This window comes from Telopea speciosissima, chromosome 1 (genome assembly GCF_018873765.1).
Source record: "Telopea speciosissima isolate NSW1024214 ecotype Mountain lineage chromosome 1, Tspe_v1, whole genome shotgun sequence".
NCBI lineage: Eukaryota > Viridiplantae > Streptophyta > Magnoliopsida > Proteales > Proteaceae > Telopea > Telopea speciosissima.
The window spans coordinates 22,461,735-22,533,823 of NC_057916.1; the positions used below are offsets into that span (position 1 = coordinate 22,461,735).

At 38.8% G+C, this 72,089-nt stretch overlaps 2 protein-coding genes and 2 long non-coding RNA genes across 5 annotated transcripts; 2 read left to right on the plus strand and 2 right to left on the minus strand.

The window, feature by feature from the left end:
• The first annotated feature begins 2,491 nt into the window (after positions 1–2,491).
• On the plus strand, positions 2,492–24,537 carry LOC122644702. The gene is made up of 4 exons (XR_006330436.1): positions 2,492–2,501; positions 9,482–9,485; positions 11,137–11,145; positions 24,410–24,537. It is a non-coding gene; the product is annotated as an uncharacterized LOC122644702 (long non-coding RNA).
• LOC122644689 lies at positions 13,638–24,402 on the minus strand. Of its 2 annotated transcripts, XM_043838092.1 has the most exons (4): positions 22,788–24,377; positions 22,205–22,463; positions 15,233–15,242; positions 13,638–13,650 (listed from the first exon to the last, which is right to left on the minus strand). In XM_043838092.1, coding segments are annotated over exons 1-4 (1,824 nt in total). In that variant the 5' UTR covers positions 24,341–24,377; the 3' UTR covers positions 13,638–13,648. The 2 variants fall into 2 exon arrangements, with proteins under 2 accessions (XP_043694027.1, XP_043694022.1); XM_043838087.1 differs by lacking the exons at positions 13,638–13,650; positions 15,233–15,242 and having other exon boundaries at positions 22,163–22,463; positions 22,788–24,402.
• A 23,524-nt stretch (positions 24,538–48,061) lies between the features above and the next one.
• LOC122669431 (nematode resistance protein-like HSPRO2) lies at positions 48,062–49,543 on the minus strand. The gene has a single exon (XM_043866193.1). The coding sequence runs from the start codon at positions 49,526–49,528 to the stop codon at positions 48,062–48,064; it is 1,467 nt and encodes a 488-aa protein (XP_043722128.1). The 5' UTR covers positions 49,529–49,543.
• A 6,516-nt stretch (positions 49,544–56,059) lies between these two features.
• LOC122669447 lies at positions 56,060–60,517 on the plus strand. The gene is made up of 3 exons (XR_006334018.1): positions 56,060–56,277; positions 58,225–58,234; positions 60,508–60,517. It is a non-coding gene; the product is annotated as an uncharacterized LOC122669447 (long non-coding RNA).
• The last annotated feature ends 11,572 nt before the right edge of the window (positions 60,518–72,089 follow it).

The window sequence follows — 72,089 nt, forward strand, 5'->3', positions numbered from 1 at the left end:
AATCACACATTAATTAGTTAATTTTCAAAATTACAAAAGCATTGGGGAATGAAGAATGGGGGAAAGGAATCTTTGGTTCTTTCTTAATTATTAACTAAATTCGGGGAGAATTTGAAGCTCATGATGATGTTACTAAATGACAAGGAAAATGACTAGTATACCCCGATGCCTTATAGAACCGCATATGTACAATACGTGGTTGGTTTGATAGTTTAGATTCAACCATTCAATGATTCACCAAAGAGGCAAAAGTCAGGGTCCATATCCCTTCCAGTTTCCCGTCCAGCCCAGTTCCCCCAGTGCCTCTAATAAGGGGAGGGGGGGGGCATAATGACCAACCTACCTTTGCCCGAGTGAGGTCCATCCCCCCTCATTAGAGGCACTGGAGAACTGGACCGAGTAGAGAATTGGAGGTGATACTTTTTCTATCTATATGAGTTTTGATTCAGCCTGATACCAAAAAAGTTCATTATCTACTTTCTAGGCTTGTATTTTGAGTTAGGCTCACATTCATGTACGAGAACAACTCACAATTATTCAAATGGAATCCACTCTATGTGGGTCCTACAGCGTGGATTCCATCTGAACAACTATGAACCGTTTTCATACGTTCACATACATGAACGTGAACCTGACTCTTCTACTTTTTAACTGTTAAGCCTTTAGTTAAGGCTTGGGGCCTTTTTTTTTTCTATTTTTGGTTGTGGGGGGTGGTGGTGTTGTCTACTAAGTATGACCCAACCGAGTTAGATCTGGAATAAGTCATGACTAGATGGGTAATATTAGAATTAGGGGTGCAAGTTTGGCCCTACCGGCCCGAACCCGCCCTGAGCCCGAACAGAGTCTGGGCTGAGATATTTGGCCTTGAGGGCGGGTCAGGGCTAGAAACTTCTGGCCCTGAGTTAGGGTCGGGTCGGGTTAGGGTTGAGGCCTCGAGCTAAGCTTGGCCTGGCCCGGCCCGACCCTGATTTAAGTTATACTATAAGATATATATTGATATAATTTATACATTATGAACTTTAAATTTCACCCACATTTTTTTATATAATATACTATATATGAAGATAATAAGTGTTATAATATAATTTATTATATTGTTGTTTTATGTAAAATTAATAAGTTCTTCCCAGCCCATTCCAACCCGTGCATTTCTTTTCCCCTCCCCATGATCAGGGCCAATTAGGGTCGGCCCGACCCGACCCTGAGGGCGGGTTAGGGTTGGATTTTTCTGGCCCTGAGTCAGGGTCGGGTCGGGCTTGGGCCCAGCTAAGGGGACTTAGGGTTAGGCTAGGGTTCTATAAAGCCCAGCCCAACCCAACCCTGTTGCAGCCCTAATTAAAATTGTACTGATTCAACACTCTATTTAAGTACCTGAAGGTTAACTTTTACTATCACGTTTTCCACATTAAAACCCCAATTACAAGCTTGCTAATTGGGCTGGTACAGTCAATTAATATACCCAATTAACAATTTACTATTTATTGGGTAGCGATTTTTGGAAAAAGAAGGCTGCTTGCGCTTGGTGCGTAGCCTCTATGCCCATACATATGATCATGCAAATTTGCCATCTTATGCCCTGTGAAATAAAAAAATCCTAATCCATAGATATGCCACTGTACAAATCTTCATTGACATCTGTACTAGTACATGGCCATGCAACCAGGCTGCAATCATTTGCTTGGGAGATTCAACAGCCCATAATGCACCAAGAATGACATAAATATTGCTTTCCTACGTGGATCGCTAATAGGCTATGAAGAAGGTTTGTGTGCTCACAATGGATTTCATCTTAGGATGTTAATTCCCCTCTAGTCATTTGCAAATTACAAAATCAAGGGTGTCAACTGTCAATTCATCTCCTATAAAAAAAAAACTGTCAATTCATCTAAGTAAAATTATAAATTATTTGAAACCTTAAAGGACATCAATAAAAATTGATCTAAAAACAAGACATATCTCAAAATCATGGTGTCAACTGTCAAGTCATCTAAGGGATGTGAAGCAATAATTTTCATCACCATTAACATTTTTGTAGATTTTATTTTGCTTTTATTTGCATTATTTTCATGCATGTATGTATTCTAAGAAATTAGGATTTTTATTATACGAATATATAATTATTAATTAGGAAAAAGAATGTTACTTGGGCACGAGTGGTGCACTATTCCTACGACTAGACACAGGTGTGCATGAAATGACCGTTGCACCCATGGAAAGACAGAAAATCCCAAGAACACAACATTCATTTCACGCGGCCCTAAGGCACAAAGCCCACGTGCCGCACACAATCAGGTAGCATTCTCTTCCCCCCCCCCCCCCCAGCCAAAAAAAAATAGTAAAATATATGTTTTATTTTGGATGCCAAAGTGAAATATTTTAGATTTATTGACCAAAACATAGATTTCAGTTAATGTTTGAAGAACATTGATGAACATTTATCAGAGAAAATACAAAGGAAAAATGCAGGTCCATAGAGTTGAAACACCCACAAAAATAGATGTGTAGACTGTGGGAAGGAATTTCCCATCAAAACGACCAAATCATCAGTCTACAATTGCATTAATAAGCAACGAGCTAGGAAGGTGCAGAAGATTGTCGTCCTTGCTTGGTTCGTCTTTTCGAGTCTATACTATTTATTAGCTTTTAGCTTTTGGGACTGCCCAATGTATCGGATCGGGTATCAGCCAGTTTGGAAGAAACCAATACCAATACTGATATGTATCGGACGCTTATTGCCTTCAAAGATATTACTATCATACCATATTTTAACTATTTTACCGTCAGTCCATATCGTATCTCACCCATCTGGTATTGATCAGGTATCAGTGTCAGTGTCGGCTGATACCGATGCAGATCGACTGATACGACTGATCCAATACCGATTCAAACTGGGTAGGGTTGGGTCTGCCTTTCCCTGTTCATTTAGTAATTAGGTAGCTTAGAATGGGCATCGATCTCTCAACAACGGTGGCCCATGAGAAGTTTTTGGGCTTGATTTTGAATTTCATTAGGCTGGTCTTTGAGGGTAGTCCAATTTGAAATCCATCGATAGCTAAACATACTCCCAGTCGAGTTGCACCCCTCGGCCAAGGTAGCTGCTCCATTGGCACCATGGTTTGAGGAATCGATATCAGATCGGTCAGATCAGCTGATTCGTATACTGATTCCTGGCAGATCTTGTATCAGTGGATTGGTACGGACAAGGATAAAAATATAAAAAAATCTAATTTTTTTAAGAAAACAAAGGTAAACCTGGCCGATCCAGATTGGTATCGGTAGAGGCAGAGAGTACTGCTACGGATTACTAAAACCATGATTGGGACTTGCACTGCTACATTTTTATGATTTTATGATACAGACCACCAATGAGACACTTGTCTGGATAAGGCTATGGATGATTATTACAAAAAAGGAAAAACTCATTTAAATGGCCAAGCTTTGGTAACCTTCACAAAGCAGTCCAACTTCAACTAAATTGACTTTTCAGGCTAGGGCGAGTCGGCGATATAAGCCCCAAGACCAGCCCACAAAACAAAATGTTTCTCGGGCTTTTTAAGCTATGGCCTGAGAAAGGCCCAAAGAATCGGGTCCCAGCCCAGCCCATCTATCTTTCATGGGCCTTAAATTGGTTTGGGCCATCAAACAGCCCATGTAAACATCATAGTATAAATCATCTTATGCTCTTTAAATGCCTCTTAAGCCTACTCTTTTTGATTTATTATAATTGGTTTTTTATCATAAAAGAATTGTTTGCAAGAAAAGATTATTATTATTTTTTTAAAACTTTACTTTTACTTTTGCATTTCTTAGATTTATAGTGCGTGCCTCCTAACAAATTTATAAATATGAGTGCAAAAATATATTTTTATTTTAAATAATATAAAAAATTAAATTACTGATGGGGTGTTGATGGTGAAGATCTTCCATCCGTCCCTGTCCCTTTCTACAAAAAAATAAAATAAAAATTATATATATAAAATTAAAGCAGTCTTTGGCAGGGCTTCTTATAAATCGTGGGACCACACATTTTGTTGGGCCTGGAAAGTGTGGGCCAATAGGTGGGATATACAACCACGAGTCGCGATAAATAATAGAGAAGTTCCCTCCAATGTCTAATCACAACACTTCGATCTGTACGGATCACTTCGTTACTCACGACGTTAGAGACTAGAGTTTATAGATTAGAAATTTAAATAGAGATGGAGAAAGAAAATGGGCCAATAGATTTGAGGTATTAGGTCACGAAGCCGCAATTATATATAGCTGGTACTGTTACTATTACTACTACTACTACTGTACATGTGAGATGGATGGGGTGGACTGAACACAATCTTTGGTCCTACGGTTCCAAACAAAAGTGGAAATCGATTAAGATAGAATCCCTGATTAATATAATTGTAATCCAAATCCATCAAATCTATATGCTCTAACAATGTGACAAACTTAATTTGTTATTAAGTGTTTGGTATGTATTAAATATTATTTGGGAGAAGATTCTTTGAGCAAGTGGTGAAAAGAAGTATTCCAATGAGGTGCATCAAAATAGTATCGTACATTGGAAAATATCAAGGTCATTTCATATTAGTAAAAGAGAGATGGACAAAAGGGTGCAGTGTATCCTACCCCATATTACTTGGTCACGTAGCCCTTGCACTAGGTTTACTTCAACATATTTACCAATAGTTATAGAATTGTTGCAAAAGTCAATTGTATTTGAAGAATTTGGATCATCAAGGAGAATATCATGCACAGATAGATCATACAATTGAGATGGGTGGCTAAAATTGACTTAACATATATAGCATTCCCCCATTTATAAAGATGAACGAATGGTAAAACTTCTCAGATCAACTTGCCTTGATAAACTTATGAAGGCGGATTAAATATTTGCAATGTAGTTAGTATATTGGATGAAACTCAAATTTTGTGGACAAATAAACCTTTAGGTCTTCTGTTCACATGTAAAATTTTAGGTCAAACACATTTTTCCTTTGAGATTCGATAATTTAAGACTATAGAAGAGTGCAAAGTTGTGGTCGGAGTACTTTAGACATGCATAACAATGGGACACATGCGAAACCTTAAAATGGTATCCGATTGAATTAGATTCTAAAAATTTGATATGTGGAGAATCTAGGCCATTTATAGAGTTGAATATCTACTTCTATGTGGCACAATCAAGATGGTTCTCCTTTCATAAGCTTAATAAGGCTGGCCATTCGAATGAGTTTTCCTATTCCATTGTCCATCGACTATAACGGTATCTTTAGACTTGTATACTTTCTACCATTCAGTGGTTTGATGGGGCTGAAATTTTGCGGATAAATATACTCCAAAGTCTCTTGTTCATGTATCAAGTTTCAATCCTAATTGAGTTGACCAATTGGTAAGAAAGCAATGAAAAAGATCATAAAAAGGACACAAGCCAATTGTTGGACTATCGAACAGTGTACACGAATACATGAGAGAGTATAAAGTGAATACGAGTCTTAAATTTGACATATGGCCGGTTATTTCAAACCATTTCTTAGGTCTCCAGTTGTTGAATTCATCCTTCAACATGCATGGTACAAACATTCGCTCAATCCAGAGATAGACTTAATATTTATTTTTTGTGTAAATATAATTAGGGAAAATGGACTTTATCCGGGTGTGTAGCTCCTGTGGCTAGACTTGGTCCCCCATGAAATGACAACCCCTGTTGATGCTTCTGCGTGGGTTCCCATTGGCCTTCGCACTGGTGCATGAGCCGCACTCTTGGATAGAAAACTCTCTCCCATATAATTATTAAAATGAATTTTTAATTTTTAACTCAATTTATCAAACTGAATAAACTTGTAACATTGCTGTATTTGGATAAATATAAAAATAAATGGATATAATTGAATTTTCAGTTATCCATTTTAATGTTTTTAAGGGACATTCAAAACATTCCATGAAACTCTGGAGCTCAACATTTGATCTCTACGATCGCATATTTTTGTACTGATTGGAGTCTGGGATATATCTAGGACCCCAAAAAAGGGCAAATGAGCCACGCCATTGTCCAAAATATTTTTAAAAAATGGGGAAAAGAATGTTACCTGGTCGTGTATGGCGCGTGGCTCTTGCATCTAGACTTAGGGCCACGCGAAATGAACCTCGTGACCCATGAAAGGGCGAAAATCCTTGAAGGTGAAACAATCATTTTGTGAGACCTTATGTCCAGACACAAGAGCCATGCACTGCTCACGACCAGATAGCATTCTCTTACCCTAAAAAATATACTTATCTTCTTACATCACTAGTTAATCCACTTAAATTTATCAGAACCTGTTTCTCTCTAGTCCTTCCAAATGAAAAAACAAAAAAGAGAGGAATTTGTGTAATTATATCATGCACCACTTGAGTGTGGATTTTTATTATTTTTTGTATAAAAACAAGTATAACAATTATTTTCACCAAATGATTTGATTAATTATATGAGAAAAGAATGTTACGATGCAAGTGTACATGTAGATTCCTACGTACACTCTCTCTCACATCCTACCTATGGATCTCATACTCTATCTACTCAGTAGAACCCTTTACTAGACAAGTCGATGCCCACGCCCTTATTGGTGGAAAACTGCAATATGCTGCCGTAGGGATCCCTCTTCTTAATTATATTTTGAGAAAAATAAAGGTATTGCGGTTTCACTAAGTGATGGAAAAATATCATCTCAATTTGCCTGCCCGTCAATTTCCTCTAATAGAGTGAGGTGGATCCCACTCTGAGCAATGTATTCGGACAGGGGGTAGGGTGGTCATTTCCACCCTCCTATTAGATGGAATTGAGGAAATTAGGAGACATGCAAATGGAGGGGATAAAGATCCCTAAGTGATCTGATAAATGATATTTCGAGACAAAAGACAACTATGTAGCACTCGGATGATTCAGATATTTTCTTTTGGTGGGTAAAAGTTGATTCAGATATTCTGAGTTAATACAAAATTGCAGCAATCAGAGCCGCCCCTCTGATCTCCTATTGTTTCACCAATACTTAGAAGCGTCTAAAGAGGATCAGTGGCCTTTGTCTCAAGACAAAATAGGGTCTGAATTGGGGGGGGGGGGGGGTGGTTGGGGTGTTACATGGTTCCAGGTTTCCAAGGTTTCGTGATTTCTCAAAAGTTGTTCAAGTTTAGGTATAAAATGGTTTTTAAAAATGTATTATATTATTATCAAAATCTATTATTGTCTTGCATATTTTTAACTATTACATATGTGAAATGATAATATTTATTTTCATTGGAAAAGAAAAAATCTATTACCCTAGAAGGATAAAAAAATAAAATTAAAAATTATTTGACACCTTAAGGGATATTAATAAGAAAATGTCTTATTAAATTGATCTAAAATTAAGATATAACTAAAATCATGGTGTCAACTATCAAGTAATCTATGGCGTGTGAAGCAACAATCTATTTCTTACCAAAAAAAAAAATTTGCAACAATTTATTGGAGAGACTATTTCCTAAAAATATTTTTTTATTGGATTTCTTTGATATCGATTTCAATGACTTGGAGTTTTAAACTGTTTTATTTTTAAGGGGTTAGTGTTACTAGTATAATCCATCAGTGGTTGAATTGCCTCTAGAAGCAAGATTGCCGCCACCAGATGGTTTTGGGTTTATGGTAGCCAAAAAACACTAATTAAAAGGAAAAAGATCTCTACTTAGTGTTGTTTCTTATGCCCTCTCATAAAGCACCGTGGAATGATACCTCTACCCTTGAATAGATACCTAGATGCTTGTGTAGAGACCATGCGACCAAGTAGAGATTTCTTGTCCCTAATTAAATTATAAATTACTATAAATATCTAAAAAGACTTGAGGTTTCGTGGCTTGTGAAGACCATATAACTTTACTAGGTTTGCACACCATTTTGTCACCCCAGAGGTGGGCTTGGTGATTATGAGCAGATTTTCCAAGACGGTGTGAGACCGACTATCTTTATGGTTTTGCAGGTCTCCCAAGTCCTAAGTCCCCCCCCCCCACCCTCCCCACAAATCCACTTTCTTTCTTAGACTCTCTTTTTTGTTTTATATCATTGGGTTTGGTATTCTTCAAGAAGTTCTCTTGTTACTATCGGTATGAAACTATTGTCCCTAGACGATATGCCAGAAATCTATGGCTTTAACGTATAATTTTCTTAGTTTTTTTTTTATTATTTATTTTTAAAGAAGTATTTGTAAGGGTAGTTAGTGTTATTTCTTTCGCATTTTTTTTTCCGATTTTTTATGATGATAATTCAGTTTTCTTGTCAGTTCATGTTATTTTTTAGATTTCATGTTCCGCATAAACATATATGATTTTTTCAAGTTGTTTTGGCTTATTTTGTACGGTGGTTGGTTCCTGATGTATGCAGTGGCGAGAGCTTCATGCATTGGGTATAGGGATGTAAATGGGTCGGATTCGATTCAGATAGTGCTATATCCGCATCCGTATCTGATTAGCTTTTGGATAGATTCGGATAGTGCTAAACAGATACGGACATGGATACGGATCGAATATTTTATCCGTTTACATGTAAATATAACTTTTCAAATAGCTATGGCCTATCCATATCTGTATCCGTTTAGCTTTCGGACGGATTCGGATAGTACTAAACGGATATGGACACGAATTCGAAAACGGATTTCAGCTATTCATTTACATCCCTAATTGGGTACACCCTTTTTTAGTTTCTGATCTCATCATCTACATTTTTGTAGATTTTATTTATTTTATTTGCATTATTCACACATGTATGCATTCTAAGAAATTAAGGTTTTTATTATATGAATTTATAGTTATGAATTTCCATATTTTAGTCTTTATTTGAGTTTTGGCCCTTTTGGGTGTTAATCATGTTACAATAAGTCAATTTATCATCTCATAATTTTTCCAAACTTTTTATTTTTGGATAATTAGGCTATATATTGCTTGTATGGTTTAGGCACTTGGACTACATATTTGTCTTACGATTTTTTAAGGTTCTTTTTTTTTTTTTTTTTCTGAGGTCTTTTGATGTTATTAGGATGTTTTGAATCATATTTATGTAATTTTTAAAAAAAAAATTTATGTGTCAAACATGATTTTTCTGCATTTTTAAGGTTTCGACATTAAAAGGGTATTTAGATAATTTTAACATATCCATTAAATTTCAAATTTTTTCTTTTTTTTATTTATTTATTTTATTAAGGTTATTCTCTGTTTATATCTAATAACAGCATAGAATACTTTGACATTATTAGTTTCATTTTCATTGATTATTAGTCTCTTGTGATTAGCATATGTAATGGAATTATTGTAATATTACATGTTTGTAAATAAATTAGACATTTTTTTTTTTCTAAACAAATAAATTAGACTTTCACATATTGCCATATTGACAAACAATGACTTATTGCAACTTTTGCATGATTTTAATTATTTTATTTTGTTTATGTACACTAACCCCTATTGTATCATAGTTGGATAGAAAGGTATGTTCCTATTTCCCATTTATTGCACTTATGAGTATTTCTGCAAAATATGTCATGACATGTAACATGATAAAATGATTTTTTTTTTTTTTTTTGGGGTAAATAAAATGAATGTGAAGTCCGGCATTACTAGGTGGACTGAGGTATCTCATACATTTCTTGGTCCATAACCCGTCATAAACCTGATCTCATGGTCGAACTGGTCCGATTGGAGTTATATTATTTTAGGATCCTAAACCCAAATCGAGGTAGTGTCTCTCTGTTATTAAGACTAGACATTGAAAATAAATTTTAAGGTTCACTATTCTCACAATAGTATCTATCGCATGATAGATTGTCTGAAGCCGGAATTTAATGCATAAGTAGACCGAAAGGTTCTACACCCACATGTCAAGTTTTAGCCTAAACTTTTATTTCAAAAAATTTCCACCTAAATGGTTTCAACAGGTGACAAAATAACACATGGCAAAAAATCTAAGACTAACCAAAAGATGCATGGAGCATAGACATACCGGAGATGGCAAATGTTTGAATTTCAAGCTCATTTTCACACATGAGCAATTTAGATCATTTCCTAAATATTTAACTATCAAAATTGTCATATTTGTGATGTGGATCACCTTTAAAAAGTAACTAAATGAATAAATATCCATTAAAGTTGTCATATATAGGGGTGTTGTTCTCTGTGCCGCCCGCAGCGCAGCCTGTGCCCAGGCACATGGGGGTGGGCACAATGACCACCCTGCCCCTTTGCACAAGCTACCCATGTGCTTGGGCACAGGCTGCGCTGTGGCATAGAGAACATTCTCCCATATATATATTTACCCTCAAAAGAATTACAGATGTTGTGCATTGGCCTCCCGAACTCGGAAGCTATTCAAGTTTTGCGAATGTTGACTTTTCAACCACTTCCCCAAAGCTGTACATAGGGTTTTCAGTTGTCCATGGGCCAAATTCAGGAAGGGCCGAGATAAGCCTAAGTACAGCCCACAGAATATTTCTGAGGGTTTTCTAAGCTATGACCAGGGAAAAGCCCAAACCATTGGGTCCTAGCCCAGCCCATCTATTTCTCTTGCACCTTAAGCCGCGTTTGGGACATCCAACGGCCCATGTAAGCATCATAGTATAAATCAAATTATACTCTATGAATTCCTCTCAAGTCTGTTTTTTGATATATTATAATTGGTTTATCATAAAAAAAAATATGTTGTTTGAAAAGATAGAAAAGATTATTCTTGTTTTTTTTTTTTTTTTACTTTACTTTTAGTTTTACTTTCCTTAGATTTATAGTGCGTGCCTCGTAACAGATTTATGAATATGGGTGTAAAAATATATTTTATTTTAAATAATTTTAAAAATAATATAAAAATTCAATTAGGGATGGGGTGCTGAATGCTGATGGTGAAGATCTTCCATCCGTTGCTGTCCCTTTCTACCCAAAAAAAATATTTAAAACTAAAGCACTCTTTAGCGGGGCTTATAAATTGTGGGACAACACATTTTGTTGGGCCTGGAAAGTGTGGGCCAATTGATGGGATACAACATTGCAACCACGAGTCGCGACAAATAATTGAGAAGTTCCCTCCAATGTCCAATCACAACACTTCGATCTATACGGATCATTTCGTACTTAACAGGTTAGAGACTTTAGAGTTAGAAAGTTAGAGATATATAGATAATGAAAGAAAATCGCCCAAAAGATTGAGGTATTAGGTCACGAAGCCGCCTATCATGTGAGATGGATGGGGTGGGACTGTGGGACTGTGGGACTGTGGGACTTGACACACGCATCTTGTCCCTCTAAATCTTTGGTCCTACAGATCCAAACAAAAGTGGAAATCGATTAATATAAATCTCTGATCAATATAATTGTAATTCAAATCAATCAAATCTATATCCTCTAACAATGCGACAAACTTAAAGTTTTACTAAATTTTACATAGGTTACTAGATATTTTTTGGGAGAGGATTCTTTGAGCAAGTGGCATAAAGACGAAGCACTCCCATGAGGTGCATCAAAATGGTGTCAAACATTGGAGGATAGTAAAGTCATTTGATATTTAAGAAAAGAGTGATAGACAAAGGAGTGCTAATGTACTTTGTCCTAGCAGTTTAGAAAAAAATTTCTTATATTATTTATAGGACAAGGGATTTTCCATATTATTTATAGGACAAGAGATTGCTATTTAGTCGTGTAGCCCTGTACAATAGTAAGTGCCAATGAGAATGAACGTAGAGATATCAACACCGATGAGAATTTTGATTTTAAGAGGGATTGGACGGTAATTTTGTGTGCTTCTGTGTTTGATTACAAAAGCCACATGACCAAGCAATGCCCGTTTCCCCTTATTTCTATTTTAGGAAAAGGTTTTCTTCTCTCTCTTTCTCTCTCTCCCTACGAAACTATTCTAACATGTCAACTATAATTGCCATGTGGTCATTCAAGTCAATGGAGAAAGTTCTCTTCCACCCATGGAACACGGTTCACCTATCATCCTAGGGTTCACAAATCCTTAAAGTGTTTTAATATCTTACCAAAATATCCTCCTGATGCCCTCTCCCGCCTCACGGTGAATTGTATCCCATTTACGGTGGATGGAGAAAAATTCGATCCCAAGCAAATAGTTGGACTATCAAAGGGTGTATACAAATACATGAGAAGGTTAGACTGAATCTTAAATTTTACATATGGCCAGATAATTCAAATAATTTCTTAGATATCATGATGTTAGAATTCGTCCTTCAAAATGGCACAACCATTTGCTCAATCCAGAGAGAGTCCTTTAGTCGGATAGACCCAAATATTTTTTTTGTGGATAATTATTATTATTAAAATCAATTTTAAATTTTAAACTGAACAAACTTGTAAAATTACTTTATTTAATGGATATGACTGAATTTTCAGTTATCCATTTTAGTGTTTTTAAGGGATATTCAAGACATTCCGCGAAACTCTGAAACTCAACATTTGGTACGTGTACTGTCCCATGTTTTTTTATGGTTGGGAGTCTGGGACACATCTAGCACCCCAAAAAGGGCAAATGAGTCATGCTCTGTCCAAAATTTCTAAAAAAAAATTATTTAAAAAATACATCCTTTTACAGCACTAGTTAATCCACTCAAATTTATTAGAACCTAATTCTCTCTAGACCTTCCAAATGAAAAGAAAAAATGAAATTAAATAGAATAACTATAAAAATTATTTTCATCAAACGATTTGATTAATTATATGGAAAAAAAAAATGTTACGATGTCAGTATACAGATTTTTACATACATTTTCTCACATCCCAGTTATGGATCCCATATTCTCTTTTCTCATTAAAATCCTTTACTGGACGATCGATTTCCCATCCTCTTATTGGTGGAAAACTACACTATATATGGTGCCATAGGAATCCCTCTCTCTAATTATAGTTTGAGAAAGATAAAAGACATTGCGGTTTAACTCAAATTTGACATTCAAATGGTTGAGTCACTCTCCACTTTCCACTAAGTGATCTGATAAATGATGTTTTGAGATGAAGACAAAAAATGTAGCACTCGGATAATTAGATATAAATTTTTTTTGGGGTAAAAGTTAATTCAGATTTTTTGATATAATACAAAATGTAGCAATCAAAGCCGCCGGAATTTATTATCAGCATCCAATTGCAAGAATACATTTAGGGGAAAAAAAATTTCCATGCACCAAATGTAATGTAAGTCGTTCTCACATGGGTTTCTTTAATAAGTTTTCTCTCGTATTTTGACCATGTGGATGATAATGTTCTTTGCACTGTCATTGATATCATGGGGCGGAAGTGAAGAACCTGGTTTCAAATATCGGTATTCAATCGTAGATCGGTAAAATTGTCAAAAAATCAAGTTTTTTAATAAAAATGGAAGGCATTATCATCCGATGCTAATTCATAGTGATATTGTATCAATATCAGTCGATAAAAAAAAGAAGGCCGTATCCAGTGTACAAGGCTCCCGCGTTTAGCAAGGTCTGGGGAGGTCAAATGTACGCAATCTTACCTCTGTTTCCAACAATATTAGTCGATACCGATACCAATATTTTAAACCATGGTGAGGAATCATCTCTTATAGTATTAAATATTGGGTAGGTCGGTTGCTATTAAACCTGCCCTATCAGCCATTGCAGTCTTTCCCTATTTCTTGTTCTTCTTAATTTAATTATTTGGGTTAATTAGTTTCTATTTTTATTTTAGTAATAATAATAATAAAATGATAAATGGAATGGATTGCCATCCCTGGTTAAAGGCAGTGCACGTTAAGGTATGGAAAGAGAGCTATGGGATGAAATAAGTATGAAGTCACCATCTGTTCACGTGTTTGGCCCTCTGGTGGCGGCATTTTCTTGTTGGAATTTTTTAACTTTGCAATTCGAGCAGGGCATGAGCATTAGCATATTACGTACACCCCCCCATGTGTTTGATAAAATAATGATCAAAATTTGCTTATTAATGCGTTCATGAGACTAGTTTCAATTGAAAGCCACCGTCGTTGGACATTGAGATTTTAAATTAATTAATTATGAAACAAATGGATACTAATTAATTGCAAAGCTATGATTACTAGCTAACTTGATTTTGCGATTATATCACATAGTTGACATAGTCTGTATAACCCTCATAAATTAGTCCATAGAGATTCTAGATGATAATGTTTTGAAATGAATCGTTATCCCCTCTAATTCGCTGTCCCCTTTAATTCCTCACATGGGGCGAAAATGATCATTCTATCTCCTGCCCAAAAGCATTGCCCAAGATGGGGTCCCCTCCCCCCCTATTGAAGGAATTGGAGTTGCCCGCAAATTGGAGGTGATAATTATTCATTTTGGAATGTGCTTAGGAATATTATTATGATTTGCGACCAACGAATTTTTTATTTTTGTTTTTTGTGTTAGCATTTAGCCCACTAGGGGTGATCCACAACTGACTCATGAAGGACCAACAATTATTTCAGAAAAAACGTACTCGGGATCAACATACTCCATGCACCACTATAACCAGTGATCCCAACCATGAGTCTAAGACCGATATTCCTGATTTGTGACCAAAGTTAGATTGGCTAACATAAGTATTATTGATCCTTTAAGCCCTCTCTGTAATATGTAATATGGAATATTGAAAATAATGAAGATGCTTGGCATTTTGCATCTTTCTTGTAATATTTCAAAAATACATTTGGACCTCAGGAGCAGTGGAATTGGCACTGAAAAATTACACTCACTCGTCATTAGTTTTTCGATCACTTTCACAACTTTGGTGACAAACTAACTCATCACTATCTCTAAGCCGACAGTAACCGTGTTTTATATATCTATCTGTTATATTTTATTTGGAGCATTAGCATTTGAGGAATAAATGTCTTATTCAGAATGTCTCTTTATTCCCTGCCACAATCTTATTCCAATATGATCTTGGGTTGCAATGGAAAAAAAGATATGAAGAAGCTTTTCAATTCAGAGATGATATCTGGCCGGCTGCATGGAACGATGCAATCCTAATCTCTGTTGGCATGGCTACTACCACAGCTAGCAGAACCATAAAGGATGATGGCCTTTAGGAGATCTTTGTTTGACCTTTTCTTATCTCTATTTCCTCTTTATTTTGCAACTTGGATGTAAAACTAACTCTACTGGATGATTACTCCTTAACTATAGACAAAAAAAGGTCTTGTTAGTGTTTCCATCTCTAAATTCTTTTTTAATTATATCTTCACATGTTTCATATCAAATACAAACCATATTTCAACAGTCACCATAACGGGGGAATTCCCTTACAGCAATGGCTTGTAATGTTTTTAAGTCTTTTTTTTTTTTGTTTCCTATTCCTTCCCATCTTTGGTTAGTAAAAGATCTAATATTGCCTAGTAGATACACAGGTGTGCGAAATTACCACATCACCCCTTGAAATAAATAAATAAATAAATCATCCATGTATAGCGCAAGGGCTACACAATCAAGTAGCGATCTCTTTCCCTATTTTGTTATAAAATTTCAAAGGGGTACAAATAAGAGGACTTTGGAATTTTAATGGAATCTAATGCTTAGTATTGTATAATTAAAATAGTAACTCTATTACATCTGCTTATTTATGGGGCGAGAGAACACTGCCTGAACCTCTAGAGCTTGCATGTGTGCGCTGGCCAAAGAGAGCGAAACACAAGTATCGATCTGGGTGAGATTTCCACCTTTATATGAGAATTAGGCGGTACTTTCCGCGGAGGGGGGGGGGCAAGGCAGTATTGTGTCTAGACTCTAGACATAGGAGCCATGCTGCCTATGGTCACGCAACCAAGTAACGTTCTTTTTCCCTTATTTAATTAATCTACCATAAATTTATTGGAAGAACTTTTTAGATGTTATTGAAAACAGTTTTTCCAAGACCAATATCCCGACGAAGGAATCTGTTACGTGCATGGATCTTGGTGGAGATAAAATGAAGAGAACAAAATAAAAAATTAAAAGAGAAGATAGGAGAAAAAATATAGATTCGATTTTAGAAGTTGGACGTCCTGACGCAATTGTAAGGTCGTCAATCCTCTCTCAAGATAAACTCAAGAATTAAACTAAAAAAATTTCGATTCTTTTTGAACTCTTCATTCATCAATAAATATACAAATAATCTTTAGTATCCATTTTTCACTCCTACAATTTCTCCATAATTAATAATAACTAATTACAATCACAATTAAACACCCACCTATGCAAGAACCGGTACATCACAGAATCATGTTTGGAGTGAGGGGGTCGGTTAGGGCACTCCACTCCACCAATAATGCTTCCAGAAATAAATAGGTAAATAAAGTCAGGATGGAATTTTCTCAAGCATTTGTTGGGAAATGAGCCCTGCCATTATATACTCAGACACCGAAGAAATGGACACATCCAGAGACTGAGACAGCCAATTAGGCAACAAAAAGAGAGAGAGGGAGAGAGCTCAATAGTCTCTATCATTCTCTCCAATTGGTGATTTGCGGAAGGAGCAGTGGCAAGTATTTTCTGTGACACTAAGCAGGTAAAAGAGACAGCACGATAATCCACCCACCCATCCAAAACATTCCAGGCCGTTTGAACCTCCGTTGAGCTATATAATATCACATGCCAGGAACTTGGAAATTTCCCCCAACCATATGCTCAATAGAGATTCTGAGCTTGGCCCAAGGAGATCGCACTAATGTGAAACTAAAGTATTAAGTTGTCGATCCAGGGCTTGCCCTGGTGGTTCGTTACTCCCTTGGGAGAACTGCGTCAGGCACTTGATCGGTGGTTCAAGTCTCCTTAGTGACACCCAATCCACATTTAATTGTTTTCCAAGAAGTGGAGCCTTGGCCCGATGGGCCCTTGAATTGCACCCAAAAAAAAATAATAATAATAAAATATTAAGTTAAAAAAAGAAGGAAAACAAATTTTGTCAAATTTTCCAACAACGTCATAGACTCATACTGCAATTTTTCTCTCACATGAATATTTTTTAAGAAAAACAACACAGACTGATTACTTGGCCCCAGAGCCTAGACACAGCCCCCTAAATGACTGTCTTGCCTTTTTATAAAATGAAAATCTCTCTGCAGTTTTTCTTTTTCCCATATTTTTATTGGGAGAAAGAACTTTGTCCGAATTCGTAGCATTCGCTAATGCCTCTTATTTCTCTCTCTCTCCTCTCACAGTAAGGGCAAATATGTCATTTCTTATGAGAGGAGAGAGACCAAGAGATACAAACGTATGCTATACAGCTTGGCAGCATTCTTTTCTTTGTTTTTATTATTTTTAATTTTCATCAGCTCTGAATATGTGGATCCCAATCATTAGTGCGGCATGCAGATTCCTCCCCACATTGATAGCATAAGATACCTAAATATTGTGAAAAAAAAGTTATAATCTTACCCCTTTTTTTTTCCCCGAGGCGGGGGGGGTGGAGGGGGAAAATTTTCTCCAATTCTCTGCCCAGTACAATTCCCTAGTGCCTCTAATAAGAGGGGGGTGGAACCCACCTGAGTAGTATGTTCAGACAAGGGTAAAGTGGTCACTTCTACCCCCTATGAGAGGAATTGCAAGAGCTGTACCGGGCAGGGAACCACAGGTGATAAAGATCCGGGGGAGAGGGGGGTTAGTGTAACACATGTAATTAGGTGGCACACATGTATGATCTAGGTGTCAGATGTCAATACGGTATCAAATCAAGTATGATTTGGTATCCACCACGATTCTCCCTTGTGAGTGTAATTTGTAGATTTGTATGTGTAATTAACCCTCAACTATTGGTATCAATACGTATTTATACCTATTATCATATAGCAGTCGAATCCTCAAAAGGGGAAGAAAAAAAGTGGAAAACTGCAAATTAAACCTTGACCCTGTCAAGTGACTTTACAATTTAGACACCATTTGTTTGTTTGTTGGGAAATAATTATCTGTTTGGGAGTGTGGCCTACGCTATTACTCTCATCTCTGTCCTCCTCAAAACAAGAGGGAAGATGTGTTTTTTCATATGGAAAGGAGAGAGATAGACTCATGGGAGTGCTGGTGCAGGCCACACTCCGGATTGAGTTTTTTCTCCCTTGTTTGTTTGTTTGTTTTTTCTTTCTTTGTTTTTTAGGAATTTTTTTTTGGAAAAGGCCAACGTAAATCCAAAATGTTGGGAGGAGATTTTTTATTGTCTTCATTTTCTTTCTTTCATTTCTACATCGAAAGAAACTTTATACTCTGGAAAAATATTCACAAACTCCCCTCAACTAGCCTATCAACTTACTTAACTAATGGTCTTTTGACTCTTTTCACAAAAAGTAAAGATATAATTGTCAAAAAAATATAAGGAAGATAAGCAGCATTCCGAATGGTGAGTAGAATATCCCAAATGATCACAAACCTAAGGGAGTTTAGCTCGTCTCCAGGGAGCCCAGCACACCCAGGGTGTTGCCAGCCATTGGGCTGTGCCGTACACATCCCTAGGTGTACACCAAGATGTGTGCGGCATAGCTCAACCGTTGAATTCCCCCTGGCAGCACCCTGGACGCTGGGCTCCCTGGAGACGATCCTGATCCAACCTAAGGAGGTCTATTTGCAATTTCCAATTCTTTACAAAAATAAAAAGATAAAAAATGACGAGGAAAAGAAATGAAACTTTTCTTCAAAATTTCTAAGGAGGCGTATACATTGCCAAAGTTGTACCAATTTGCAGGCATATTAGCTATATTTTTACGCATGCAGAAAAGGCCACACCCAAATTTAGTGACATGTAGCCCCACCTTTTCCTGTCTATTCGTTAACTTTGAGTCCAATACGACTCTATCAAGTGTATAATGGTACAAAATGAATCTTTCAATAATGCTGAGCCGCAGAAGATACAAGAAAAATGGAATCTATTGCATAGTGCAGTGGGTAGGTGTGGGTGTTAAAACCAATTTTTTTTTTTTTTTGGAGTGTTAAAATCCACCTTACTAGGAGATATTGGATTCAAGCATCTTGGTTTTCATCTTTTCTTCCCTATAGAATATGTTAGAATAGAAATAACAACAAAAGCAACTCAGTGGACGAGACTCCCCCTACTGCAAGATCTAGGAGGGGAAAATGTACACAGCCTTACCCTCTAGATCGAATAGCAACCTACCAGAAAAAAAAAAGGGCATAAAAGATGAATCATACGATTGAACTATGGCCTTAATAATTTGACATTCAACCAATAATTGGTGTCATCTTCCCATACAACAGTTTGGATTTGTGCAGTTGTAGCAGTTGCAATCCACATGGTAGGATTCGAGATGCTAAAATCGCAATCACATCTATTCAATCTAATTTGCATTCATTTTGGCCGAACAATAATAATTAAAAAAAAAAACAATCTTCCTTGATGTCCGAACTTTTAGAATTTGTTGTTAATATCATCATCTTATCATATCTTAATTTTCGATTCACCACCTTATAATTATAGTTTCGAAAATTATTTGGAAAAAATAAATCCATTTGAAGGAACTGAATTCTTGAAAGGTAAAAAAAAAACGGTGAAAATATCTTTTTTTTATTATTTTAAATTAGCTTGAGCCATATATATTAAATCGACTACTAAATTTCACATGTATCTCATTTTGGAAATTCTTCATCTACGAAATTTTAAATGATTAGTCCACTTGCCATGTGATGAAAATAACCATTGACTAAGGAAACCATTGGCCATGATCAGTGCTAAATAAGAACCATTTCCCTTTTCATATTTTTCTTGAAATATTGGTAATCATATAATTTTCTATCGTGGTCATAGTTTTCATGTGATGAATGCAAGAAAATAATGTCATGCGCATGCATAAAAGCTTTCATTTCATCTCCAACGTTCCTTTTCTTCTTTTTCCTTCTATTTTGTTCCAAATAATTGTAATTCTGTTGCAAATTCCTTGGCTAGGTCGGCCCTATCGGTTGAGACCCCGATAGATTGGCCAATTACCACTCAGTGGTTTCTGGATCTGTGCTTAAAAGATGCCACTGCTTGTAAGGTCTCTATTGCTCAATGAATTTGTCTTTCACCAAAAAAATTAAATAAAAAAGAATTAAACATGAATTTATGCGCACAAAATTTTATGTTATATATAATAGGTTTTTAAAGTGAGAAACCCAAAAGACAAATTTATTTTGAATAATTCATTTGATTTGCTGCATTGTGATTGATATCATAAAAGATTTATACAAACCAAAGTATAGTATTTTTTATTTCATGGTATTTATTACATTGTATTAAAAAAATAAACATTATAGATTTTAAATACAAACATCACTTGTATGATATGCCAACATTAAAATCTAAATAACAAAAGATACACATTAGAAAACTGTTGTGTACTCAATGAGTAATTAGTTTTTATCTTCCTTTTGTCCTTAGGGGCCGTAATTGAGTAGACACTAGATCTATAGCTAACGCCATATACCTTTAACGAAAAACCATTTCCTTTAGTAGTAACCAAAAAAAAAAAAAAAAAAAAAAAGACTCAATAATGGTATGGAACCGAGATGGTATCCTTTTGTGTAGAACTTTTTTGATTAATATGTATATATATATAATTGAATCTTCCAATTACATTGATTTTTGTCCTATTAATCTTTAATTGAGATCCGCTAAACAAAGATCATAGATTTTCCATCAAAATAGATATGACAAGTTGTGTGGCGTTTTCACACATTACTAGGTTAAGTGAATTGGATATCATCGAATTTGGTTATCACCTTGATTAATTCATATATTCAATCAGTCTTGAGATGTTTTTACAGTTAAATTTAAAAATGAAGTTCCAATTCAACAGCTTATTTTAAGTTATTAATCAATAATATGAGGCTCATTTCAAGTTTTATAAGCTACTTATCCCAAAAGGAGCTTGTTTTGCTAATGAAAATTGTTGAGATGTTGGGAGTTATTATAGAATTAAAATCTCACAGTTGATTTGTTCTTGTCTTTGGTGACTTCATAAGACTTGTGAAAGTTAATAATTTAAGGTCTTGGATTGAATCTTCCAACATTATATTAGAGCTCTGGCCTCTTTATTGTTCTCTCAAAATCGTTCGATGTATAAAGCTAGAATTTTTTTTGTTAAAGTATAAAAATTAGATAGATATTTTGAAAACTGTTAAAATATTTATTTACATCTATTTGTTTGTCTTTTTATTTTTGTAAGAATTTGCTGAAGTCCTTGATTCCTTTGGTATATTAGAAGAGTCAAGTCCAATAATGGAAGCCGAGGCATTGTTTTTAGTTATACACAATGCATATTATGGTTTTCATACAACTTTGTCGTCTTTGAAGGTTTCGTGCAATCAGACTCCTCTACTTTCTCCTACTCCTATTGCCGTGTGCACCCCCCCCCCCCATACAAGCAAAGCGGAATGTACTGCCTTATCCCTATCCAAACGGGGGGTAAGGTGGTACTTTCCACTGCACTTGTGCGTGAGGACGCAGATAGTACCGAGCAGACGAAAATAGAAGAGTCGGATCCGGTTTCTTGGCGCTAGCGGGGGCACATGTGCAATTTAGGGTAAGCAAAGGGCAACCCACAATGGAGGAGGCACCGTTTGCAACTTCCAAGGGCCACACAGATCCCTATTTATTTTTAAAAACTTTTATTTTCAAATAAAGAATTGTTTTTGACTTTTCCAATGTATAACGCTAAAATAGAAAATAAAAAGTGAAAAAACAAAAGGAATAATAATTTCTTACATTTGCGGTAGTGGTTTGTCTCACATCTCTGCGAACCCCCACATTCAGATCTCTCTCTCTCTCTCTCTCTCTCTCTCTCTCTCTACACAAATGTTTCACTTTGATCACCAGCCTGTCTCAAAAGAAGTGTCTTCCCTCTATCCCCCCCCGGTCATCGCCTGCTTCCTTTGTTAGAACCCTCCAAAGTCAAAAATCATAGATTAAAGATTTACAGTAGGAGAGAGAGAGACAGACAGGGAGAGAGATTAAATTTGGAAGAAGAAAAAACGAATAAATCTTTGAAGAAAAAGCATTCGGCATTTACATCATTTTCTAGATTCCCACGAAAGGCTCTTTCTATTTCTAATTCCCTTTTCTTTTCTTTCCTTTTTTCTACTAATGTCTATTGCCTGTAGAGATTAGAAGAGAGAGAGTTGGCGGCGTCATGGTGGTGGTGATGGCGATGGTGTATTCATATTTTTAACGGGAAGTGAGGCCGTAGTGTCTCCAATCTTTGTATTAGTCAAGCATCGAGGTCGAAGTCGTTGTCGGGGGAGTCGAGAGGATAACAAGTGTCCTCTCCACCAGTGTTCCACAAGAAATGAGCGTAGGTAGCGGCGTAGTACGTGTTCCCTGGCTCCGCCGCTAGCGCCTCTAAATATGTCTCCTCAGCCGCCTCTATATCCTTCTTCACCAGCCACAGGAATGTTGCATATTTACTCCACGCCTCTGCATCTCCTCCTCCTCCTCCTTTCTTCCCCACCTCTATTGCCCTCTTGAAGTAATCCTCCGCTCTGTTTTCATAACCAACACAATTACAGATAACTGTCAGTATAACTGCACAATCTCTCACTTTGGCCATATTAAAATTCCTATAATACCCTTAATCAAAACGGCACTTGCTAACACTATTCTTCAACCAAATCAAGAATCAGAATCAAAATATCCTTTTTTTTTTTTTTTTTAAAGTACGGTGACAATCTGAGTCTCAGATTGTCATTTTCCCAAAAATGGATACTCTCTTTTTAAGTCTTGCTGCCTCTCTATTCTTGAGTTTTATATATCAAAGTTGATGAAATCAAAGAGAGGAACAGTGATCGATTAGTATTCCTAATTACCTGTCATGATCGTGTAAGACGACGTATAGGAACTGCGCGTAATTCGCAAGTAGCAAAGGGTTGTTGGGCTCTTGAGACACGGCCGTCTTATACAGAAGCTCCGTCCTCAAGTAATCAGATTGGTCCTCCTCTTCAATGTTTGCCTTTATCGGAGAAACGAAATTTGTTATCGTGTGGATATCGAGAGACTCGTCCCTCACCTCCGATTGCATTCTCATAGCTTCATCCACCATCGAATTCCACAGTTTCATTTCTTCCTCGCTCCTTACTCCTCCAACAAAACCATCCGGATTTGCCTCTACCACCGATGCCGACTCCGACTCTGCTCCCTCCGTCGTCGTGGGGTTGGGGTTCCCAAACGACGATACCTGATGAGACAGAGACTGATAGTTCCATGACGATGACGAACTATCGGAAGGTCCATCTCCCTCAGTCCCACTCATCACACGCCGGAACTTTCCACCGCCGCCGCCATTGTGTCCTCCCACGAAGGCCGTTTTCCCGGTCGAAGACGAAACTGAAAACGTGTTCATTACCGAAGAAGAATCAAAACTCTTGGGTTGGTTTTCATTCACCGATACGATCTCCGTGGCAGCCGACGCCGGTGGCGGAGCTGCGATTGCTGCGTTGTTTCCCATCGAATACACGGTGAAATTGGCAAGAAGGATCATCACGTAGACCATTAGAGTGGGCGTGTGTGAGAAGACCTGTTGGAAAAGCCAAACAAATGAGGCGTGCATCTCCATCTGTACTCGTGCCAGGATACCTTGGAGGTCTTCGTAGAAGAGAATCTCTCGCATATGCAACGTGTAGCATTGAAGCTCACGAATGATAAACACCATCGACGAGAAGGCCTTCTTCATCGAGCAGTAGGCAGATTCCCCTGCTTGTCTGAAACCTTCTTGCCATTGCATCTTCTTCTTTATCATTCTAAGAGATAAGGGAAGGTCCACGCTATTTGCCTTTCGTTCTATACTCGCCTGATCAATCTCATCCCTTCCTGGCCAGTCTGGTGGTTCCGGCTTGACATGAAGCCATGGAGGCTGCACACACTCCAGCTTCGGTGGCTGAAAAGAACTGGATATTCGTACCGAATTTGTGCTGCAATTGTCGATGTTCCTGCTGCTGCTCTCGCCTTGTTTTTCCCCGGAATCAACAGCAGAATTATCCAATTCTACATCCTCCGCGTCGTAATTATTGTTCTGTTCTTCATCACCATCGCTTAAAAGATCGAACCTCTGTGCTAATTCCCGAGTATTTTCCGTGAACTCTTCGTCAGGGTATCCATCTAAGTTGGCGCTGCAAGCTCGCCTGAGGAATTGGCCTCTAGACTTCAGATTATCGCAAGATCGAGATCTCAAAAGCTTCGTCGATGACGTTCCCAAGAAAGCCAATTTATGGACGAATCGGCATACAAGAACTCGATCGCCTCCTCTCTGTTTTTTCGTCGAAGGAGATGAAATTGCAGAGGCTAGCGTCTGAGCCGATGAAGGAGAGTGTGAAGCTACTGGCTGCGACCATTGTAAACAGGTCGCGGCAACCTTTACTCCCATGCCTCAACTTTACAGACTCCAAAAAGAGCTAAGAAGAACAAAAAAGAACCCTAAAGATTGATCTCAGAGGAGAAGGAAAAGGCGAAGCTTCTTCAATCTGAAACTACTTTAAAAAGTACTCGAAGTCTCGGGATGATTGCGTGTGAATCTGTCTCTAAACAAACGGGTATCGCGCTTCCCTTACTGCCGGCTTTCCCTCATTCAATCCAGCTAAAGCCTCAAACTTGCCCTTTTTTTTCCAGTTCCTTGACCTGCAATAAAAAAACTAACACAATTAGTCAAATTGAACAATCCTAAAGATCATTTTCTAGATACAATCCTACCAATTTTCTCTTACCACTCTCCCTCCGTCTCAACTCAAAACCCCAAATTCTAAACAACTTTGCAAGTAATAGAACAAGAAGAAGAAGCTGAGGAACTGAATGATTCAAGAATCAAGACTTTCAAAGTTCAAACCCAGTAAGTCACCATTGGTGATCCTATCTCCATTTACCCCCTCAAGTCCAGAGGAGATTCACACCATCATTGAACCCACTCCCCTCCCGGGAAATTCGGATCCAAAACCCAAAAATATAACTTAGTTGGCACGCAGGACGATGAAATCGAGAAATTCCACACATCAAATGAACCATAAAACAATAGCCACAATGAAGCAATTAACTGATATGTCGAGAAACTTACTCGAATATAGTCCGGAATCCGGTAATTATTCCGGTTACCTCCAGTGATGATTTCAATTCCCAGCACCGGCTTAGCGAAGTACGAGCTTAGTACTTCTCTGAAATCAAAGAGATACCTCACTTCCTTTTATATATAGGAAGAGACACACACGAACTCTTTCTCTCTCCTTGCCAAAGAAAAATATCAGAATAATCGTACGCAGTTAAAAAATACAAATCGTATATACGGTCATGATGGTGACGGGTATGTATGTACATAGTGAATATGTACGGGTCAGTAGCAGGGTAACACCGTAGCATAGGATCTATGGTTTCCGATCCGAGTCGTCAGCCTGTACGTGAGGCATCCAAAACGATTTTTGCTTGGCCAGATTTGAAGCTAGCCAGTCTGGCTCTGGCCTTAGATATTTGAGCCCCCCCCCCCTCCCCCTCCTCTCCAGTCGCTGACTTCACGTGTAATATCCCATGTGGCAGTCTTTATCATCGCCACGTGTTAGTACCGACCACCATACGTTAATAATGGTAAAACCGTGAAAACGCCGACCTTTGAATCTCCTTGTCACGCGATTCAGTGACGTGTGTTCGTGTATAGGTTAATGTGAGTCATGTGACCTTTGAAATACTGAAGTTTCCCATCGGGTGCACTGAAGACCTTTTTCGCCATTTAACACATTGAAGGGAAAGTGGATCCCTTATGGAGGGTTTTTTGTTTTTGATCAAGCCTTATGGAGTGTTGGATCCCATGTGGAGATGCTTTGCCTTTTTGAAAGCCATCTTCGTTATTACAGGATCCACACGCTGCTGGTGTGGGATGAAATCTTTCATTCCAAGTGAATGGTAGTACGAAAGTGTGGCATATAGGGACCTAGGTGGGTCAATCGGACAAACCTAGTCGGTTTCGATTGGGCTTAAACAATTTTCATTAATTTAGGCCCTACATCGTTTAGCTAATCGTGCCCCATATGTCAAGCATAGACACGTTTATAATCAATAGGTTGGTTATTGATCCATAATTGGACTCATGTAAACATGCTAATAGAAAGTCCTTCCACCCCTAGGGTGATTTACATTAACTAGAACAAGCAAGCAACCTAGGAAACCCCTATTTGATTAAGTTAATTTATGATCATCTTTATGTTAAAATCTGAAGAGACTTTCTTGATAAAATAGTTGTAGCCACAAAAGTTTTTGTTCATTTGGATTTGAAATCAGATCATTACGTCTTATATTGAGCAAGTTGCACTTATATTATTAAGTTTGCGCATTTTTTAAAATTTCTGTCCGAATTTTACTTTTTTTGTTGTTTGTTTTATCACTCTTTCGATTTTCTGTTCAAGTAGTCTAGTTGAGGTTGCATCAAAAGGAGTCAACCAAAAAGAAACAACACCGACGATCGTGAGCAGGAAAGGGTTGTTGCCTTTAAAATGAATTTAAATCTTACATGTATTTGTTTTGCTTGATTGTAATCATTTAGTACATAGGGAACTGAAAACAAGATGATAACCAAGGATGGTTGGTTCGAGAAGGATTCTTTTGAATGAATATCTGAACTTTTACCTAAGATTAAGAAAGATTTTTTGTTTGATAAAATTTGATGACTAAGTATGCTAAAACAGACGTAAAGGTATGTTTAGAGCAGAAGCACATAACGAACTTTCTTTCCTAGAATCAATGAATAGGGAATTCTTCCCAATAAAAAACGAGAAGAGACCGGCCATAAATTGAATATAAACGAACAATAAACGAGCTAAACAACTATAAACAAGTTATAGATAGTAGTAGGTTATCATTGTTAGTCAGGCACTTTTGAGGCTACGATCAAACATTGGTGAATAATCAAATAATGACTAGTCTATGTCAGACCTTGGTTTTGGACTTTAACTGATAGATTTTGATCTAAGCCTATGGGCATTGATCAGTTTTTAACACCCCTAGAAAGCCCATATATGTATCTAAGAGCATGATACTGACTCCGGATCTGCTCCCTGCATGGGGAGAGGAGTTACTCTCCCCACATGGGAATCCCTTCATAAGGGAATCAGATCCTCCCCTCTATCACATGGTCAAACACTCAAACCCCGTCCCCATGGATGGTTGGACTTGGATCCCATATGGAGAGGTGACCACATGGGGGAGAGGACCGAGACTCCATGATACCGGTAGACAACATGGAGCAAAGCTTAAATTTATTAGTGCAATATATAGGAGGATGCTCTCTACACAATTGGTGCCTGGCTATGAGCCTATGAGGAGAAAATAAAGAATTAAGGAGGAAATTTATAAATAAAAAAAAAATATTCTGCATGTAATCATGCATGGTTACACGTAAAATATTCTTTAAATGATAACCAAAAAATAAAAAGAAAAAATATATATTTTCCGTACTAATAACCTCAGGCTTAACGTTCAGATTCCTAAAATTATTAGTGCAAAATCATGGAGAAGCTTTCCATGCGGTGGGTGAGTCCTGTGCTTGTTCGTCTGGTGGCTCTATTGAACGTGGAGACATGAAAAATTAAAAAAATCCCAAAAATAAGATTTTATATATTTATTTTTATTTATATGTGATTGGTCAGAGCAACGGACGGTCCAGAAGAAAAGCTGAGGAAGGAGAAAGCCGGAGCCAACTTGGGGGGGTTCTTATCAGAAGGAGAAGCGACGACGAGTGATGTTGACGGCTCAAATTAAGCCATTACAGTAGAGATTTCAGATTTCTGAATATTTAAAGACAAAACAAAGAAACAGAAGAAACTACAAACCGGGATCGTTTATTAGGATACGGGATTTTATGAAATCGCCGAGGCTGACGAGCCGTTGGATCGGAATAAGTAATGAGACAGTGGAATTCGAATCCAACAACTGTGATGGGCAATGGCTCGTCTCTGGACCATCAAGTACATCAACCTAGCTGCTATGATATGGACGTCGTGTTTCCTGCTTCAAGTATTGCTTGATGGAGATTGGAAAAAGAATTTAATTTCCCTAAAAGCAGATATATCTGTCCAAACACTCTTCTGTTAACTCTTCAACTAATGGTTTTGCTTTTGCAAATTTCAAATCACATCCAAAATGATCGGTAAAGTCACCACCAGTTCAACAAAATTCTGGAAAGCTCTTTCCTCCAAAAATTGGCAAGAGGACAAGAGTGCCCGGACTGACTGCAGTTGAAGCCTTTCAACTGAAGAAAGATCACCTCCCCCCCCCCCCCCCAAAGTTTTCTCTAACCAAGTACGCCCTTCGTTATCTCTTGCTAAAGAATTTGTGACTTATATGATTTGAAGAGACCTCACGTGTGGTTTTGGTATATATATTCATGGTTTTAAGTTTTAACACGTGGATAGACAACTTAAAGAAGATAACGGAAGAACCTAGGTTCTGATACTTGGGCTGCATCAAGGCTAGGTTGGGTTGAGCTTTTTAAAACCCCGTCCCAACCCTTGAATCCCATTAGTTGGGCCCAGGACCTGTCCGACCCTGACTCAGGACCTGTAAAATCCAACGTGATTTACTATTAGCTAGGTTTGGCTAGTCTGACTCTAATTGGCCCCGATCACCATGGGGAGGGGCAAGAGTGATGCAAGGATTGGGCCAGGTTGGGGAGAAGAAGAAGAAGACAGGTCCAGGCTCAAGCTAGTCCTCAACCCTGGAATGGCTCTGACTCAAGATCAGAAATTCTCATCCTTGATTTGCCCTCAGTGCCAGGGTTTCTCAACCCAAACCCTGTTCAGACTTAAGGCGGACTAGGATAAGTTTGAACCCACAAAGCCAAACTTGCACTCATGTAGTCATGTCTGATACCATGTGGAATCCACTGTAGGACCCACAGGAGGAGTAGACTAGAGCAAACAGATATAAAACTAGTTCTATAACTCCCAATATCTGAAGAGGAATTAATTTGGGAAACAGAAATCGGGTTCATCACCTATTTACCTAACTTTGTCCTTCACCAGGTGATTTAGGTAACCATGCATGGATAAATCATTACTTTATGTGTTTAAGCAGTCATGAGTTCCCAGGTTTGTACTAGTTCTAAGAATTTAAAAGAGAAGAATATAGACCCAGATGTTCCGATCCACATATATGTTTGAAAGACTTCTGCACTCTCGGAGGGTCGAAGCTTCCCATTCACTTATAGAAAATGAAAAACCCAAAAGGAAACGTGCATTATGTGTGAGTCAACGGTTACAGGTTTAGTAGTTGAGTTATAATTAATATCTTTGTAGCACACCCCATAGGTTGATGAGTTAATTAAATGTTTGGCCAGCTCCGGCCAGTTCCTGTGCTTTCACGCGAAGATTGTGTTTAATTAATTTGATTTTTCAGAAATCAGTATTACAGAGATGGTCGACTCATTCTCGTCCTACCAATCGTTCTTGATGATGGATCCGGGAATATATATCACACAATAATAAAGTACTTGTGATCACTTATAATTTAGATCACATTTTTAAAATGTGTTTTGCCAGAAAGGGATAAACGAGTCAGCCAATCGCCCGATCCCAAGTTGACTCACCTAGTTCAGACTTCAGAGAGAAGCTACATTGGCACAGTGCAAGGAGACCGGACTTAACTCCTCTCAGGTTCCCTGTCCGGTCAGGTTCGTAGGTTCCTCTCATTGGAGATCGGAAATGATGACCTCACCCCCTGCCCGAACACACTACCCGAGTGGTGTGAGGTCGTCATTTCCGCCCTCCCTATGAGAGGAACCTATGAACCTGACAGGGCAGGGAACCTGAGAGGAGAAAAATTCAAGTAGACCATGGTAAGAGTAATTATTTTATGGTAAGAAAGAAATTAAGGGAAAGGAATTTGGCAAGTTTAGTCGAGATGTTTTCTTTTTCTGGAGGGATTTAACCAAATCCGAACCTGAAATGAATTACGATGTGTTGTCGCTTGATTTTGAACTTGCTGAGATGGATTGCTGACGTGGATATCCTGTAGAAGAAATAGGGAATGACGGGATGAACCCGAGGTTAATTCGGGGTAACTCCGATGACAAAGTTAGAACCGGGCAATCGGTAAATATGAGTAAAATACGATAAGAGTAATAAATGTGAATACCTACCTCTGTCAAACAATATTGTTTATTTTTATAGTTCAGGTCGGTTTGTATTACAATCCGACTGAGTGGATGGTGAGCTATTACAGCCGACTGAGTTAGGTCGGTTGTCTTGAGTCGTCCTGGAAGAGATTAGAAGACGTAATATCTTAAGCTCATTAATGATATGGAACCCATTTGGTCGTATGTCGTCAGAAGACCTTTCCGCTATGCTGCCACCTGTGCAAGTATATTTTTATGTATATCACGATGTGTTATACCCGTACCCCAGGATATAATTAAATATCATTTCTTCTCGTGACGTGTAGATACCGCTGCCATGTATGCTGGTGACCTGTTCTCCATGATGGTCAAACCTAGCTACAAAATCGTTGACCACAGCACGGGTTTGCCTGTGGAGGAAAGATTCCTCAACCGCCAGTGGGGAAAGTTCGTTGACGGCGACTTCGTCGACTACCCTCCAAGTACCAGCCCGGGAAGCGAGGAGTTCGGAGAGAGCATCCTGGACCGTCACCTCGAGTTGGATAATTCATTCGGTGATGAGCTTAGCATTGCCAGTGGCGAGTTCGGGTCATGGGTAATAAACCATGACAGGGGAAAAGTAAGTTCTAGCCTCAAGACTTATTAATTATTCTTCCCTTGGTAACCTCGAAGTGCGGGTCCGGGCTTGGACCGCTCGAGCTATTTCATGAGAGAAGGGAATAATTTAAGTTCGGGTCCCACGTACCTTTAGGAAGTACATTAGGGACTTATACCCATCTCATATGAACCCATCTAAGAATGGGGGAAAGTTGTGGGCAGGCCCATTTAACCTATTGACCCAATGATGGGTTATTCCATCCACTTACCCACATAGAACTAATGGGTTGACCCATTAAGCCTCATGACCCATTTGACTAGAAGTACCCAAATACCCATTTATTATAAATGATTCCTTGAGGGAGAGAGAGAACATTACTTCTCCTTCATCATTCTCATCTACCCTAAATCGTGGAGGAGAGAAAGAGGAGAAGGGAGGTGGAGAGGCTTGGTGGAAGGTGGAGACCCCATCTCTTGGGCCATAAATCGTGGAGCTCTCTCATCTTGGGGGTAGGTAAGCTATTGAAGCTTCTTCCTTCTTCTATTTTGGATTTTAAAAAGGGGTTGGGTAATGGGAGAGATTGACCTAGATCTCTCTTGGAACCTAGGGAGTCGATGGAGCATTAAAGCCCAAGCTATGGTGGAGTTATTTCACTCCATTATGAGCTCTAATGTAAGGGTTCTCATTGCCATTTGAGAGATTTAAGGATGGACCCTAATGAGCTTAGGATGGAGTTTCCTAGAAGTTCTTGTGCTTTAAAACCACTTGAAAATGGGGTCCTTGGAGGGGAATCCTTCGGATTTTGGACCTGAAGGTGTGAGGGTTTACATGTGGTTTCAGACCTGCAAGAAACCACCCTGAAATTACCTTCCCGAGAAGGCCCCTGTGAAGGTCGGATTTACACTCGGTTTGATTTTCCAAACCACATCCGCATCCGACCTTGACTAAAATTGTCCCGAGCCCCTGTGAAGCTCGGATTTACACTCGGTTTCAGTTTTACGAAACCACATCGCATCCGACCTTGACTAAAGCTGTCCCGAACCCCCGGTTTCCTAGGATTTACATGTGGTTGCAGAATTTGGGCATGAAACCACTCCTGCAACCACTTTGTTTCTGAAACCTTATACTTAAGTGATTATGGGAGACCTTTTGGGGATCCTTTCCCTTCGCTTGTTTAACCTTATTTCACTCTTTGTTTAGGTTAATATATTCATCTTGTGGCTTATTGATTGATCGAGGCGACAACTGATAATCTTGGTGCTTGGCGTATACGTAGTGAGTGGGTTTGGTCGTTTGGGCCTGTTATTATTATTGCATTATATATTATGTAATCATTATAATTAATAAGCATGTTTGCGCATATTGCATACTCTTATATACAATTGTTATAATGTTGATCGGTAATGTTGTACCTTGATGGGTCTCGGTGCCGGTGGGTACGTCCGGAACCCCGAACACTATATACATTTATGAAGAAATTATGTTGAATGTCATGTTGAAGCTGTATGTGCCGTGCGCGTCTGTGTAAGGGCACTAAACCGGATGAAAAGTTGATGCGCCGGATTACCTCTCGGGGACGATAGGGTGGCATGTAGTATATTGTGGCTAGGATTTCACACCCTTATGCTACGACCCTTACCAACAGGGGTTTAGGTGTTGGGTAATCATGACACCGGATTCTATGGAGGTGGGAGAGGCCGATCATGGTAGTATTGGTTATCGGTCCGCACCGAGTGGTCTTGGAGGCTTCGATCGGCGTAGGTCCCACGTGACAATTGAGGTTTCCTTGTGGCGATAAGTTAAGTGACCCACAGTGTCTCCCGAGTTGTCACAGTAGCATATGCCATTGACTTAGTTGTTTGTTAGGTGGAAAAATGGACTTAACATATGCATGCATCATTGGACTATGTGAATTGCGTGTTTGTGCATCCCCATCCCCTCACTGGCTCAGTGGAGCTAACCCCCTCGTGCGCACACTTTTTAGATTATGATGCAGGTGACGGATATCTCGCGGGACTTGGAGTGCAGCCCTCGGGGTACGATGAGATTGGTGAGGAGGAACCGGAGGCCATGTTTGAGGAACATGGTGACGGGTGTCCTTGCGATGATTGTGCCTACGGGCCGTGAGGATATTCGGGACTCGATCCCTTTTTGATTTACTTTTGAGGCTAAGGCCTATGTTGAAATACTTACTGTTATACCATTTTGATAGTTATTAGATGGTCATTGGAAATGTAACTAATTACTGTATTTATCATCTAGCCTTTGAACATCTTATAACTATTCGATTTATACGCTTCCACAATACTACTGATCCTTGGAATGTAATATTCCTCTTTTCTGCATTCTAATATTATATTGTGTTAATATTGGTTATGACTGTGCGTTGGGACACTGTGTCAGTGATCCGGGCGGTTTAGTAGGATGACACGCGTCGTCCTAGTCACCCTTTATTTGATATTATATTCCTTGTCTGGAATAGGGGCGTGACACGATGCATGGATCGTTTTTATGTTTTTTCAGAATTGGGACAATTTAATTAAGGAATTCAGTTTGGGATTTGAAAAAAAATATTAATATTATAAAATTTTAATTATATTTTGTTCTTATAATTTCCAATAAGTACATTTGAACATCATGATTGAGTGAAGAAAAGAATCCAAACATATAATGACAGGGAAGCCCTCTATGGATACAAAGAATATCAATGTTTAGGGAAACAACATCGTAAAATTTTTTAGGGAAAAAGTTCTCTGTCCGGGAGTGTGGCCTACGCCAGCACTCCCATGAGTCTATCTCTTTCTTCCCCATGTGAAAAGACATCTTTGCCCCCTTGTTTTAAAGAGGAAAGAGATAGACACGTGGGAGTACTGGCGTAAGCCACACTCCCGTACAGAAAACTGCTTCCCATTTTTTTAATAATCGAATTTTTCTTCACATAGGATGAAGAGAAATCTTTTCAACCAATTGCCATCAATACACTTAGATGAGGGCTCGATCTAGGAACAATGAAGGGGCATTTCAGACCTTCAACATAAAAGGGACAGGTAATTATAACGGTTGATTCGTGGATGAAAGGTTCACTTTGGTGCACTAAAGAAACTTTCTTTAAATAATATTTTTCCTTATTTTTGCATGACATTTCATTAAACTATTTTTCTTTTTCTTTTTAATCTTTATATAGTATTGTATTAAATTTGAAGAAATTTTATAAAATATTTTATGGTGAAACAAAGATTGGTGATAATGTTAAGGAGAAAATTTCCTCAGCTTCATCATCGCACGTTAATGAAAAGTACAGCCATCGCCAAATGCCAATATCTGTCCCTTATTTATTAATAACCAATAATATCCCTAAAAACAAAACCCTCACTAGTCTCCTCTACCCCACACTAGTCAAGGAATTGTCCCTAGACCGTGGGTGTGGGAAAGTTTGCCTCTCCAATTTTTGCTCTAAACGCCATTGCATCTTTCATCCACGTGTTTTTAGTTTCTAATATGAATGAATGAATGAATGGGACCTAATTGTTACCGCACGTAAGTCACTTCCATATATTTTCCACGCGACCGCCTAATAAATGTGCGGCTGTTGTCATTTGATTATATATGTATGGGGTGTTGTTTTCTATGCCACAGCGTAGGCTGTGTCTAGGCACAAGGGGTGGGTGCAATGATCACTCTGCCCCCCTGAGTAACAGACCCATATGTCTGGGCACAGCCTGCGCTGCGGCACAGAGAACATTCTCCCTATACCTATTTATGATATGACAATAATGCCATTACCATAATTTCGAGTAAAGCTTGGTGGCGGTGGAGTGGTGGTGGGTATCTAGCTAGACCATCTAATTATTAGGTTGGGACGCCCCTCCTCCCAAATTAAATTTCATACATGTTTCATGCATATATATGTAGATCATTGGTGATTTGGTACCTACCACTAAAGAGGGGTGTTAGCTTTTTGATCTCTTTATGAGTCATACGTATCTTTACTTCCAAACAAATTGTTGGTACCACTCCAAAGCTTTCAGATGACATTACAACATATATGAGCTCCCACACAGATAATTAAGAGAACAATGTGAGTAATAGTTAGGAAAAAAGAACTATGTCCGACAGTGTGGTCTTCGTCAGCACTCCTATGAATCTGTTTCTCTCCTCCTCATACAAATAGACATCTCTGCCCCGTAGTTTTGAGGAGGAGAGAGATAGACACATGGATGTTCTGGCGTAGGCCACATTCCTGGACAGAAAACTATTTCCCTAATAGTTATTAAAGATTTTTTTTTTTTGGTAAAAGTATATCTATTGATTCGCACGTGAGAAATTCATGGTAGAGGAGTTACAAGCATCTCTCAACCACGGAGTGGAACTCAACGATGCAAACAAGGCCTTCCAGCCTAGGGAGTCAACAGCTGAATTAATCTCTCTAAAAATGTAGCTGAAAGGAAATTAAATGTTTGATATCCTCGATGATGGGCTGGATAGCCACCAGTGATACTGGATAACGATGAATGTCATCAAAACAAAATAGTTAGGCGTGCTTATCTATAGTATTATTTCGATTGGGTGACCTCCTTGTGTTGCACTTTTATCTACTTTTTTTAAAAAAGTAAAGGAAAAAGCTCTCTGTGCCTAAGGTGTACACTAGCACATTATTCTTTTCACATGTATTATAATAATATATTTTTTTTAAGATGAAAGAAACAATGATTAAAAAAATAAATATGAAAGCTTGTAGAGGACCTTGTTTGCTCAGAAAACCCTTTCCCAAAATGTAATTATAATAAGGAAAAAAAATCCTAAAAATCGATTAACCTTTTGGGATTGGTGTATGGTTTGTGTGATTACACTTTCATCAAAAAAAAATTTATAATAAGGGAAAAAGATTCCCACGACGCCAGTTGAAATTTGAAACTACACAGGGCAATACCCTCCCCACCTAGATTATTGTAGCACCCCTCTTAAACCTAAAAATCCCCTCCAACGTGCGAAATTGCACATGGGCATGGAGGGAACCCTCCCCTTATAATAATAATAATAATAAAATACTAAAAGAGCTTAAACAAAAAAATTAGTATTTTTTTTCTTTTTTCTTTTGAGGGGTGATGGTTACTTGAAAGGAGTCAGATTTACATGCTTAAGCATCATCAGATCATGCTGGTTCCCAATTCTTTGGAGATCGCACATGGGCATGGAGGGAACCCTCCCCTTAAAAGAATAATAAAAGAATAATAATAATAATAATAATAATAATAATAATAAAATACTAAAAGAGCTTAAACAAAAAAATTAGTATTTTTTTTCTTTTTTCTTTTGAGGGGTGATGGTTACTTGAAAGGAGTCAGAGTTAAATGCTTAAGCATCATCAGATCATGCTGGTTCCCAATTATTTGGAGATCATGAGACATGCATCTTCTTCTTAATTTTGGGTACTTGAAAGCAGAGATTTAGATCTGCATTAATAAACATCGTTAGATCAGAGTCATTATTCCAAATTATTTGGAGGTCATGAGAGATGCCTCTTTTTCTTCCTTCCTTTTTTTCCTTTTTATTCAAAGAGGAAAGATACATGCATTATTAATCAGTCACAACTCACAACAATGCTCCATTTCTTTACCAATTTAGTATAGGCACTGGTGTGAGAAATAATATATATAACACTACAATTTACTACTAAAATTTATGAGAAGACATGTAAAGCTACACCAGAATTGGTGAAGCATATTAAAGTTAAATCGAATACCATATCTCTCATGTCTTTGTTTCTTCTGAAGCAATTTAATCCATTAAGTCCAGTCAGTCATGGTGGTCTTCTAAGTGACTGACCCTGCGGTCCCAAAACATCTCCTATAATTTAATTCTGACATATATATATATATATATATATATATGGGTTGATGTTCTCTGTGCCGCAGCACAGCCTGCCCCTAGATACATGGGGTGATCATTTCGCCCACCCCATGTATCTGGGCATAGCCTGCGCCCCGGTACTGAGAATATCTGACCTCTATATATATATATATAGAGAAGTATCTTCCAATATTTGATCAAAAAAATAATAATAATAAGGTGCAAGTAGATGGGGTACAGGTAGAAGAATCTAAATACAAATTCTCTTTCTTCTACTTCTTATTCCAATTTTTTAAAACATGTTTTTGACTTCTTTCGTTTCTACGTACCTAGGTTCATGAAAGATGGAAGAAAGATAAAAAAAAAAAAAGAGTGAGCAAACGTAGAAGCAGAAGCAGTGGATGAGGAGTAGTACACACTCTCTTTCTCTCTTCTTCTTCCACTGTGGTAATTAAGGCTTAACTGTAGATTTTTCCTCTGGGCCTGCCCTGCCAAGCCTCTTCCACATAAATTGGTTTTTGGAAATTTAAGGAAGAGTGTTGTGTAGTGGTCTTGTGGACCTGTAAATGGTGATTGGTCCTATAATCCATAATCCATAACCCATGGACTCCATGGATTCAATTTATGGGACGGTGGATGAGATATTCGTCCACACCTGAATGTTGGCATCAAAGCTGGGGGGAGACCCAAACCCAACCCGAAGGGACGTCCACGCCCTAAGGATCCTTTCGACAGTTTCACATGGGAACGTTGGAGACCCGACGACAGGGACTTGTAAACGCCAATGCCACACCAATCTCCTTATCCCTTCATCTTCTCCCGCCCTCGAAACAAATCTCATCCATCTCATCTATTTCCCACCCCATCTTAATTCCTCTTACAAGGGTTATCATGTCTTGTATTCCGTTGCTTGGTTTGTAGGTCGATCTCATCTATTTTCACCCATCTTAACTCTTCTTGTTGGGGGTACGATGTCCTGTATAGAGTTAATTTCACTATAAATACAAAGCAAGGGTTCTTTTTTTGTAACACAATCTGAGAGAAGTGTAAGGACGAGCGGCTATAACCCTATTATTCTTCATTGATAGTAAAACAGATCTCATCTCACCTCACCATGGACATAGAAAATCTGAATCACGTAAATCTCTGTGTTCATTGTGTAATTATTGTTTACGATTTCCATTATTTTCTTGATCGTGTTGAAGAGAAAGGGCAGTGGCAGACTGGCAGTCCTAGACATAGACTCCCCAACCACCTTTCAACTTTAGTTGGTTGGCTATGGATCTCGAACCCTATTAAAATCAATACATGTTAATATATAATATAATCATAAGATCAGGTTTCTGCCATAATTGTCTTTAGGACTTCTGATGGTTGAAGAGGAATATATTGAAGCCAGGTAAGAAAAAAGTAATAGTTTTTTCTATTTTTTGGGCAACTTGGACAACAAAAAAAATCTCTCATTATGGGGGTTGGCTCTTGGCCGCAGGTTCTTCCATGGGCATCGATCCAAGTGGTCATTGTCAGGGTCTCCATCTCTCAAATGGGCCCGACCATGAATTGAACCTTGACAATGATTTTGATTCCTAGCTAGCCAATCACACTAGTCCCATCATCACAACCATTCTTGAGTCAATGTTAACCACAAGTGATCATATCTGATCCTTCTTCATTCATAATTCCCAAATATATATATTGGAAAATGTGTGCATGAGTGAGTGAGTTTTCATGTAATCCTCATTAGTGGAAGGTGGTGTACCTTACATAATTAAATTCCATTAACCTCTGTCCCTCACTAACATCACCACTAATGGAGTCCAAATTAACCACAATTATTTAGTAATCCTCTTGATTGGTTTTGTATTTTAGTAAGGTTTAAAACAAATTTGATGCTGTTTGTAGTGCTTTTAAAATACTGATAATTTGCATTACAGCAAGATGTCAAATAAGAAGAAGAAGTTGTAACTTTATTTTGCTGTCCTTTTATTATTTATTTCAATAAAGGTAAAATCATGTCATTTTACATGTGTACTCAAAAAATATGCAAGACAATGATAACTCTTAAGAATAAAAACGCAAAAACTTCAGAGCGATAGACTAATAACTTCTTTATGGAGATGCATGTAAGTGGTGGTATTTGATTGCCTCAGAGTTGAGATTTTATTTAGTTGATTCATCCCAAATGGAGATCTCAATTTTTAATGTCTCAACTATCAATTCCAATATGCCAAAGACCTCTTGAGGTTAAGGGGTGTATGTGGTTGTACATAGCTGATTAGTAGCTTTGCCTATCACATTCATTAAAAAAGGTAAAAGCTTCAAAACATGCATCTTTACATAGGAACAAAAAGATTCTTAACTTCTTAAAGCAAAGACTAACACCACAAAAATGAAAATGATTTATTTTCTAATTGATTAATGTCTTTTTCTGAAGAATAGGTTTGTGTAAATTTGTTATCAATTAAATTCATATATTTTTAGTATTGGCGTTCTCTGTGGGAGAACAAGGATCAATTCAATGAGAGCACTTGCATTGGCATCATAGAGGGTGGGATTTTCGTCTTTCATGGGAGGCGGGGTGGTCATTCCCCCTCCCCCCCGGTGTCTTGGTGAGGGTGGTGTACTCCCCCAAGAACTTTTCTCCGTAGTTTTATTACTCATAGGGTATATCCAATTGTCAATAACAAGCAATTAACTTTTCTAGTGAAATTCTTGCATAACTTTACAAAAAAAAATAAAAGGTCTTTTTAGCGTCATTATGTCTAGTGAAGTATAACACTTCATTATCTGTCACTTGACAGTACATGAGTTTGTCCATGTGATAAAGGATCCCACATACATGTTAATATCCGAATTTAAGTCCAAATATGAAATGGTACATCTCAAAAAACCTGAGACTAGAAGCAAGAAAAGAATACATCCAAAGAGGAGGGGGGAAAAACCCAAGAAAAGAACAAACGTTTCAACTTTTATAATACAAAATGTGGAATAGCCCTTTGGAGAATTGTTTAAAGGCCAGGTTTAAATCTTGCTGTTGAAGATTTGTAGTCCATTACGAGCTTCAAATGGAGCTACAAGTTACTGATACCAACTTGGCTAATTCATTTGTCGAGATGTCATATCATCATTTTGTGTCCACAAAAATGGTGTTTCCCTTAAAAGCTTTTTAAACAAAATTAAAAAATCTACATCAACTTTAAAAGATTTTCTTTTAAGTTTTTATTGGCCAAAACGGTGAGTGGGTGCTTAGATCTGCCCAAGTGGTAGATCATGCCGGTTTGGAATTTTATGGACAAACAGGCCGCAAGGTCTCCTACTCCAATGTCAAATTTTAGAGAAAAATAAGGCTGCATATCAGGCTGCGTGGCGCTTGTAACCAGACACAGGAAGGGCAAAATGACTGCTCTTTTCCATATTAAATGAAAGATCTCACCCCAGTTGGATGCCCCCTTGCACGTGCTCTCATTGATTCCCACACTAGTAGTGCAAGGCCACACAGCTTGCCTGATAGTGATCCCTCTCCCCAAGTTTAAATACAATTGGAGTTAGCCATGAAGCAAAATAAAGCATGGAAAATCAAGAACAACAAAAACAAAAATGCATGAGACTGCGAAGGGTCGTGACATACATGGGACTGCTGCCAACCATCAATTTTTCCATGGGTTGCTGACCACAAAAAACTTTCACCTTTTTTTGGGAGGGAGACCGGTGCAAGCTGTGTGGCCCAACACTAGTGTGGGGACCAATGAGAGTGTGCAAAGGGGCATCCATCAGGAGTGGAGTTTTTCCTTCCAGGTTGTGCCCGTCATGAAATATGGAAGAGCATGGATTCAAGTAAAAACTAGATTGCCATGGGAAAATAAATTTCGAATTGGGTTCCCAAATTAATAATTTTTTTTTCTGGTATGAGTCTAGGCCCTCATAAGTAGTCATATGTTTCATGATGAGAGAGGTTACTTTTGGGGGAAAAAATCATCATGATTTGATGAATCAACTCATACGTTCTTTTCACATTTACTTCAATGATGTTCAGAAAGCTACAAATTGTCGGATCATTAGGTGAATTTTCGGTGTATGAACTTGAGAAGGTTGGGTCTGTTCATGTACAGCTCCTGAGTATTTAAACATACTTGGGAGTTGGCCAAAAACTGGCCAAGCCCATTTGATGATTTAAAGCCCATACCAAGAATTTTGTAAATTTTTGCACCATAGGCCCAATAAAAGATAGTCCAATAAAGTTCTAAACTTATTAACACTACCAGGCCTAGGTCCTTTAACCCCAAGAACAATAAAGTTTTTTTGTATTGAAGATGTCTATATGGACGTTAAAACTAAATAGAGGCATTAAAAAGAGGTCATTACGTAGTTAGGTCATCTCAATGCCTACTTAGGAGATAAAATTAAAAAGCCAGTGCAGAAGGAGAAGCTCTGTTTGTTTGCAAGATAAATTTAAATATTTCCCAAGAAAGTGAAATTATTTTACAAGAAAATTTACTTTTGGTGTTTGGATGCAAGGGGAATACAAATATTTTCTTTTAACTGCAAGTATTTCCCTTCAATTTCTTTCTCTTCCCTTTCCCTACTTCCCTTGCATCCAAACGGAATCAGGGAAAAGTTTGATTTCTTGGGAACTCAGGAAAGAAGTATTCTATATGGGAGTTTGGTTCAATATATGTTAAGTTTAGGGTACTGAGAGAGATTTTCCCATCTTATTACCTTTTATGGTTCAAACTTCAAAGTGAGCTGTACGGTCTGGGCCTGGGCTGACTTTGGAAATCACAAATTTCTAACCCAATCTTTAATCACGACACTGGGATGCAGCCTGGTAATGGCCCATAGAACAAACGGGGTTTAGAAATCCAGTTAACTTCAAGAAATCAACTCCATAGTGGCTTGCTTCCAGCCAATCCCACATGGCCACACTTTTCAGTGCCGCCCCGCCCCGAGCCCAAGCCCAAGCCCAGTCCCTGCAAGCCTGCCCCAAATGACTTACTAAGCCTGGGTTTAGAGAAATGGTTTATTTGAATAGCTAGGTTTTGCAACTTTTTGGGGAAAAGTTCCTTCAGCAATCACCAGAATATTTGTCACGTGGATGAGTGATATGATAATTCTGACCGTTGGATATTTAGAGTAATAAGGGTTGGTTACGTGTCAAATTATAGAACCTAATTCAACCAACTACCCCTTCTATATTGGCATTCATCCTTATATTTTCCATGTGCATCATACTAACTCGGGCAACTACTAAGAAATCGAAATAAAATATTGGCAATTTAATAAAATATTCCTGTTTACAAATTTTGGGCCAGAGAAAAAAATTTTGTAAGCCCATATTATGGAATGTTTGTGTGATATATATATTTTTTTAACAAAAATACTTCAATTAAACCATGTAATAGAATTATATCGGACCAATTTAATTAAACCTTAGTAGGTCAAATCAGGGTGATCTAAGCAAGTCCGGATTAGGAACAATGACATGTACCGTCCTTGGGACCTCATCCAAGCTCATTTGGAATCTTGAGCCGACCTGTTGGGCCCAATGATTCCAAATAAGCTCGGATCAGGTCCCAAGAATGGTACTTGTCATTAGATCTGATCCGAGCTCGATCTAAGCTTGGGTGAATTGAATTCTGATCAGTTCCGATCCCTTGGAACGATCAGGGTTCATAGGTTGCTTCAACCAAGTCCCAATCTTGATCTATTTGCTTATTTTCCCTACCACACCTTTCTTTAGCCTTTGTTGTCCATCCCGTTGCTAGGTTATTAAGGTTGTAAAGGAATCGAGATTTGAGTCATTTTAATTTGCTGGTCAGATCTAATCAAATTCCGACACATTTTTATCCAAACCAATGAATGAAAAGAGATTCTTAATCAATTGATTATTTTGTTGGGTGATGTGTCTCAATTGCCACATTAGCATAACCTCCCTTAATGCATTGCATGGTGAGGTGGTTTGTAGGTGCCCTGGTTTGTAGGTGCCCAACTTCCACTATGTCATGAATGGATGTGGTTATGGCATTAAGTTTTAAAGGAGTCATGTTCTCCTACATCCACTTAAGTCAGTCCACAGTGTGCACCACAGTTTACAAATTCTCATATTTTATGGGAATTTACTTGATTAAAAGTATATAGTTCATCTTTCTTTTCATTGTAGTGATACCATTTTAATTATCTAACCAGAATGAGCGATATATAGTAGTACAAAACAAGTCATCCGGTGACTTTATTGTTACCCTTTGAACATAGTTCAAGAATATCTCATCTTAACATAGGTTGGGTGTCTATCACATGACTTTATGTCACAGGCCTTAAGCTCATTTTTTTATATAATCCTAGTCAAATTGTTTTTCCTGACTACATAGAGTTGATAGTGCTATCTCACAAGCCTCGCCAAATATATGTACCTACGACATATGTGTCTTTATTTCTGTACTGACCATGCCATTTATCTTTCGGATAAGAGCATACATCAATTCGGCTTTGGTCATCACCATATATCTGTTATTTAGATCATTAACCTAGTGGCTCCCAATCCGGCCCCCTTACAAAGTCATAAACTTATAAAATTATGGTGGTACATATACCCTAAGTTTATATTATTGATTCTATGACGCACCCCACCAACACATGTTTGTACATGCTTCCTTTAAATCAAGATATTATTACAAATATTTATATAACTGAATCTAAACATATCTATTAGATTCAACTTCCAAGTAAAGATTAATCATTTTACTTGACTTTATTTATTTCTTAAGAAGAGACTCAACATGTAAATATACGCATTCACATTATATCCCCCACATTTTGAGTTTATCACATTCAAAGATATAAGTCAATACAATATGAGACTATCAGTGTGAGAAAACAGTAACCCCCACATTTCCATACTAATTTACCAATGCAACTTTACTTGCATATCAAATATAGCATGGCATTTAAATAAAATTCATGTTCCATGCAATTTTATAATTACATGCACAAACACCGATGGGATAAACATCCGATCAATATGTATGCAATGTCACTTGTCTCTATCAACAATTGAACTGGTCAACAAGTATGGTCATTTGGCTTTTACTTACTTAATTTACCGATAAATCCATCTGACAAATCAACATCCAAATTGTCTAATTTGATAATCAGGCCTCCAACCTATTCTCAAAGTATAGGTCACACCTCATATCCCAAATAAGTGTTCGGTTACCACTAACAACCATATAATATACATGAACTCCACCCAAATCATGAAAGATGTAAACAACACGATAATTAACCATGTTTCATCCAAAAGCTATGGTTACGATCCATTCTATAAAAATGAGTTAGTACCATAAGTAGACACTACAACAGTGGGTAACCCCTCGAGAACACAAGGAATGTTACAAAGTTTGATCCAAACAACATCCACAATGGCCACAAACCGTTGCAACGTTTTATAAAATAAAATAATCTGATTTACAATGGTTGCCACATTTTGGATTTCTCTAAGAAATCTAATTGTTTACAATTGAAAGCACTTACATTCAACAATAAGTAAAATACCAAACCCACTAGCTTGCATAAGCATAACCCATGTTCCTGGTTTCATCATAAACAACTCTTTAAATTAATCAATCTCTTCAAGAGATCTCATGAAAAATCGTGATCCTGCCATTCACGCCAATTGTTGTCAAGCTAAAGATATGTAAAAGAAAAACAAATGAAATACTTTTATTCTAACATAATCCATTCTCCAAATCTCAATAGGTATGAGGAAAAACCCTCTTCTCATGAAACGAAAGAGCACCAGCTCCAGTAACCATAGTCAAAGGGTGTCAATGAAAAACCCAAAACCAGAACAACCGAACTAAAACGGTTACAATCCCAAACAAAGGATATGAGTCATAGAAAATGTTTACAAATCAACCAGTTTGGATAATCTCCAAATAAACGCATGGCACAAATACTAATTCTCCCAGTTTCTACTCTCCTTTCTTTACACATACACATCATATATGGTCTATGATTATGAAAGAAAAGTCTTTCAAATGATAAAACTGAATTGTACTCCGAGACACATACACAACATTATATCAAGAACATTTGCATATTCCGTGAATGCAAAATAGGAAATCTCTTTTTAAATTCACTAACCTTAACGGGTTTGTCAAGTATGTAAATAAAATCTCTATCACTTAGCAATTCTACAGAGTCTTATACTATTTCAGACCTTAAGATTGTAGTAAACAAGTATCTGGTTTGAGAAAATAAGACTGAGATGTTTTTGATAGTCACGAACTCACTGTTGTTGATAGCTACGAATCAATCACGACTTAACTAGTAATTATAGTTGGGTCGTATCAATGAAGACACTCTACTTAAAGTCTGAAACGCCCCCTGTAGAAGTGCAACCGGGGTTACTTGTGTTTTACCTCCAAGATAAATCAGCCACCGAACCGTGGTCTTATCCACAAAGACTTCGGTTATAAAGGAGAGCAATGCGAGACCCACTAGAAGGTTTAGAAAAAATGATTTTAATGCCATCGAAAAATCAGATATAGCGAGATTGTTTCCACACAAAAAATCTTAGAGAAATAGGCAACACCCCCTCTCTATATATAGGAGAGAAAGAGACACCACTAAAGGGTATCTCCGAGAGACATGCCCTAACATCATGCATGCCTTTTTCCAAAATACTTGTTTGTTGACCATTCAAACAAGTCATCCAATAGGATTTTTTTTTTTGATGCGGTTTCTTGACCGTGCGGTTCCCTAATGCCTCTCACAAGAGGAGGGTGGACCCCATCCGGGTAGAGTGTTCAGTAAGGTGCCCCGGTTGGGTCCCACACCCCCCTTGTGAGAGAAACTAGGGAACCGCACCGATCAAGGAACCATAGACGATAACGATTCAATCCAATAATCACACCTATTGGAAGTCTATGTTTTCTTTTCTTGGGTAAACTAGTGTTAGTATTTCAAACTTTTTGTCTGAACTTATAGTCTATTTATTATATTTGACAAATAAAATTTTCCTTTTACAATTCATTAAAATATGTTTCTGTACAAGGCCCAAAAAAATTTACCAAGTAGATGGTTAGTTGCCAAATGCCAAATTTTGTGGGCATTTAGTCAATAGGTTAGTTTGAATCAAGATTTGAATAGTTTACGTGAAAATGGACCATAAGATTCAGTTTCCCCTCTAAATTTGATAAATGTCCAATCCACAATATGTTGAAGGTCTAGAAATGCCACGTTAAGCTGTCTGCTTATTTGACTTCAAATCTAGATGATTCCACTTATATTTGATAATATATACAAAAAAAAGGTTGCCATGCAAAGAATAAAAAATGGTGGTTCTGTTTCGATTTGTTTTTATTTTTTTTGGTAAACGTTCTGTTTCGATTTGTTATATTCAATATTTAATTCGCTAGTCAACAAACAGGATAATGTGGCAATAGATGGGAGTCCATTTGATAGGGTGAAAGCAAAATCGCAAAGAAGAGAAAAGGTCTCCCCTTTATTAATTTATAGATTATTCTGTTGGTAGAAATCCTATGTTGTTTAAATTGGTAAGAGCTGGGGATTCCATTAATTAAACCACTCAAGATTCCTAAGATAAATCATACCCTTAAGGGAAAATGTTATCTGGGGGATTATCGGTTACACCGCAGACAATGGGGGATGAAATAGTCGCCCCACCTTCCATGAAAGGTGAAAATTCCACCCCTAAAATATCAGCGCACACATTCTCATTGGTTATTGTGCGCGTAATCCCTGCACTCCCCCATAGAGAACGGTTTCCCTATCTTTAATTATTAATTAACAATATTTGTATTCCCTCAAATAAATAAGCTTATCACAATCAAATCCCTCCACTTAGTAATATCAATATCATATAATAGATCTTTTTTTTTTTTTTTTTGGGTAAGAATATCATATAATAGATCTATGGACATGGAAATAATTACTATCACCACCCTAGTCTGTGGAATATCTTATATAAATAGAATCTTGACCATCGATTGGACACCAAAACAGTTGCTAAACTTTTAGAAAAGAATTATTAATATTTTTTTGTAAACTAATTGCAAAGAATGTCATTAGATCGAGACTTACGTCTAATTATGATCATATATTTTCTCTCTTGATATTCACCATGTATGAGAAGTTGATTCGTTATTGGACATATCTATCGTTCACTGCCAAACAATATGAATCCAATGCACTAATATATAATCCAAATGACATCAACCATTTGTACATCAAAACTCATAATACCTAATAGTAACAACAAGGATCTGTTAAATCAAGGGATCAATTACAAATTACTGGTAAGAATCTTGTTCCTGATACGACCAATAATGTATGCCTAGTGCAATTGATAATGGCTCATACACTTCACTACACATACAATATATATATGTAAATTCACTTGTGTCCCAGAAATTTCATTCCTAAGAACACAGTGTGTGACAAGCATAATGAACAAAATATTGAAATTTATTTTTAGTTGTAAAAACCTTTTAGATTTTAATGGACACATTTGAAACACTTACTCCTTTGGAGCTTTCAAGGGTTGCCCATTGCCAGTATCAACCTCTCACCGTATCATTCGGTTTAGTCACCTCCCGCTGCTAGTATTCTGGAGCCTTATTTATGAACAAACAAATATATGTTACGTTGGACTCAACACTCAACAGGAGGAGTCCCAGTTAGGCAGCTAGCAGCACCGACTTCCACCTAACCTTTATATACTTCACAATCCATCTCACCCTTATCTTTTTATCCCAATCACTTTTCTCAATCCCTTAATTAAAGGGATAATTAATTATAAACCATTGTATAAATCTCCACATAGAATAATGAAAATTCTAATCTCTCTCAATTTCAGTAAGATACGATAACCCAGTTTCTATGGAGCATATATATATATATATATATAATGGAGTCTGACGCCCAGAACCAACCTATCATTCTTGGAAGTTATCTAAACTTGGAACCGACGACCCTCAACAGTACTTAAGAGTCTGGATCGAAACCACAATTTAAAACTCCCGTGACTCAAGGCCAGAGGAGCTTCATCTTCTTCGTCTTCGTCTTCGTCTTCATCTTCATAAAGACGGCATGCGCTCTCTTGGCCTGGGACCACGGCCCTTTTAAGCTTTCAAGTGGTCGTTGAGGTGGACGACTACAGTAGTTAGTTATTAATAAATAAATAAATGGTAACAAGACTTGTGAACTGTGGGGTAGGGAAACATAGCTTTCAACTCACACTCCATGGTTGCCGAAGGTCTGTTCTGTTCCACCAAATCTTTCCGCTGGACCTGAAGTTGATGCCACCAGGATTACGTCCTCAAAACTTTGATACAGTAAGGAATCGTTCTTTCAATAAAAAAATAATTCATTTCAATGTAATTTTACCGGATATCTATCTAAATACAATATTGATTAGTATAACCACAAAATAATTAAAAATTCCTCTACAACTGTTTGGCATCTACTCTGGTTTCTGGAACTGCATCTCATTTCTGACTGTGTGTTGCTAACCATACTATCATCCATCTCTATCAATGTTTCATCCCAACTGATCTGCCATTAGATCCATTTGAAGTTAAGATGTTGGGATTGTAATGCCAGAAATCACCCAGAAACGTCTTTGCCGCATCCAAACTCGGGAAATATGTGGGTTCCAAGAAGATCTGCGTCAAAGCATCGCTAGATTCTGCAGAGACCACACCTCTGTTCCCTTTCACTTCCAAGCTTCCCATCACTATCATGATAAGCTGTCGATACGAGAAGAAGAATTTCTTCAAAACCGATTCGATTGCCTGCAACGCCTGTAGTAGGTGAATTTTTCCCAAATCTCCACTTGAGTGGGCATGGTAGAGCTTCATGGCTGCTTCTTGAATCCTCGGCCCTCCTTTTGGGTCCACCTCCACGCCTAAGATTGCTGGGACCTTGTGCTTCAGATTCTTTGATGCTCTTGTGATTTCGATCAGTCCCTTGGATCTAAAGCAGAACGCTTCGGATTCCGATGAAGCTTTAATCGCGAGTTGACTCTTTAAGCGGAGAAAATCGTCCGGGTCCATCATAAGGTGGAGATCTTCGATCTCTGCGAGAAGCTTCCATATTCGCTCCAGTACCCAGCAATCTCTCCCTGCTTTTTCAAAATTTTGGCCATCAATCCTTTCTCCGATTCGTGCGTGAAGCTCCCGAGACGCGCGGATCCACGATTCCAATATCTGATGAGTGGTGAAGAGCGCCTGGTTCTCGTAGTTGCTGAGATTTCTGTGATCAGAATCGAATGGATTTTTCTTCAGAGAATGGAGATCGGACGGTCTACAGATGAGGTCGTATTCGAGCAGAGGTTTGCCGGCGAGGTTGGGCTCGCCCAAACCCAACGTGAAGGGGCATCTCCGCAATGCGCACTCGATGGAGAAGAGGATCTTCGAAGCCATGTCCTCCGATTTCTGCCACGTGGCAAGGCGAGGGAGCAAGCTCCCCTCGCTGGTCCGACTGACAACGGTTGTTTCTCCGTGAATCTTCCAAACCTCGGTAGAGCTCCCATCTCTGGCCAAAACACCGTTGGATGTGCTAAGATTGGCGATCGGAACAGTTCCACGTGTGTCGGCGGCCTCTTCTCCTTCCTCAAATAATAGAGCGATGAGCTCGATCTGGTTCGAAGCAAGTGATTCGAGGCGGCGCCTCCACTCATGGCCATTTGCGTACGGTCGTGGATCAGCTTGGACCACCGAGATAAGGCGAAACGTGATTTCCAGGGCTTGCAACGCCGGTTTGACAAGTGGTTCGTTGTTCCAGTTGGGAAAGTCTCTGGAGGTCCAGAGCTTCGAGAGCTCTGGGAGACGAAGGTATTGCTCGTAAGCGGAGCACAAAGAGGAGGAAGCAGGTGAAAGTAAAACGTCGGCAGCGCGAATCGGAGATGGAATTGAAACTCTTGGTGAGTTAGACAGTTTGGGTGCAGTACTGGCCATTTCGGAGGAAACCACCTTCGTTTTCCAGTCGAGATCGACCATTTTCCAAAATCAAATACGGATAATGTTAATGGATTATGGATGGGGAGAATTCTTTGTGAAGACTTGAGAGGAAAAGAGAGGAAGGTGTGGTGTAATATACAATAACCCTACCCTTTTAAGAGGGTTTGAATAAGAGAAACAGAGGGAGGGAGGCGTGTGAAAGGGGGAATTTCAACGTTGCGGCTGTCAGGGTAAAGAAGAACAGCAAAAAGTAAAGCTTATCCGAATACCTAATCCAGTATTCCAGTACGCTAATTCAACAAGGTTCGCCTCTGAAAAGTACAATTTTTTATATCAGTGGACGAAACTACCCTTCAACGATGGACGCTGGCTGTATTAGACTTTGGACCGCTGGACCTTGGTCTGGTCGTTGTAATAGGAAAGACGACTTTTGACTCTTCTGGAGGGCTGGGTTAGTGAGGGCCGGCCGAAGGAAGAAAAACTTGTTTCGGCTAAGCTTTCGTACCCCTCGGATGCTTCCACCATGTTCCACGCTCGGTTTGGACTCAGTCATACCAAGAGTCCAATAGTGGCCCGAAATATTTTGCCCTGCTCGTGTTGAAAGGAAATAAAAACTGGGCCAGCTTTGTTTCCTAATTCCAGTTTTACATGGGAAGACTCGAAAACACTCCCGTGTTTCAAGGGGAAATGAGATTCACATCCTCTACTTCCATTACCTGTACTTCCATCCTACTTTCAGGGCTTGTAAGTGCACCATTTGTCTTTATAAGCATCCAACGGCTGTGAATGAATGAATTCAAAATTTTTTGAATTTCACTTGAGTCCTGTCTAAACCACCATAAACTCCACTCAAACCAACCCAACCGTTTCTTAACGATCAAATCGAACCCAGCCCAACCTTTTTCACAACCCTACTACTTAACATCCTCTACATCGTTTTGTTCAAACCCTTCTTCCCAAACGTGCACCACCGTTGCTGCTCTCTTCTCCCATGAACATCATCTTCGTCGTTGCTGCTCAAAACAATTCCGGTGAGATCGCAGAGTTCGGCCGACATTTCAAAGCCCTTCTTCTCCTCTTCTATGGCACCATCTTAGACTATTCAAAGCTATTATTCTCCTCTTCAAGCTCTGTAGAGCCTCTTACATGAGCCAAGCTGCTTGATCTGGGCCTTTCTTCTACCTGTTTTTGGTTGAATATTACCCTATGATTCCATCATTCCAGCGTTGGACTGTAATCATGCCTTAGGCACCCACCGCCAACCATTGCAGCTTCACAACCTTCACCATGAGTATATCGTCTCATGTCATTGGACTAGCATCTGCTATTATTTAAAAAGAAGAAAGAAAACATTAAAAACTCACACTTATGGTCTTTGTCAATGAACTTAACTCAGCTCAATCAAGCCTTTTCACGATTAAATGGGATTTTGATCCTATTTCTCCATTCAACTCTGTTTTTTTGCCAATAACTGAATATGGAAAGGTTTTTCTCGCAAATAATTGTTTATAGGTGATAGAGCCATAGAGAGTTGTCCCTTGCATAAAAATCTCACGATGAGGCCTTTTTAACTTGATAACAATGGGGTATCAAGAACTTTGTAATGATGCAGCTATAATGGAAAATTCCCAGAACTGAATCCCTAATCAAACCATTGAAGTTTGAGTAGAGGCCAATTTGTTTATTTAGGTTGGGTCCAGTCCGGCAGCTTGGTGGAAGAAGAGAGAAGGGAGCGATGGATTTACATTGAACTTGCAAGTGATCAAAATCAAAGTACCCATTTCGTTCCGTCTTCTTCTTAAGATTTTTTTAATTATTTTCTTCCATGAAATTTGAAAGTAAACAAATACTAAGGAACATGAACTAATCTGTTACCGGAACTTAGCTTTTTACTCTATAATTCGTGTGATGTATTCTTTCATCTTTAGATTCAAGGGGATTGCTTTCTTTCTTTCTTTCTTTTTTTCTTTTTTTTTTTTTTTTTTTTTTTTTTCCCTGAGATCAATGTATCAGGTCTCTGATACAGCTTGGTATGGTTCAAATTTGTTCTAAATCAGATGAATAAGAAGGCTCGTTAGCTACTACTGGAACTACCCAATCTCTGTATTTACACTGAAATGATCTGAAAGAAGATGAAGGGACACAAATAAGAGAACCAAAACTGACAGATAAAGAAGAAGAGAAAGAAAAGATGAGTTGGATTCTAGTTTTCTTGGTGGGAAGTCTTTGTGATGGTATCGGGAAAGAAAGAAAAATTGCAGAGTGCGTTAGATCCCCATGGACCATGGCCATGAACGATGGAGTTCGAGTTCCTCTAAGTATTTCCCAGGAAGAGGAGAAGGTCAGATTTATGGATTTTTTTAAAAAAGAGGATATTTGAGGGTTGATGGGTTTGGGGTTTGGTTTGAGTGAGTTTGAACCGATCGGATTGGGTGGTTTAAGGGTTTAAGACTTGGTTCAAATGTCTCATCAGATTTTGAAAACCATTTTGAATTTTTTTGAATTCTTTCAATCCCAAACGTTAGATCCCCGTCAAACTAGGTGGCACGATTTATATACACGAAAGTAAGATGGAAGTAGAGGTAATGGAAGTAGAGGATGTGAATCCGGGGAAATGACGGTACCCCCATTTTTAAATGGTTAAGCTTTTAATAGAAAATCTTTCGGCGCCCCTGTCCATCTATGGTTTTCTTTGTTTTTTTTGGCAAAGCACCAGAGTAGGGGTATTCTCGTCTTTTTATAAAGATGTCGGGTTCTTAATCCTTACCGGATATGGCTTGGATAAGTAAGGATTCCTACAAATCGTTAAAAAAACATGGGAACTCGAAAAGCAGGATTGCGATGGAACTGGCTCATGGATACAAACTACGGAAAACAAGCGTGCCCAGTTGGATCATGGATACCCATACTCAGCAGCTGTATGGAAGCCACGTGTCGAACAATAATGACATTCAAAAGCCCCAATCCCGCTTGGTGGCGTCCAGCTCGGCATCGCTTTTGTTTTGCTAGCAGAATTACGCGGCTAAGCACGTGATATTGCTGCCCCTTTCTTTGCTCTTAATTTCGACCTTTAGGTTCGATGGGTCGGTACGGGTCTGACAACCCCGAACCTCCCACGACAGTTGGATCGTGACGTTTCTTTTACCTACACGTTTCGTTGACACAAAAGTCGGTTTATCACTTCAGACGGTGATATCTGAAAATCCACCGTCACACGATGCCGCCCATGCCGTGTTCTCCTAATATTATAATTGTTGGATTGGAATCTTGATAAATTTGTGAGAGAGCCAGAGTCGCGATATTTGATTTTTCCAATTCAGAGAAGATTCGGAATCAACGTCATGACGATATGGTAGAAGAAGGTTTCCCTACTCAGATTCGAATCCATAATGACGACAAAAAAAAAAACTATTTAATGACTTCAAAGTCAACCAAAAAAAAAAAAAAGGTCAATTAGGAGCAACGACGGTTTCCTCGCAATGAAGGAAGGAAGAGAATGGGATGTCGGTTGTAACCAGTAACATTCCACAATTTTGTATGATAAAATTCCACTACTCTTTGTTGTTCAACGAAATCGTAAAAGATAAAACCAATAAAAGACAAAGAGGAGGGATGGTTCAACAACATGTCTCCTCCGTGTATAACAATGCCATGTGTTACATGTTTATGGGATAAGATCAAGATAGTAGTGGAAGCATTACCAATAGCTCCTACCACTTTTTAAAGCTCTATCGATTGTAACTCAATTCATTTTTAATGAAATAAAATATGGAAAAAGATGTTCAGCACTAAAATCTTTTTTATACAACGTGGAGAATTCTTTTTATTGTTAGATAAATGGGCATTTCGATATTTAGATTGCATGTCATATTTAATGGTTTATCTTAATCAGTTAGTTTTAGCCTGACGCATGATTGAATGATCACATTAAGAATATCTTCACGTACTGTAGAATATTAAATAAACACTACATGACAAATAAATGCTAGTGTTGATGTTAGAATGGTTTTGAAGCCAACTTCTAGAAACTCATTCCAATATATTTGTCAACATCATCATCCAATAACAAATTGATTTGGGTGTATATTTGGATGGTTTTTCAATCTCAAGTTATAGGAGTAGGATCAAAACACATTATCTATGTGGCAGACTTGGTGGTCAATCTCAAATTACCTCGGTTCCATTTAGTGGCGAATCACGCATTGTTACAGGGAAGGAAATGCGGCAACAGATGCACTGGCAAATAAAGCAGCAAAGCTGAAAACGACAAGCTATTGGAAAACTACTCCTATCTTCATTTCTAACATTGCGTTTGGTTGCGTAAATTTCTAGATGCTTGCATTGATTCAGATGTAACATCAATAGATGAGAGTATCTGAGATTGTTAGTGTAAAATGATGAATCTTAAGATTTGGTGAATCTCAGGATGTAAATCCATTTTCCAACCAAATGGTTAAAAAAATTGAGATTTATGCGTCCACAGATGTAACACCCACAAAATCACGCAACCAAACACAATATAATATTGTCTCTTGGGATGCAGGAGGTCGTCCTTATTACAGATTCACATAATTTGTTTTTTCTCCTGGGTCTGTCCTTTCGTTGATGGTAATGCCGAAGGTGAAAGCTCAGACTTCAGTGATGGTTTTCTAATGGGTTCTTTACCCAGTCATCTCTTGTAAAATATGCTCTTTTCTATTCCAATACATACTTTGCTAACCTTTAGCAAAAAAAAAACACATTATCTATGAACTGAGTGGCACACTTCAGACTTCATAGGCTTCTAGCACCCATCAACGGCATACAACTCAAAATTCTGATTAACTTCTTTTTGTGCTTCTAATCAATATTTTTCTCATTGTGCTTCTCCAACCCTAAAAAATAGGACTCTAAAATCCCATGACAAATTTAGGTTGTGTTTGGTATGTGTTCTTGGAATGCATGCTATACCAAGAACACACTCTGGATCCTAAAGACGTCGTTTGGTAAACATTCCATTCTCAAAATTCTGGGATGTACGCGGTCAAGAATGCAGCCTATTCCAGAATGAGATATTTTCCTTAACTATTTGAAAATATAGATAGAGTAAAAGCTTAGCCAATCACTGACTTAAATTATATTAGGTAGGTTGGTTTTTTAGTTATGTAAAATAAATCTTTGATAAAAGACACTTCTTACCGCTCTAAAGATAATTCATTCACTAAGTTTCTTCCAAATTATAAGAAAGAGAGAAGGGATATGCAAATACCGGGAGAGGGGAGAAAGGGAGGGGGAGGGAGATGCAAAGATGGGGAAAGAGCAGGTCAGAAGGGGGTATGCAGAGGCAGAAAGGGATGGGATGGACAAAGCAAGGCAGCAAAAGGGGAGAGAGATCGAGAGGGTGGGTGCAGAGGTGGTTGAGAGAATGGAGTTAATGAAGTTACAACAGCAGATCGACAAGTTGAATGACTGAGATGCACAGAAGGAGATTTGACAATCAACAAAATGCTAACATGTAAGATTCCATACACTCTGTGGTATATAGGTTCATCTCCCTTATATTAATACAATGATATATTGATGTTTATTGTATCTTTTTTTCTTTCCTTTTCTTTTTAGTATATTATAAATCAACAAATAGGATATACATGTTAAGATCCTAAGGTCTAAAAGATACTCCCCAATATGGGGTGATAGATCAAAGAACCTAACCCTAATTAATATATAATTATATAAAATCAGGATCGGATTGGGGCGGGTTTCGCGTAGGCCACCCTACAACCCGAAAAGCACAACCCAAGCCTTCTCCGGGTTAAGCCCAGGCCACCCCGTGGCTTGAAAAGCCCAACCCAGGCCTTGTCTGGGCCCAGGGCGGGCTTGCGGGTTGGGTTCAAAAGGCCAAACTTACATCTCTAATAGACAATATATGAACAAAAAAAAAAACATTATAGCTCTTACACGATCTAAATTTTCCCAAATACTTATTGTCAATTGCCTAGTGTAGTTTGTAATGGCTCTGCGTGTCAAAGCAGGTGGCCAACGGCAGGTCTCGTGTTATAGACTTTTCACCCTCCCTACCCCCCACTAATAGGCCTATGAATCCTTGATAAGAATGGATAAAAAAAGGGAAAATTACTTGGACACCCCTTGTACTATAGCCATTTTGCTTAGATTTCCCAACGTTTGAAACAATTACTTGAACACCCCTGCACTTTTTCATGTCTGTCAAGTAGCCTTGTCCGTTAGTCAGTCACCGTTGGCTTGGGTTAAATATTTTGTAAATACCTAAACTACCCTTTAGGTATAGTAAAGTGACATATTTACCCACTCCTCCTTTTTCTTCTTCTTCTTCTTCTTCTTCTTTTTCCTTCTGCAACCAAAAAGAAAAACCAGCAGCCATGACTGCTGTTTCAAAAACCATTAGGACATCCTCGAAGATTTAAGCCCGAAAGATCGAATCGGAATCAAAGAGAACAAGAGCATAATCCTAAACGACAACAGATCAATCTATCTAGGGTTTATGAACTGTAATGGCCTTAATCCATTAAACGACAACAGATCAATCTATCTAGGGTTAAGTCGTAAGGAGAGAGAGAGAGAAATGTCGCAGGTTCTTGGTTCCACTGCTAATATGGCTTTGCTCACTCCATGTCTCAAATTGAGGTACCCTCTCAGCCTGCGAACAACCAATTTCTTGGAACAGCGGCCATTTTTCGGTCTTCACCGGTTCACCTCCTCGCGACGTCTCCGATGTCTTCCTCCTATTACGAATGTTATTCTGCCGGCATTTGATTTCCAAGTGGCAAAGGGTACTTACTATAGCGATTCCTTGGGATCTGAATCTCTTCTTCTGATTCTTGTGCGAATAGTGTAAAAATGGAAATTTGCTGAAATGCTTGAGTGTCTTTCATTATCAAAAACGATGAATTTAAATACAAGAAGAGGTCCCTTGATTGAGGGATTTGATTACAAAAAATATGGGAAGATGGGAGTGATATATGGGATGTGTATGCACAGAATATGGGAGTGATTTATGGGATGTGTATGCACAGAATATGGGAAGATGGGAAAGGAATGAACAAAAATGGAAGTCATGATAAGGATTGATTTGCTGTAACGGTTCTCTTCCATTAGAACCGTTAATACTCCCCCTCAAGATGGAGCGTGAAGATCTAAAACGCCCATCTTGGATAGAAGGCTGTGAAAAATAGTGCCGCCAAGTGGTTTGGTAAGAATGTCGGCCAGTTGCATGGAAGATGCAACGTGAGAGGTGCTGATGGAGCCATCTTGAATATGTTCCCGGACCACATGACAGTTAATTTCTATATGTTTGGTATGCTCATGATAGACACGGTTGGCCGCGATGTGAATGGCGGCCTAATTATCACAATATAGTTGCATAGGACTGGATTGTGGTACCCCAAGGTCTTGTAGAAGAGCACGTAACCAGATTAATTCACAAGTGGCAGTAGCCATAGAATGATATTCTGCCTCGGCTGATGACCGGGAAATGGTGCTTTGTTTCCTAGATTTCCAAGAGATGAGACTATTGCCAAGAAAGATAATGTAGCCAGTGATAGAACGCCGGGTGGTGGGGCAAGCTGCCCAATCAGAATCACAAAATGCTGTAAGCCGTAAATTGGAAGAGGCGGAGAATAAAATGCCTGTACCCGGAGCAGACTTAAGGTACCGAAGAACTCGGTTTGCTACATCCATGTGTGGCTGGCGGGGGAGGTGCATGAACTGACTCAAGTTATTCACACAGTAGGCAATATCTGGCCGGGTGATGGTGAGATAAAGCAAACGGCCAATGAGCCGCCGATACTGAGAGGGATCGGGTAATGGGGAACCTGTGTCAGGATCAAGCCGTGAATTCTGCTCCATAGGAAATGACACGGGCTTGGCTACTAGTAGACCAGATTCTGAGAGTATGTCCAATGTGTACTTCCGTTGACTGAGATAAATTCCCTTGGGGCTGCGCGCAACTTCAAGTCCAAGGAAATACTTAAGTTTACCCAGATCTTTAAGCTTGAACCTATGATTGAGGAATGATGTGAGTCCCTGAATGGTCAACTTGTCATTACCGGCCACAATGATATCGTCAACGTAGACAAGCACTGCTGTGTGGTTCGTGTCAGTGTTTTTAACAAACAAGGAATAGTCTGCTTTTGATTGTCTATAGCCTGCATCAAGTAGGGATTGAGTCAACGTAGCAAACCAATTTCTGGACGCCTGTTTAAGACCATATAGTGATTTTTTAAGTTTGCAATAGCGAGTCTCCCCTTGTTTGGAAAATCCAGGTGGTACTCGCATATACACCTCTTCATGTAGATTGCCATGCAAGAAAGCGTTATTGACATCTAGCTGATGTAAGTGCCAACCTCGCACAGCAACGATGGCGAGAAGACTACGAACTGTGACAAGCTTAGCGACTGGAGCAAAAGTATCTGTGTAATCAAGGCCCTCTTGTTGGGTGTAGCCTTTAGCCACGAGACGAGCCTTGTATCGCTCGACGCTACCATTTGCATTTCTTTTGATTTTGTAGATCCATTTGCAGCCGATGGGTGACTTTGCTGGTGGTAAAGACTATAAGGTCCAAGTCTGGTTTTGCTCCACGGCTTGAATTTTTGCCTCCATAGCTTGTCTCCAGTGGGCATGTTTCATGGCCTCAGTGAAGGTGGTGGGTTCCTGTTCTGAATGAATGGCATTCACAAAAGCAAAATGTGTAGGGGAAAATTGGGAATAAGACAAGACAGACTGAATGGGGTAGGGAATGTTACCTGTCGATGCTGCCAGTAGAGAGGGAGAACTAGTGGGTGAGGCCGAGTTACACACATAGTCCGTGAGATGGCGTGGGCGAGTGGGTAGACGGTTGGACCAACGTAAGGAGATAGCCTGGTTCGTATTGGAGGTGGCCTGGTTCGTAGGAGAGATGGCCTGGTCCGAAGTGGAGGTGGCCTGGTCCGTAAGAGAGATGGCCTGGTCCAAAGTGGAAGGGCCAGGGGAAGAAGGGGTAACAAGAGGTGGACCAGATACAGGTGGAGGAGCGGTCTGTGGGGTAAGAACCTCATGATCGGGCACGGGTAGGGGGAGGACGGAATGTGGCGAGGGCGGTGAAGGTATGGTGGAAAAGGGGAAAACATCTTCATGAAATGTAACATCTCGTGATATAAAAAAAATTTTATTTTGAAGATTATAGACATGGTAGCCTTTTTGAGCATATGGGTAACCGAGAAATATGCATCGCACGGCCCTGGGGTCAAACTTGGTGCGACCAGGGGTGTGATTATGGGCGTAACATAAGCAACCGAAGGTGCGAAGGTGGGTGGAGCCCCAAATAATAATTCATGTGGTGTTTTCCTTTTAAGATTTGGTGTGGGAATGCGATTGATGAGATAGGCAGCGGTCAAAACGCATTCCCCCCAAAAAAGAATTGGTAGATGCGTCTAGAAGCGAAGAGCACGTGCAACCCCAAGAAGGTGACGATGCTTACGCTCCGCAACACCATTTTGCTGCGGGGTGTCAACACAAGAATGTTGTTGGATAATGCCATTTTGGGAACAGAAGTGAAGCATTGGTTGTGAAAAAAATTCCATACCGTTGTCACTACGAAGTTGTTTGATGCGGACATTAAATTGGGTGTGTATCATGGCATAAAATGAAGTAAAAATAGAGTATGTTTCAGACTTGTGGCGCATTAAAAAAACCCATACAGCCCGTGAAAAATCATCAACCAAGGTTAAGAAATAATGTGCTCCAGTGTTGGAGGTAGTGCGGTACCCACCCCAAATGTCACAGTGAATTAGATTAAAAGGTTGTGTGCACCAATTATTGCTTATTGGAAAAGGTAACCGTGTCTGTTTTGACAGATGACAAACATCACATAAAGAGGGTAGGGGTGAAATAGAAAAACCTGGTAAAGATGAAGATAAATGGCAAAGACGCTCGTTCGATGGATGCCCGAGGCGTTGGTGCCAAATAACTGATTGTGAAGGCAAAGAAATGGAGGTGCACACAGAAGGCAAATCTGGCGGACAGAAGTGATAGAGGCCTTCACTCAATGTTCCCCTCCCAATCGGCTTCATCGTTGACAGGTCCTGGACAACACAAAATGTGGGGAAAAAAATGAGTGAGCAATTTTGGGTTTGAGTAAGCTTGCTAATAGAAATTAAATGAGGGTACGTAAAGAACATCTTTGAGGATAATGGATGAATTGAGTAATTTATCTCCCTTGTGGGTGGCAGGTAATAGAGTTCCATTAGGTAACCGAATGGGAGTAGAGGAAGAAAGAGCAGTGGGGTTGGTTAAGCCATGAAAATCACACGTCATGTGATCTGATGCACCACTATCAAATAACTATGAAGGAGAAATAAAACCTGAAACGTTAAAACCAACAGGCGTACCTGCTAGGTGAGTAGTAGCAGATGAAGAATCGTTACCCAAGAGAGAGATAAGCTATTGATATTGTGTCGAAGTTAAGCCTGGAACAGGTGCAGAATCAGTAGTGGCAGCATTGACATGGCGTGGTAGGTCTCCAACATGATTAGATGTTTGTGCCTTCTTTGAGTGATGTTGGTGGCCTGGAGGATAACCATGAAGGGGCCAACACCGCTTTCGGGTATGACCATATGCATTGCAGTGATCGCCGAATGGGCGGTTGCGATTGGAATAGGCACCGGGCGGCTGATTATGGCGTCCCTGTTGACGCGGTGTATCACTACGAGGAGTGACTCGGTTCACAGCCATAGCAGCAGTGTCAGGCAAATTTGGCGTAGAAGTAAGGGCGCGATGCTGTTCTTCTTGGAGAATAAGGTAATAAGCTCGATGGAGGTCAGGCAATGGATCCATGGTGAGAATTTGCGAGTGGATAGCAGCGTAGCTGTCTGATAATCCCATGAGCAGATGATATACATGCTCCGTTTGGGCAACGGAATGAAGTTGGGATTGTGCACCGCAAGAACATGATGGAACTGAAATGTAAGATGAGAGTTCATCCCAGAGTACCTTGAGACAAGTGTAGTAAACGGAAAGCGAGTCAGTCCCTTGATGGATGGTAGCACTGGCCCGTTTGAGATGAAAGACTCGAGGGGCATTGCTACGAGAAAACCGTTCTTCGAGCTCTTTCCACACAGCAGCTGCGGATTCTGCGTAAATCACACTATCGGCAATGGTGCGTGAAAGGATGTTGAGAAGCCATGAGAGGACCATGAAGTTACAGCGATCCCAAAGCTGGACGTCCGGAGACAGAGGTGTGGGTCGTGGCAAAGTGCCATCAACAAATTGCATCTTGTTCTTGGCATACAAAGCCATGCGGACAGCACAGCGCCGAGTCGGGTAGTTGTCGCCTTCCAAGGGGGTGGAGACGAGGACAATTCCAGGGTTGTCCGACGGATGGAGATAATAAGGAGAAGTTCCATCAATGGATGGAGATATGGTTGATGAAGACACTGCAGTGGATGAAGATGCAACAGTAGAAGCTGTAGGAGGATCCATTGCAATGAGTGAAGAGAAGAGTTAAAGAGCAAAAACGTGGATTGCCAAGATTGTTTAAGCTAATACCATGTAAAAATGGAAATTTGCTGAAATGCTTGAGTGTCTTTCATTATAAAAAACGATGAATTTAAATACAAGAAGAGGTCCCTTGATTGAGGGATTTGATTAGAAAAAATATGGGAAGATGGGAGTGATTTATGGGATGTGTATGCACAGAATATGGGAAGATGGGAAAGGAATGAACAAAAATGGAAGTCATGATAAAGGATTGATTTGCTGTAACAGTTCTCTTCCATTAGAACCGTTAATAAATAGAAGTTTCAAATTCGATTGTTTTCGATTTCACCCAAAAAAATCGATCATTTTTAGTTTCTTTGTTTGATGTGGAAGATGTCTTCTCAACTTTATTTGATGACAATTAATAAACTCAATTGAGGGTTTCAAAATTTGATTTTATTGAAGAAACCCTTATCGCATAAGAAACCCTCAATTGAATTTCTGTGATAAGGGTTTGTTCGTGAAATTGAGGGTTTCAATTTTCTCAAAACCTAGATTTTATATCCTTTTGTTCGTTTGGGTTTTTTCCAGAGCGTAAGAGTTGCAATGAAGAACAAAGTTGTACCAGTAGTACTGGGGTGTCTTCTCATTTGAGCTTCTACAGATTGTTTCTCCTCTATTTTTTCATCTAGTTTGACGACTGAATCCCAATTTGAAGTATCCTTTCCCTCATTTCTCAAAATCTTACATTTGGGGCGAATCCATGTTGTTTTGGTGAGAGGATTGGTATAGGAAGTTGGATTTTTGGCAAAACTCGTTGGGTTCTTCACTACTTGGAGAAGAAGTGATCAACCTCTCATAGGTGGTTTCCTCTAAGTGAACTGGAGTAGTTGCAAAATTTTGTTAGACCTCAGAGCACTAGAAAATAGAGTTATCTTCTAGGTATGGCAAGCTTCGTTTTTCTCCGGCGTTTGCAAATCGCCATAGCAGTAGCAAATGGTTCAACGATGAAAGGGGTGGGTTGTAGTAGGTGTGGTTGCAGTAGGAGGAAGAAGAAGAAGGGTAAATAGGTAATTTTAATTCACTATTTTCTATTGAATAGGTTATAAGGGTAAAATAGATATTTTCATTCAAACTCTAACAGCAGACTAACACCGCCAGGTTTTGGAGGCTGTCAAGTAATTGTTTCAAACGTTGGTAATCGTAAGCAAAATGGCTATAGTACAGGGGGTGTTCAAGTAATTTTCCCTTAAAAAAAAGAGAACGCCATCCGATCGTGCCAGACACACCGCCCTTGCGCTCTGACATAGAGGCGTGCAAAATGATGGTCGCACCACTGGTCATTTTTGGGGTTTCAGGGGGGTGTGACGGTCATTTTGCACACCTTTATGTCAGAACGCAAGGCCGGTATGTCTGGCACGATCGGATGGCGTTCTCTTTTTTTTTAAGGGAAAATTACTTGAACACCCCCTGTACTATAGCCATTTTGCTTACGATTACCAACGTTTGAAACAATTACTTGACACCCTCCAAAACCTGACGGTGTTAGTCTGTTGTTAGAGTTTGAATGAAAATATCTATTTTACCCTTATAACCTATTCAATAGAAAATAGTGAATTAAAATTACCTATTTACCCTTCTTCTTCTTCCTCCTACTGCAACCACAGGGTTTCAGGGGGTGTGACGATCATTTTGCACACCTTTATGTCAGAATGCAGGGGCAGCGCGTGACCAGGTGATATTCTTTCTCCCAAAAAAAAATCCCCAAACACTAACCAGCAAGGTACAATTGTTTTTATCTCATGCAAGAAAATATGGAAAATTCAGCTTCACATAGGTATCTAATACATGGCCAAAATGCATTTAAGCAGCCTGCCATACGAACTAATATTGTTTTTATTTTTTTTGGTAATATACGACACTAATATTGTTGTGCCATGTCAATAGATGATGTAACAATTCTGACATTTGGACACATAGGACATGATCTAGAAAAGTCATATGTCACATTTCTATACTTAAATTCAATCAAATGTCTTCTCATGTATTTGCATGCATCCCAATACCAATACAATTGTGCATGCCAATAGTACTCTTGACCGTTATTGTGCAATCTTACCCACTCTTAATTTTCAAAGCTCCATTTTATCATTTGGCAACTCAATTTGGGTTAAAATTTGAAATGTGGCCAGAAAATCATGATTTCTATCTACTGCCCATAAAAATTGTGCCTCATGTGACATGACACATGACAGATATTTGGGCTACGCAGGAAATACATTTTACGTGGGTCATACAAGAACAAATAGCTTACAATATATTTTTTCAAACTTTCAGAGCCCTTTTTTTCTCAAATTAAATATGAATTTTCGGTCAGAAAACTGAATAAAAAATACAATTATATTGGTGAGGGATACATTTCCTCGCCACAATATGAGCAATACATATCTATTTATATTTGTCCAGAGTACAATTAGGTATGATGCTTCATTATATTTGCCAAAGTGCTTCACTAAAATATAAATTCAAGGATTATAAATTTAAGGATTGAATCTCACCTTCTTTATCTAGACCAAAAATAAAAAAATAAATCTCACCTTCTTTTTTACCAAAAAATAAAATAAAAAATCTCACCTTCTTTAGCAAAAAAAGTATATAAAGATGGGGAAAATAACTATGTTCGGGAGTGTGGTACGAGAAAAAAAAAACAAAAAAAGAAGACAATTGAGAAATTTCGAAGCCTAATGTCTTATAGGGAAAGAGAGGTGGAATAAAATAAAGATATTTCAATGATTCTGCTAAAAAATAGTAGGAAAAAAGAATGTGCCTTAGTCGCATGACTCCTACGTCCTAACATAGGAGCACGCATTATTAATTTCCAGCCCTCCTAAAATAAATAAACCCATCTGTGTTAATGCTCCTACACACATTTTCAGTGGTCCCCTCATTATTGCAAGGGCTGCATGACCAAGCAACAGTTGCTCAAAAACATATATCATAGAGAATCTACGTATAAGGTGAGTATTGCAACCAACAGTTAGGCTTTTTGGATTCTATTTAGAAGGATGGGATTATTCCGGTCACCAACATGCTTAGTTGGTCAGTAGTGTATAAAAACTTTTGCGTATTACTTATTACATATTACATTTTTTTTAGTGCATAAGGGCACAAATGACAAAGAAATATGGCCAAGCCAGGTTCAATCCGGGCCAACCCCACCTAACAAAAATCAGGGTCAATCAGAGCCAATCTGGCCTAATCAAGGTCAATCAAGGTTGGGCTAAGCTGTGCAAGGTTGGGCCTAGGCTAAGATATCTCAGTCTGACCGCTTGAATAGGTTGGGCTTAGGCTAAGTTAAAAGGACTCATGGTGGGCTGGGATTTTAAAAAACCCGGTCTATTTTCACCCCTATTGTTTACGGTATAAATTTTGTGGAGAAGTGTAGAATGAACATTCATAAGTTCCCAACCAAAGAAAAAAAGTCCACCCGCCTGAGGCTCACTAGGGCCCAGAAGCTCTTGGTTCGTACGTGGCGCGGGGGTCATGTACGAGCCCAGAGGGGGATTTAGTCGGCCTAAAGTCGGATACCCCACCTGTCTCCATAAAAAAAAGAAGTCCTATAATCACAAATATGCTTTCTTTTACTGGGGTGTGGTGTGGTGTGAGAGGGTGCACGGGACTGTAGATCTCATAGTTTCAAGAATCGAGATCACATCGGTGAGATTGGAACTAGCCAATCCCCATTTCAGCCAATCTGGCTCATCCGATCCTTATATTGAAAAACCCAAAACCCTAGACTCCAAGAATATGCTAATTCTATGGTCGATCCAAATTGATTCTTATCGGGATCTTGATTTTGTGTTTTGAATCCTTGCTAGGACTTGCATACAGTTGGATGTTGTAGTTTCATTACGTGGTCCCATTGGATAAGTTCATCTTAATAGTTTTAAGGATAGAGTTTCTCTCCACCCAGGATGAATGGGATCCCACGCACCGAGGGGAGGGAGAGGACAAGAATGGGTATCAGAAGGATATTTTAGAACATACAAAAACCTTATGAAGGTTTTGTGCACCCTAGGATGGTGGGTGAACCGTCATCAGATGAAGGAGAACGTTATCCTAGTTTTAAAACCCCAATTTTTGTGGGCATATTGTCCACATGATAACTTTCAGCCCAAATGTAAAGAAATCAATCAGTCTATCATGGTTTTAAATTTGGATGATCTTATCAAATCTTGACAAATGGGCAATCAACATGAAAGGATCCAGTGACTTGAAAGGATGAGGCACATCTGGGTCATTACTCATTACTTCGTGCGATCTACAGAATCAAAAGGCATTTTGGAATCCATGGGAGGTAAATGAGTAAATCGAACTCAAATCTCTCCCGCGGCGAACCTCCAAAATCGTCTTCGTTCATACCTGCTGCTCCCGCGATCCTACCTTTGCCTCCATATTCGCCATTTCTCAACCTACTGCTGCTCCCGCTATTCTTTGCCGGTAAACGCATTGTCGCCTTCTTCGACGCCGGTAAGCTCTGAGTCTATCTATACACGATAAGGCTTCATTTGTCTCTGGGAGAAGACCTAATACCTAATCGAAGGTGAGGTTCTCTATAATCCCATCTGCTGCATATTCTAAGATTGTCTCTATAATTCCTCCATTTTTCTTTTTCTTTTTTATGCTTCATATCTTTGCGTTATGGAATGGGATTTCATTATCCCTTGGAGCTAAATAGATACTAGTTTCTGCCATTTCATGAATATGAAGCTCTGTTACAGAAAATGGGGAAAGAAAAAATGATTTGTCTTTCAAGTTCCAAGTACTTACACATCAAACCATGGATGCTCAGTGGATTTAAAAAATTGGGTTTTCATAATTTCACCCCTGCAAGTGAAAAACTTTACTGTAATTCTTTAAACATGGGTAGATTTTAGCTTAAAGTGAAGTTAATCAACTTATGGGTTGAGAAACATGAGAGGAAGGAGTGGGGAAGGAGAGAAGGTGGCCGTGGATTTACCTTGTCCCTGTCGACCAGATTATTTAACTCAAAAAGGAAGAGCACCTGGTTTGGTCCCAAGAGATGATGATTTAAACCCATCAAGAGTGGTTATCATTTTATACTCATTAGTTAATATCACTTCGTGGAAATATGGAGAGAAAAATACAAAATACTAATAGGTTTAGCAACCGGATGTTGTATTATGGTGTTGTCCCGAGACAGATCAAATGTTATGGGACCCAACCTGAAGATTGTGGTAGCACAGATTCTGAATTCAGTTATTAATGGCCATTTGAGGTCAGTAAGGTTGTTTTGAGAAGCCTTGGAGAATCCGTCTTAGAGTGTTTTAAGAAGCCAATTGTTCAACAATTTCTTTTAAATGAAATTCCTTCTAGGGCTGACATTCTCATGCACAAGCTTAACACTCTCTTTCCAAGTTCAGCACCGGAAATTTCATTGCTATTCCCTCATAAACCACTAGTTATGGGGAAAGTCATGTAACAATTAACTATAGTAAGATAATTTACTATATGCTTTAAACTGAAGAGAATATGAAGAAATTCAATTATACTTTAATTTCATGGATGATGTTGTTCATTCCTTATTTTCACTCTACAGTTAATAGATTTCAGATTCACCCAATTGGATCCGATTTTTAAATCCTCAGGCTGGACCATACCATAAGAAGTTAAAAACAGGACAAGGAACAAACACAAAAGAAGTCCCTGTAGGTAGTCTCAGTAGTGCCTTGCCCCATGTGGATGATAGTGTGATAGGAACAGAGGCTTTGGGCACAGTGTGTGGTTGAAGAATTTGTCCTTGCTCTGTTAACCTAGTACGGTTGTACCAATGGTGGAGGACAATCAAGTATGGAGTATGGACCAGAAGCATAGGGATTGCACCAGATTCTCCAATGACCAAATGGATTTCACAACTAATAGTAGTAATAAACACTACAAAGGAATAGTAGAAAGAGAATGCTATTGAATCGATCTTCAGAGCAACCCTTATTGAATGATAGAATGCTAGTACATCTGGATTGAGCTTTATTTTCTTTCAAATTACTTTTTCCCATATAATTTTTTACACATTGCTTGAACGATGATCAGTTTACGATGGAATTTACCAGCAATGAATCAGGAATGTACCTAAGTGTTACTTTTGGATATTTCTAAAGACTTCATTCTATTTTGTGTTTGTTCCCAGATGAATCTAAGTGAGGACTCTTATGACAGTTTTTCTAAGAACTTTTGTTTCAATATTCAAAATTGATGATGCTAATTGGAGCCTCTTTAGCCGGACTCTGCCAAATTGATCAATAACAGTCTCTTTTCTCTTTAGCTAGTAATATTTGCATGGAACTTGGGATTACTTCCACAGCATCATTATCAATATGTAATATTGACCCACCTGGTTCATCATTTGCATGCCCCTCTCATACAGAGTACAAAAGAGGGACAGTGAAAATGAATCTAACCTTTTTAGATACATGAATTGCAAATAAGTAAAAGAAAGATAGACTTCGCCTTTGGGTTGGTGAAAAGTTTTCTTGTTACCCTAACAGATACCTATGGCACTGGATTGCCTTGAACTATATTAAACAGTTTGGTAGAAGACAACAGAACCAGTACCAGTGACTGTTCAAATGAAAGCTTGGGTGACAATGAGCTCACACTTCTCAATTTTCACTCTCAATAGTGAAACCCAAAACAGATTACTAAAGTCACCCATATGCACTCATTTAAGGCTCTGTGCAAAAATCCCAACTCCTTTAGTTTGGGAAATTAAAGGTGTTTTTTGATGAAGTGGTTCTATCCTGGTTTAGAAGCCGTATTAGTATTTTATATATTTTTTTCTCTATATTTCCACCAAGTGATATCAACTAATGAGTATAGAATGATAATCATGAGAGTTTTGATGGGTTTGAACCATCACCTCCTGGGAACAAACTAGGTAATGGGGGACAGAAATTGAGAAGAAGATTGAAGGAGGTAGAAGTAGAAACCAGAGGGGGAGAGGAGAAATCACATAGAAGAAAGGGGAAGAAGGAGCCGTGAGAAGAAGAAGAAAAGGGGGGGGGGGGGGTACTCACTTTGTTTTCAATTCAATCTTGCATTCATTAATTCCAATCTCTCCTGTATTATAGGTTTATAAAGAAGAAAACTTCCTTACATAAAAATAGAAACCCAATTAAAAATGGAAAACTAAATATCCTAGGAAATATATCAAATCTAAAATTACCCAAAACAGATAATACGTGATCCACCCAATCTCCTAAAATAAGATAAAATAAAATAAAAGATATTATCTTGCTAAATAAAATAAATTCCTAAAATACTACTAAATCTAAAAGACCCAAATCTGGTCCGGTTCATCTTGGTCTGGGTTCACAAATAGGTTCGGGTCAATCCATTGAAATTGTCCTGCATTAATTCTCTTGATGTTGAGAAAACTTGTCCACGAGTTTTAAAAAAGGAGAGGATCAACACCACTCGATCAACATCCATGATCAATAGCTTGGATGGGGTGAACGTACGGATGTAATCGTAAAGACAAGGATGACACTCCTCAAAGTACTTCAAGGGGATGACGAATTCTATGTGCCCAACCTTAACATCGTCGGACGTATTCATAGGGCCATATGTGTCACCTTCCATTGTGTTCTTGACCTCCATAGTTTCAATCTCAAGCTCCTTAGGATCCTCTTGGCTGGTTACGATTATCATAGTTGTTAAAGGGCCAAGTTCCTTGGTCTCAACCTCATTGTTCACTAATGCAACCATATTGCTTTTGACGTCTTCCACATGAGTGTCGGTAGCAGGAACTTTGCAGGTTGGATCTTCCTTGAAGACAGAAATTACTGAAACTTCTTCATTCTCAATCAACGTTACTTCAACGTCAGGCTTTTCAGGGACTGTCCTATTAGCAGGCGGGGCAGCCATTTGCATTTCTTGGGTAACTGGAAGGTTTTTCAAGACCTCTCCAATCAAACGATCAAATCATTCAAGTCTTGAGAGCTCTTCATTCTGTGTTGATTTGTTTGTGAAATCCCATGACCATTCAGTATTGTAGTTCACTTGTAACTCACTTAGGCATGAAAATCGAATATCCAGTGTACAACAATCATTATAAATATTACGGTCTTGAAGAATATTCCTTGCTGAAATGGCACTCACGAGTGATTGATGCTGGATAAGGGCTTGAGAACTATCAGACTTATGAAATGTTGTCATTAAGGGTGCAAGTTTGGCCCTGTCGGCTCAAACCCGCCCTGTCGGCTCAAACCCGCCCTGGTCCGCCCTGAGCCTGAACAGGATCTGGGTTGAGATATTTGGCCCTGAGGGCGGGTTAGGGCTGGAAATTTCTGACCCTGAGTCAGGGTCAGGTCAGGTTAGGGTTGAGGCTTCAGGCTAAGCTTGGCCTGGCCCGACCCGACCCTGATTTAAGTTATACTATAAAATATATATTGATATAATATATACATTATAAACTTTAAATGTCACATACATTTTTTTATATAATATATTATATATGACGACAATAAGTGATATAATACTTTTTATTATAGTGTTATTTTATGTAAATTTGATAATGTTTTCCCTGGCCCATTCTAGCCCATGCATTTCTTTCTCCTTCCCCATGATCAGGGCCAATCAGGGTCAGGGTTGGATTTTTCTGGCCCTGAGTCAGGGTCGGGTCGGGCCTGGGCCCAGCTAAGGGGACTTAGGGTTGGGCTAGGATTCTATAAAGCCCGACCCGACCCAACCCGACCCTATTGCAGCCCTAGTTGTCATGATCTTTTCCACAAATCCATAAGGAGAAAATACCTGATGCAGTGTTTCCACTGTTACAGGATATAATAGGTGATGGATTGTAACCAAGAGAATTCGGTTGCATTGTATCTGAGTCCTACTATTGGTCAATTCCCGTAAATATGGTGAAGTGTAGAACATTGATGGCACAATTGTAAATACAATGGGATTTATGATATCAATGGTAGAATTGTAAATATGGGATGTTCAATTAGAAACACACAAGAAAAGAGTCACGGGGATGGGGAGGGGTAAACTTGAAAAGTAATAAAATTAAAGGAGAAAAGGAAATTAGAGAGAAAGATGGGGGTAATTCTGAAAAAATAAAGAAAACAAATGGGCAACACTTAGGGGTGAGGATAATATGGGAAAATGGAGAAGGGAGGAACCATGAGAGGGAGGGGTATACTTGGAATAAAAGGAAAATAAGGGAGGTCAGAATTAGATTAAAAAAGGAGGGCAGTTTAGGAAATAAAAATAAAGAAAGAAAAGAGAAAAGTAAGATCGTGGGTAGGGGGAATTACGTCTCTACTTGTTAGAGTCTGATTCTGGTTCGAAACCAGAGAGGAAGAATGGAGGAAGGCGCTGCAAGGAAGGAGGGGCTTCACGACTTCGAGGGATGGCGGTAATGCGAGGGAGCCAGGTGGGGAGTTGAATCGCGAGAACTTCTGAAACAGGTATGTACCTTTTTGTCTTTTTGTTTTGCTGTCTGCGTTGTATCTCGCTGCTCTTCTTCTCTCTGCACTTCTTTTTTTTTGGGTTCGATTCTGGCGGAACCAAGAAGCAGGGGGCGGTGGTTGTTAAGTGAAAAGGAGGCGGTGGAAATGAGTGCCGCTGGGGATCGAAGAGAGGGAGAAATTTTATTTTATTTTTCTTGGTTTGCTGTTACAGCGAGGAAGAAAGGAAAGGGAAGGCAGTGGGAATCGAGGTGATTGCCTGGGCATTGGTTCGGCTTCTCTATTCTCAACAGGGAGGTTTGTTTTTTTTCCAACTGAAGTGCTGTGGGTTGGGAAACTGGGAAACGAAGGGGAAGGTGGGAGTTGGTGCTGGATGCGAAGAGGGCGGCAATGACATGGGCCGGAGAGATGGAGAACTACCGTGAGTCGTAGCGCCAGGTTTGGCTCTGATACCAGATAATGCGGAACAAAAATCGAGAAGGGGATTGAAGGAGGTAGAAGAAGAAACCACAAGGGGAGATGAGAAATCACACAGAAGACAGGGGAAGAAGGAGCCGTGACAAGAAGAAGAAAAGGGGGGAGGGGGGAGGGGGGATGTGGGATGTGCATATGGACAAACTCACTTTGTTTTCAATTCATTCTTGCATTCATTAATTCAAATCTCTCCGGTATTACATGCTTGTAAAGAATAAAACTTACATGAAATTAGAAACCCAATTTAAAATGAAAAACTAAATATCCTAGAAAATATATCAAATCTAAAATTACCCAAAAGAGATAATACGTGATCCACCCAATCTCTTAAAATAAGATAAAACAAAATAAAAAATATTATCTTGATAAATAAAGTAAATTCCTAAAATACTACTAAAGTCTAAATATCAAAGACCCAAATCTGATCCGGTTCATCTTGGTCTGAGTTCACAAACAGTTCCGATCAATCCATCGAAATTATTTTGCATCACTAGGTGCTCTACCTTGTTGAGCTAAAGACTTACCTAGCTCCATAAACTATGTTAGTTTCATTCAATATAAAGAAATGATAGATAAAAATAAGGATAAATTAAACTAACCTCACCGGAGGTATACCTCAATGTTAAGACCATACATAGACACTTCAATCTCAAAGATCATTCCATTAAAGTCAAGTTAAAGCTTTCCCTATCATAATTCCACCATTGACCATCCCATTATACCTATAAGAGAGATTTAGAGTAGACACCAAATCTATTTCTTAAAAACGAAATTGTAATGATTCAGAGATTTAGAGGAGCCAAATCCGGATTGGATCTGTGTATCGATAAGGCTGCTTCATATTTCATCTGTCAGCACAAAAACACGGTACTAGATTAAATAATCCGATTGACAGAGGGACAAGGTAAATCAATGGCCACCTTGTCCTCGCTTGTTTTTTATTCCCTGTGAGTAACTTCACTTTATGCTAAGAACTAACCCATGTTGAAAGAATTACAGTAAAATTTTCACTTGTTGGGGTGAAATTATGAAAATCAAGTTTTGAAATCTACTAAGCATCCATGATTTGATGTGTAAGTACTTGGAACTTCGAATACAAATCACCTCTCAGGCTCACTGAAATATGAAAAATCATTTTTTTTCCCCATTTTCTGTAACAGAGCTTC

Bases quoted from the DNA above. Each gene is read 5' to 3' on its own strand.
- LOC122644689 (XM_043838092.1), bottom strand. From the start codon at position 24,340: ATGGGAGTAAAGGTTGCCGCGACCTGTTTACAATGGTCGCAGCCAGTA. The intron at 22,464-22,787 runs GTAATTAGGAAT...TTATGAAAACAG, and splicing joins GTCTTACACGATCATGACAG to AGCGGAGGATTACTTCAAGA.
- LOC122669431 (XM_043866193.1), bottom strand. From the start codon at position 49,528: ATGGTCGATCTCGACTGGAAAACGAAGGTGGTTTCCTCCGAAATGGCC.